The 70,598-nt window shown below is 33.0% G+C and overlaps 5 protein-coding genes and 1 long non-coding RNA gene across 8 annotated transcripts; 2 read left to right on the plus strand and 4 right to left on the minus strand.

Moving 5' to 3' along the window:
• The first annotated feature begins 6,497 nt into the window (after nucleotides 1-6,497).
• On the plus strand, nucleotides 6,498-10,427 carry LOC122271273 (uncharacterized). The gene is made up of 2 exons (XR_006226283.2): nucleotides 6,498-8,485; nucleotides 10,078-10,427. It is a non-coding gene; the product is annotated as an uncharacterized lncRNA (long non-coding RNA).
• An 18,962-nt stretch (nucleotides 10,428-29,389) lies between these two features.
• Nucleotides 29,390-36,081, minus strand: LOC107453558 (uncharacterized). Its single transcript, XM_043052017.2, has 6 exons — nucleotides 35,808-36,081; nucleotides 35,365-35,708; nucleotides 34,994-35,273; nucleotides 34,575-34,907; nucleotides 34,172-34,463; nucleotides 29,390-34,049 (listed from the first exon to the last, which is right to left on the minus strand). The coding sequence occupies exons 1-6, from the start codon at nucleotides 36,036-36,038 to the stop codon at nucleotides 33,760-33,762; spliced, it is 1,770 nt and encodes a 589-aa protein (XP_042907951.1). The 5' UTR covers nucleotides 36,039-36,081; the 3' UTR covers nucleotides 29,390-33,759.
• LOC139426739 (uncharacterized protein F54H12.2-like) lies at nucleotides 29,625-30,545 on the plus strand. Its single transcript, XM_071186568.1, has one exon. The coding sequence runs from the start codon at nucleotides 29,625-29,627 to the stop codon at nucleotides 30,543-30,545; it is 921 nt and encodes a 306-aa protein (XP_071042669.1).
• A 230-nt stretch (nucleotides 36,082-36,311) lies between the features above and the next one.
• Nucleotides 36,312-38,317, minus strand: LOC139426740 (uncharacterized). The gene is made up of 4 exons (XM_071186570.1): nucleotides 38,275-38,317; nucleotides 38,021-38,223; nucleotides 37,206-37,496; nucleotides 36,312-37,101 (listed from the first exon to the last, which is right to left on the minus strand). The coding sequence occupies exons 1-4, from the start codon at nucleotides 38,315-38,317 to the stop codon at nucleotides 36,364-36,366; spliced, it is 1,275 nt and encodes a 424-aa protein (XP_071042671.1). The 3' UTR covers nucleotides 36,312-36,363.
• A 20-nt stretch (nucleotides 38,318-38,337) lies between these two features.
• LOC139426641 (uncharacterized) lies at nucleotides 38,338-42,192 on the minus strand. 3 transcript variants are annotated; one of them, XM_071186089.1, is made up of 3 exons: nucleotides 38,805-38,985; nucleotides 38,534-38,704; nucleotides 38,338-38,466 (listed from the first exon to the last, which is right to left on the minus strand). In XM_071186089.1, the coding sequence occupies exons 1-3, from the start codon at nucleotides 38,877-38,879 to the stop codon at nucleotides 38,413-38,415; spliced, it is 300 nt and encodes a 99-aa protein (XP_071042190.1). In that variant the 5' UTR covers nucleotides 38,880-38,985; the 3' UTR covers nucleotides 38,338-38,412. The 3 variants fall into 3 exon arrangements, with proteins under 3 accessions (XP_071042190.1, XP_071042191.1, XP_071042189.1); XM_071186090.1 differs by lacking the exon at nucleotides 38,805-38,985 and adding an exon at nucleotides 40,387-42,192 and having other exon boundaries at nucleotides 38,338-38,704; XM_071186088.1 differs by having other exon boundaries at nucleotides 38,338-38,704.
• Nucleotides 42,193-42,588: 396 nt separating this feature from the next.
• On the minus strand, nucleotides 42,589-45,851 carry LOC139426741 (putative nuclease HARBI1). Its single transcript, XM_071186571.1, has 3 exons — nucleotides 45,735-45,851; nucleotides 43,478-43,807; nucleotides 42,589-42,810 (listed from the first exon to the last, which is right to left on the minus strand). Exons 1-3 carry the CDS (start codon nucleotides 45,849-45,851, stop codon nucleotides 42,589-42,591), a joined length of 669 nt encoding a protein of 222 aa, XP_071042672.1.
• Nucleotides 45,852-70,598: the final 24,747 nt, after the last annotated feature.

The raw sequence follows: 70,598 nt of genomic DNA on the forward strand, positions 1-70,598 counted from the left end.
AACAAACAAGAGAGACTTGATTTTGCTTCTGCACATATTGACCAAGATTTTAATTTTTGGAAAACAGTTGTTTTTACAGACGAGAGTAAGTTCAACGTGTTCAGGAGTGATGGCCACGGAAAAATCTGGAGGAAAAAAAACACAGAAATGAAACCCGAGAATTTGACTCCAACTGTGAAACACGGTGGAGGCAGTGTTATGGTTTGGGAAGCGATGGCGGCTGCTGGAGTTGGCAATTAAGTGTTTATCGATGGCATAATGAATCGATTTGAATACCTGAAGATTTTGCAAGACAATCTACTTCCATCGGTTCGAAAATTGGGACTTCGGAACAACTTTATCTTCCAGCAAGACAACGACCCAAAATATACAGCCAAGATTGTTAAGGAATGGCTACTTTATAAAACGTCTAAACAGCTCCATTCGCCGCCACAGTCCCCAGACCTTAATCCCTTCGAGCACCTTTGGGAGGAAGGTGATAGGAGAGTTCGGGAGCAATCGGTAACAAGCAAGGAAACCCTAAAGAAGGCAATAGAGCTTGCATGGTCTCAAATTACACCTGAGACGACAAAAAATCTGGTTATGTCGATGCCAAACCGAATTCAGGCAGTTGTTACTTCAAAGGGAGGTCCTACAAAGTATTAATGTTACNACGCCATTAGTATATGCTTATATGAACCCAGTTAGTTTTGGTAAAAATAAATTTAAGAATATTTTTATCAGCAAGTAAGACTCCTCAGTTCAACCTCTCACTTAATTGCTGGCGCGTCACCCCTACGGACGCCAATCCGAAGGAGTGCCCCTTTCCTTACGCCAATAAAAAAAGCAGCATTTTTAAGGGCTGGCAGCTTTATTTTTCCACTCTCCACAAGAGTTCTTTTAAAGACCCTTTTTTCGCCCTGTTCGTGATTGTGATTTCCAGACATGGAATGAAATAATCCATCTTTAACACAAACACGTAACCTACAATCTACAGTGGAAGGATTATTTAGATCCATATTTGATTTTAATGATTTCCTGGTAATTTTCGTCTAGCCTTGTTAGAGAGTCTGCTATATCTTTAGCTATGATAGTTAATGCGGTAAGCTTATCTGCTACTTCCTTAGCCCCTTTTATTTTTTCTTCGGCTGCGGAGATGGAGTTGGTAGTTCAAAATATCCATCTTTAACGGAAGCTTACGTAGTCTAATACTACAGATATGGGATGACGTTATGAGCTACGCATGATCAACCAACAGCAAATGAAAAAAGATTGGCTGAACATTCGTAGTCCATGACGTCACTGCCGTAACTTGAATGCATGAGAACTGGTTTCACAAAACGGTAGCTTTCTTTAAGTTGTTAACGTGATTTTACATATTTGATTGAGGTTGATACATATTCTTATATTATTTATATTATATTTGATACATATTCACTCAAATTTGCGTCCATATAGCACACTTGAAATCTCATTGTGAATCATACCATCCAAATATACAAGCTAAGATTGTGAAAGCCATTTTAAGTGTTTGTGCTAAATCCCAAAATTTTCTTTCATAGTATTAATCTTATCAAACATGGCTAATTTCCAATTTTTTACTTCGGCAGATTTTAAACAGTCTTTATAATTTTGAGAAACTTCAACTTCAATATGTTTTACATCATATTTCATGTTCTGATTCACCTGAAAATTGGAAACTTTACCTCAGAAAAAAAAAATTCCGCTGAAATCAAATGAACCTATACCACACTGTACGTTCTTACTGCTGCAGTCATTTTCAACATCATTATAAGATCTTAATATCATATTTACACCTGTAATATTATAATAGTTATCAGTTCTACTATTATCTTTGCGTGGTAAAGCTTTTCAAATTCACAAAATGTTTTTGCATGTTATTAAATCAGGTTTTACTTCTTTCATACATGACTTACCCATATCTTCATCTGAAACATTTTAATCTAAATCGGGATGTTCCGGTTTAAAACTAGCAAAATTACATTGACTGGCTTTAGTGCGCAGTAGGACATCCATACCTCTTATACTTTCGTTAATACGAACATTGATCGTTTCAACAAATTTCTTATCTTTTTTTTAAGCCAAATTATATAACCCTTTATATGCATTGCATACCCCAACATAATCCCTTCTTTAGATCTCATTTGAAAATTATTTCTCAACTGCTTTAAGGGGCCTACAAATGCTAAACAACCAAACGCTTTCAAATAAGTGACTGATTGTTTTCTACCACTAAACAACTCAAAGGGAGTTTTATTTTTATGACATGCTCAATTAAAAGTGTAAGTAAAGCTTCTGCCAATAAAGCATCATCCAATTTACTACATTTTAACATTGTCTAAGACAATTAAATTATTGCGTTCACTAACACAATTTTGTTCTGGCGTGTAAATGTTAGTACGCTCAACTTTTATACCTTCTTTTTCAAGAAAAATTACTTAACTCTTTGTGTCAAAATAAATTCCATGCCATTATCAGTTCTGACATTTACAATTTTTCTGTTTTAAAACTTTTATGCTCGTTTTTGAAATCTTATGTAACGATTAGAAACATCAGATTTCTTTTTAATGCGAAAAACAGTAACTTTCTTTGAAAAATCGTCTGTGATAGAAACAAAGTACCGACTTCCACTATAGATATAACAGGCATTGGCCCACATACGTATATATGTAAAAGTGTTTAGCTAATTTACATAGTACACCATTACTATCTGAAAAATCGAGATTAAGTAATCTTTTCTCAATAGAAGTTTTGTTCTTAATAATCTCAACGCAATTTATATGGCAATTCCTTAAATGTCAGATATCTCGATCATTTGGCTAGCTAAACAGAGATATTAACCCCTTACCAGTGTCGCCCGAATCCAGTTCGGCAACTACTACGTGCAGTATTGGTGATGCCCGAACTGACTTCGGGCAGGAGTTTGTGAAACCCGAGCTGAGTTCGTTTATTCTTTAAGATACTTAATTCACTATTTTCCTAATAGATGGCACTGGTGGTCCTACTTTTTCACCGATTACGACTTCAGTCGAGGGAGGGGATTTGGGATATACCATATTGTAAAAGATCTGTAAAATGTATGTTTCGAAAATTAATCTGTTTATATTTAGCTTCAAAATATTGTTTATTTTGCTTTAATTGAATAAGATGTGTGTGTAATCCATTACTTTTTTATGTGTATGTAAAAATTTTAAACTCAGTAGTTATTGAATTTAAAATTTTATTTTTGTAATAAAAAACCTTTTTTAACTTTTATAATAATATAAAGAACAAATTTAAACAATTCAAAAAAAAATTTCAATTTTTTTTGAAATATATGTCATTGTTAAGGGATTAAATAACTGCTCGTTCACGTCACTAAGATTTTAATTACCAATAGGCTTAGTATAAGAATTAGGTTTAAAGTAATATGAGCTATTAACCCTTCTATAATGGAAAATCCTCTCATTTACACGATTATACACAAAAATACTATTTTCAGCACCACAAAATAACCTCCAGCTTTCACTATTTCTTACAGAACCGAGAATAAGATTTCTCCTAAGTTTAGAGGATTGCTCGACATTTTGTTAAGTTACTCTGTGCATTTTACCATTTAACTTAATAAAAAATTGCACTTTTCAAATATTTAAAATTAGGATTTCAATGTCACTAATTGCTAAAGACGTAGAAGCATTTTCTCCAGTCTAATAATTTGTAATTATACAGTGTAGAGAATGTAATAATTTGAGTTTTTTCACAGAATAAATCCAAATTATATTGTTTATTATTTTCATTGAGTTTATTACAGGTCAGTTGCTGATTGATTCGACTTAACTAAGCAAGGTCTTTCGCAACTTGGAAAAGATAGCACCAAGTGTGATTGCCTGGCCAGACCCTAGCATTGCTGAGCTCAGATTCCTGACCATTGGAGGATTTCCTGGAATCGTCGGTGCTAATGATGGATCATACATATCCATGAAAGCCCCTAGAGAGCAGTCTGAGATATAATATAACAGGAAAAGTAAATACAGTATTATTCTGCAAGGCTGTGTGTATTGTTGATCTGAGATTATTCACTCGTGTGTTTTGTGCTGTTCCAGGATCTCTTCACGATGCTAGGGTGTTCAGAGAGATTCTGAGATCCAAGCAACAGTTTTACCTTGGCCCCAGTTGGGTTCAAAATTGGCTCGATATGGGTCCTATAAAAACATGCACTGAGGCACCATTAATGGAATGTCTAGATTTTTTAATATTGGTCATAGAATGGCCTATATAGGACCTATATTGGCCAATGATTATTTTTATTTAATTACGTCCATCATTTGCTCTCTCGAGCATGAGAAGTCTTGCAGTCCAATATAACAAAGAAATATCTCCAGGGACGGAGAGCGTCTTGAAACTAGAAGAATTGAAACCAGAAACTTGCTCTCTGTTGGACGAAACAAAGAGACTTCGAGGCTTTAGTTTCACAATTCGATTAACATTTCTCAAATTTTTGAGCAGCACAGGGGGCTCCAATAGAGATGCCTCTTTGGCAAGGTTATCATCCATACCCCATAAGCCACAATGGTTGGGGATCCATTAGAGAGTTATCTCCTTTCCTCTAGACAGAAGAGCATTAATAGTGTTTTTACACTTGAATTCAATGGCTGTAGGGAGTAGAACATATTTTGAAACATAGTGTGAATTTCGGCTTGGCAGTCGACGAGGAGAACAAATCTATTTTCAGGTCTTTCTAATACCTTTTGGAGAGCCAGGTATATCGCGAACATTTCTTCATCGAAATTGTCAGAGAACTGAGTGGCTTTTTGAGTTGGAAAAATCTGGAGAAAACACCTGAGCCTGTTCGTCCTGAAGCTCTCAGCAGAGCCATCGGTGTAGATGTGGAACTACTCTTCGCTGGGGTATTTTTCGTTGATGGTGGCAATGGCAGCAACTTTTAGTTCTGCTTGAAGGGAAACTCCCTTCCGGACGGGAAGCACAAGGTCAAGAGCTGGAGCTGCGTATCTCATCATGCCCGGAAAAAATTATGGAAACCATTATTTAGCAAATATAGAACCTACATTTGCTAAATAATGGATATAAAATATCGGGTGAATCTGATAATTCTATATAGGACCGATATTGGTTGTAAAGTGGCTGTAAAATATGAATCGGAAAATTATATCTAGGGCCATTATCGAAAAAATAACGACCGTTTAAACTGTGACGGCTATTGTTTTGAATTAAAGTATCCGATTTAAAAGTTATAATTATATTTTGTTTATTACTTAATCAATATACTAATATATAAGAAGGAAGAGGACCACACTTACCCATAGCTGCTCGTATTGAGCGTCTCACTTGCAATCGGACTGAATTTTCTGTATTCTGCGTCTTTCCTTTTTTTTTTAGTTTATTTATGCATTTTATTTCAAAAGGTCAAACGTGATACTATTATGCATCCGATGGTCGACAAATCAAACATAACCTTGTGACAAATTTCTAAAAAGTCAAAAGTTCAACTGACCATTGTAATTCGATTGCGAGATGAGACCACGGGATCTTAATCAACTGTATAATTAACAAAAGATTAACAAGTTTGACGGCGAGAATTGTCACGAGGCAACGTCGTGACAAAACCTTTACTAAGCCAAGATTCGTGAATATTGGCCCAATCAATTTTTTTTCTCCTGCTAGGGTACATTGAGCGAGCATTTGGCTAATTAAAAGGAAGGTTTAGGACAGACCCTACAAAAATGATCAATAGAAATCAATAAAAACATTTATTAATATCAATAAAAATTTTATTGGTCTGTACTTGTTTCTATTGACATTTCAACTGATATCAGCAGTGTATTGGTATTAATAGCTATTGATCAGTAGGTACTCTATTGGTATATACGTGTCTGTATTTCACACTTCAACTGATGTCTAACTTGTATCAATAGATTTTGATCAGTTAGGTATTCTACTTGTTTTTTCAATAAATGAACTGATATCAACAGATTTTTATTGACACCAGTAGAACTTAGCAATAAATATTGATCAATAGTTTTTTATTAGTCTATACCTGTTTTCATTAATACATCAACTGCTGTCTATGGAACTCAATTATTAATATACCATCAGATCAATAAAAAGTTAACATCATTAAAAAAATTTAAGATTTGCAATAGTATTTGCAGGTGTATAGGAAACCACCTACCCTCTTGAATTAACATTTTAAGTTTCTTTTTATAGTTATATGAAACATGAAATTTTTAATTAAATTAGAAATATAAAAAAGAAAGTAAAAATTAATTGTTGCTTCTTTATTTTCACATTGCATAAAGACACCAAAAAATTTAATGTAAAATAGTAAATTTTAAAAAAAATTTGATTTTTTATGTACTGCATCAAACGTGTAAATTCTTTTTTGTATTTAGGTATGTAATATAGAAGTAGAATTTCAGTTGCAATAAAAAATTTGGCTGAAATATTACATTACAACGCATCGGACGATATTGAATGCTAATGATAACAAAATTTAAAATATGTAATAACTTATAGTTTTAAAAATTAAGCGTACGCAAAATTCAAACACCTCAAGATATTGTTAACATACAAATATACTCTGACTAACTGTGCAAACACATTAACTTGAAATTTGGAATGAAATATAATTTAGGAATAATTTAAAACACAAATGAATATTAAAAAGAGCAGTCCTGTCATTTAAAAATAATCACTAAAGCAGTTAGATTTTTACGACTGAAATGCCATAAAAAATTTACAAAATCATGCACGTTATATAAAGATAACGCAAAATAAAAATATGCAATAAAAGTTTTCAACAAATGTGTTATAGAATTCAAGATTGATACAAAAGAAATGCATTTAAAACTATAATATAAACTATAAGATAAATTTAGCAATTAATTTCAAAGAAATTTGGAAATATATGATTCTGTATTCAGTGATTAGCAAACTTTTACATTTTATTTCAGAATCGTGGATTACTTTAATTTCACCATAAAAATAAGGTTGACAAATTTTATTTTCAGGTAACATATCGCTGTTCGAAACTAAAACGACACAGGTGAATCGCTTACTAGGGACTCATTCCTGTTTTGCATAGATGAACTTGTTGATGGCATTGGTCTATCAGTGACAAAAGCTGATAAAAATGCGCTGTCATCAAATACATCTCGATTAAAGGGATAAATTCCAGTTACTTGAAAACCAGAAACAATATTCTTTGGTGTAAAGGAAAGGGGATATGCTTTGCCTACACATTCAGCTATATCATATATTGTTATAGGCCTTCCAGCATGTGTGAGCATCCATTGATTACAAGCAATATTATAATGTTCTTTAAAAGAGCTGAATACAGTACGATCTAAAGGCTGCAGTTTATGACTTGTGTGAGGTGGCAAAGTGAGCATAATAATTCCATTTTCTTTGCAGAAATTAATGGCTTCAATAGTTATATGTGTATTATGGTTGTCAATTATTAAGACGATGTTGTTGTATTTTGTTATTTTAACATATTTTACGAAGTGTTCGAGATATTGCAAAAATATTTGAGGTGTTGACCAACCACTAGGATTAGCAGCCCCAATGGTACCAGGGGGTGCTCCTTTTAACATATGATATTTAAAAAACTTTCTAGGGAAAATCAAAAGTGGTGGTACTGAGTTGCCAATGGCATTTACAACCGAAATAATTGTTACTAGTTTACCACGCTCTCCAGATGTCATTTGCCCCACCTGCTTCACTCCTTTTCCAGCAATAACTCTTGGTGGTACATGGACAGTCGTGAGTCCTGATTCGTCTAGATTAAAGATTTCACTTCCTAAAAAGTGCTTACGTTTGAGAATCAATTCTAAATTGTCCAACAAACAAGTAAAAATTTACTGACATTGTCCTTTCTAAAGCTGGTGGCTCGAGAAAGGCTGGTTGGTTCTGGTTTTCGAAGTGAAAACATAGAACTGTGCCTTCTTTTAAATCCAATGTACCACTCTTTCCTAGCTTTTTTTTCATTCTGCCAGTTTAAAGGAATGTTCTTTTCGTTTGCCAAAGCATACTCATATGCAAGCGCACGTGCATCACATATTGTCAATCCGTAATGGTACTTGGAGGCTTGCAACCTATATTCTACCAATTTTATTTCTTCCTCATCTCTGAATATTTTGCGACTCTGTAAATTTGAAATATATTCAGAGTTAGAATTTGGATGCTCTCTTTTTTTTAAATGAAATAATTTGGCGGTTCTGAATGGTCTTACTAATATTGTAGAATTCAGCAGCTTTTTCAACATTGTCAGCACGAACTGCTGCATTATTTTTATACACTTTGCTTCAAATTCTTGCCATTAGTTAAGTCAAATGAGTTCCTAAAATAAGAAATAATAATTATTAATAAACACAGATTACATAAATTAAAAAATATATTGCATGATAAAATATAAAATTATATATAAATATAGTATTAAAATATAAGCATTCTTACTATAGATGGTGAGGCTTTAGATGAAACAGTAGTAAGTATTGTTTTTATTGTTAGCAAATAATTCTGGATTAAATAATTATGCTACATATGTATACTATATTTGCACTGCTTAATGTTAATGGCGCAGATGAAAATATGATAGCTAGTTTTGAGAGAAAAATATTGCGAAGCATTTTTGGTGGAATAAGTAAAAACGATACCTGGTTTAGAAGATCAAATACGGAACTCTACAAAGCATATAAAGAACCTGATGTCATTAAATTAATCAAAATTCAAAGGATTAAATGGGCAGGAATGGAGGATAGCAGGACAACCAAAAAAGTTTTCTGTGCCAGACCAATAGGTACAAGAAAAATAGGACGACCAAACCTAAGATTTTTAGACTGCCTTGAAAAGGACCTACAAATTTTAAAGATAATTAACTGGAGAACCTTGGCTAAGGGAAGAATGTCTTGGCATAGGCTTGTTGAGAAGGCCAAGGCCCATCCTGGGCTGTCGTGCCAATGAGAAGAAGAAGAATGTTAATGGCGCAGCTAAGGTTTTCAGTATCTAAGAAAAATTTCATTAACTATTCGGTTTTTTTTTAACCTTGAAATATATTGGGGCTGTGAAATCATTCTTTTCTAAACCAATTTATTTATGCCTCAGACTTTGTAAAAACTTAAAAGCTGTTCTTCGCACTGTAATATATATTGAATAAACAGGGATAGACAAATCCCGGATCAACTCGGTGATTAGAATATTTTTCTTGGCAAATAACTTTTTTCACATTTTATTCTATTACTTATTATTTATGCTGAGCTTATTATTATTATTATGCTGATTGATTAGAAAATAATAATTGTCCTTCGTTGTAAAACAGTCATTCATGTACTAATGCTAAAACTAAAAGGCTTTGCAATGTATATTATTAATTTATTTGCTGCTTTTGTGTTTATTTCATACAAAAGAATCATTTAGAAAATTTCTCTTAAATTTGATTTGTTTTATGCATTTATTTTCCATTCGTTTTGTAAATACTTGTTACAAGAATGGAAAACTATAATGCTAATTGCGGACATGTTAAATTTTGACTGAAAGAATTAAAAGTAGTGGGCTTGTAATTTTCAAGTGAAAAAAGAGTTATCCAAAAAAAAAAAAAGAGAAAAGGATGTTTTATTTTGGGATAAATTTTAATATGTTGCGTGGATTTTACACCTGTATTACTCTCATTTTATTACGCAACTCATATAATGTTTCTCAAACAAAAATTTTATTATTTACTCGAATTTAAACCAAGTTGATTTATTTAGTTCAGTACCGTTTCAAGGAAAAGTATTAATTTTCTAATATTGAAAGAAATTGCTATTCAAATTTTGGCTATTTGTCACAGTGTTTTAAATTACTGAATAAATCAATCTAATGTGAAAGAAAAAGTGGAACAAAAATAGAATTAATTTGCTTTTTAAAATATTTTATCGATATTTAAAAAACAGTTATTAATCTCTGCATTACTATAAATCATAACGGAAATAAATCATGTGTTGACGAATATCTTAACAAACCACTAGAAAATAAACTATGTATCTACATTTAATTTTCACATAATTTAACACTGTGTCAAATTTACTTTGACTATTACAGGATCAAGAATCACAGAATGGTGTGACCGTAACGCCATGTCCTCCTACACCAGTGGCATGAACGGAGGAAACTCCTGCAAAAGCCAGTTTAAAAGCCACCTATTCCATGTTCAGAAAGCGAACGAAAAAATCTGCCCCCTCTGCAGCCCAAAAAGCTGCTTCTTCTATTGAAGAAAAATACAGATTGGAAATTCAAGTTTTAAAGAGTAAAGAGGAGAGGGACGTGGAAGAACACACGTTAAAGATGAGGCTGCTGTCTGCGCAGATCGAGTTTCAGGAGAATTTAAACAGAATCTTGTGCACTGATCCCACCTCTTTAAACATTTCATTAAATAAATAAGTGTTTTATTATTTTACTGTGTTGTGTATCAATATTATTCAAAACATGTTGTATAAGTGATAAATAAATCAATTTTCCACATAATCTTGTTGTCAGTGGGAACTTAAGAAACAATGATACATTTTAATTATAACATTGCCTAAAGACAGTCTTAATTAATGTTAATAGACTATTTTATTCCTTCATGAGGTTAATGGGAAATTGTCATATACGGATGCTTAATTAATTCTGGTAATATGTACTACTGGTTTTAAGGTAATTGATAGAATTCTTCAACAGACTTTTCTTAGTTTTTAGAAAATATTTTTCCCTTACAGAGACATTGTATTACAATTTTAACTAACAATAACTTTAAAAAATATATAAAAGGTCTTATAAAAATTTTTTTATAAGACTTCATCAAGGTCTTATAAAAATTTTTTTATAAGACTTCATCAAGGTCTTATAAAAAAATTATTTGTCTTTGCATTTCAACATTAGTTTACTGCACGAATAATGTATTTTGCACTAAACTCAAATATTGAAGGGTTATGCAATAAACACTGATACAGTTGCAAAATATTTGCAGAGTATTAACCGTTTGAGTGCGGCATTTGCTTGTTATGTGCCAAAAATGCAGAGAAGCTCTCTTGTTTTGTACCGAAAATGCAGAGACGCTGCTGTTGGTTAGTATAATTTTCGTATCTATTGAGAGCAGTTGAATTCATATCAATCGCAGTTTTTATTCATTTTACTCAATTGTGATTTTTATTGTGCGATGAAATTACTACGCATTTCATTCCGCACTATTAGCATATATATAAGAAAACTCTTCAGCACTCAAACGGTTAAAANCTTCCAACGGGGCACTGTCCATGTGTTGGATATTGAGCATTAGATATGCAGTGAAAAAACGCTGCAATTACTGCTGATTGCATATTTTCAAGGTTTCCCACATTACTACGGATTGCAATTCCGTAGTAATTTTGTAGTTTGTCTATGAATGCATCCGTCAATTTTCCCTTTCCACCTAAACCTTTCTGTTTACTTTTCAATTTGCGTAAACGAGACCCAACTCTCTTTTGGATATGTCCTATACACTCCAATTTATTTACAGAATTTTTTCCGTAAATGTCTCGCACACTGTCAAAAGCTTTTGAGTCACCGTCCCCATAGTAATCCGTGTACTTCAAACCGCGAATTTTTTTTGATCTTTCGAAGATGCGGTAGACTCCAACAGGCTCCATGGCTCCTGCAGACCCACTGTGGTTTGCACAAACATGATCAGAAGAATTTTTTATGATACTACAAAATCTACAATATTGGGACAGTACTTCCATGTCCAATATTTTGCCAGTATCCACAGAAATCGCAGTCACACAGCCATTTAAAGAAGAAAATCCTCTCCGCTGCCAAGTCCCATCAACAGAGACTCCACACTCTTTTATTATAGATGAACTGTCATTTTTGATTCTTGAAACTTCTTTAGCAGCTGTTATCATACATTTCTCAGCAACAGTTGTTGCGGCCTTTAGTAGTTTCTCTTCATGTTTTCGAAATGCACTCTTAGAGAGAAATGATGGAAAATTCAAAATGGTACATAGTTTTTTACCAGCAGAAAATCCAGCCCCAATTAGCCGTAGACCTAGCACGAATTTCGAATTTATTTCGTTGAGCTTATTATTCTTTCTCGAAGTACAAAAACCCTTCATGAAAGAGCAGTTTTTGCATTTCAGGGTGAAATTCGAAGAGAGTCCAAATCTTGAATTTTCCTCAAGGAAAAGGTTACTAGAAGAACATATTGGACAAAGTAAAATAGAAAATACTTGAATCAATATACTAATATCAATAATTCTATTTCCCGAAATTTCATCATCTAGTATCAATTTTTTGCAATCTTCAACACAAAGTTCTTGCTTATTATGCAATTTTAGTTCACTAGCAGTTTTTTCAGCTTTCACATCTTCTGAAAGTTTCAGCTTCGACGTATTTTGATTACCGTGAAATTTACGTTTTCGCGGCTTGTAACTTCTTTCTTTACCCATACTAAAACAAATATCAATTCATAAATCAGATATAAACTTTATAAAATGTAAGAACTCAATTCTAATTCAAAAAATATATTTGAAAACACGGGGAAAAAGCAAAGACAAAATAAACAAAGTTTCACCAGAATGTCACCAGATTTGGAGTCTTATGCTTTAATAAAACTGTGCTTATAGCTTTCTTATACTAACTAATTGAGGTTTACCATCTAGAACTTAAAGTATTTAAAAACACAACCGATATTGATTAAAATGAAGCTGGAAATATGAGAAATATCAAGCTTTCGGTTTCGTTTTCTTCACTTCCGGTAGCTTCAGATGACTATCACCCTTCTTTAAAACCTTCATAACTTTTTAAATATTTGACGCAGAGAAAAAATAAGAACAGTTTTAGAAACGTATAACTGTAGGCTATATTTTAAGACAATAAAAAAAATTGTGTCATTTTGTCGAAAATTGCCTTTTCAACGTAGTCGGATACCTTAATTGAATTAAATTAAGGCTCATTTAAACAGAAAGATATTAGTTGGCAATGTTTCATGTTACTTGAAACCCATTATATCTTTTCATCATAGCACTTTTTCTCCGCTAAGAATTGAATATTAAATTCCCTAAGTTCAGTTTCTAAAAACAGGCTTAGCGTATGTAATTGTAGAACTTGAAATTCAACAGATACTGTACCTGCTTGGCAATTGGAAAGAGCTGTTATGTACATTTCACTTCGAATTTGGCAACTGTAAGAACCTTTTGTTTTAATTTCGTTATGGGTTATTTTTGGGCATATTTCATTGTGTTCTAGCGATATTTTATAGGTTTTAAAATAGCAGATGCATATCCCGTATAAGAGGGAGAGAATTCTCTTTTATTGAAATCGTGGTTTGCAATCCATGTAGACGTTTTTCACAACGTCGCGTGGTTTCAAAAAAACTACAGGTCCTTGTCAAAAATAAAATCTTTAGTGTAGCTCGTGTTAGCTTGCACTTGCCCAACCATACCTGCGGTTAGATGGTTTTGAGGACCGGACTGTATAAGATATGCTTCGGAAAGATCGCCGCCTACTCGAAGCACTAAGGAATCTGATAGATGACGTGGAGGCTGATTATAAGAACCAAAGATTTCTAGAAATATGCCATCAGAAGTGAAGGCGGTTGACTATAGTGTGAGGAGCTTCGTGGACATATTCCTGGCTTGTTCCACCGCTATAGTATAGGTGCAACGGTGTCCAATGATTTTGCGGACCTCATAAGAATTCAATAGATCCGGAACAAAGAACAATCTATAGAATACGCAACCCATTCTGGATACAACTATGCATCCACTCCCTACACTTGACGGATGACAAGCATTAAAACTTGGGTAGGTGAGGCTTTCGTCCGTGAGTCCTTCAAATTCTTTTCCGACATTGCAGTGCTCTCCCCATGCACATTGATAATTTTGAGGACATGCTAACTGTGAGATGGTACGTTATTGGACAGGAAACTTAAAGTATTTACGCTTGGTAGAAAAGCTGCATTGTTATGAAACTAAGCGCAACTTAAGCTTCAGTAGATTACTCTTTCTAGAGTCCTGGAATCAAAGGCAGGCCTCATAATCCAATCCTTTGAGGGTGAATTGGGCGGTAGTGAACATGTCGCATTTTCTCACTCCCTCACGTGTGTGACAATTTTGTATATCAGATGTGATGAGTGAATGTTTCGAACAGTCAGCTAATATCATTGGAAAAATGCACAGTAACACAAGTAACGATGCCTGTGTTGAAGGCAATGGTATATTTTTAAGTTCGAGGTAATTATGAAAGTCATTAAATTGTCTTCTTATCCCTGTTCCAATGACTGCTCCACCCAGCATGAAAAAGCGTAGGAATGCCTTTGCAGTTCTGGTCAAATTACGCAGTGGAAAAATGATCACTGAAATTAGTCCTTTACATGCTAATTTTAGAAAAATTAAAAGCACTAGGGTAAATAAGACAAGAATAGAATATATCAGGGCTAAAGAGAATAGAAGGACTGGTTCACTCCTTTGAAAAAACTCCCTAGTGACGTCACTTTGGCGCAAAGCTCGCACTTTTGCTTCAAGGACAAAGCGTTCGAATGACCGCGAGAATTGTCACGAGGCAACGTCGTGACAAAACCTTTACTGAGCCAAGATTCTTGAATATTGGCCCAATCAATTTTTTTTCCTGCTAGGGTACATTGAGCGAGCATTTGGCTAATTAAAAGGAAGGTTTAGGACAGTCCCTACAAAAATGATCAATAGAATTTTATTGGTCTGTACTTGTTTCTATTGACATTTCAACTGCTATTAGTAGTATATTAGTATCAATAGATGCTGATCAGTAGGGTATTCAATTAGTCTGTACTTGTCCCTATTGACATTTCAACTGATATCAGTGGTGCACTGGTATCAATAGATATTGATCAATAGAATTTTATTGGTATGTACTTGTTTCTGTTGATATTTCAACTGATATCAGCAGTGTATTGGTATTAATAGCTATTGATCAGTAGGTACTCTATTGGTATATACATGTCTGTATTTCACACTTCAACTGATGTCTACTGACATCAGTAGGTTACTTGTATCGATAGATGTTGATCAGTTAGGTATTCTACTTGTTTTATCAATAAATGAACTGATATCAACAGATTTTTATTGACACCAGTAAAACTTAGCAATAAATATTGATCAATAGTTTTTTATTAGTTTATGCCTGTTTTCATTAATACATCAACTGCTGTCTATGGAACTCAATTTATATACCATCAGATCAATAAAAAGTTAACATCATTAAGAAAATTTTAAGATTTGCAATAGTATTTGCAGGTTTGTAGGAAACCACCTACCCTCTTGAATTAACATTTTAAGTTTCTTTTTATGGTTATATGAAACATAAAATTTTTTAATTAAATTAGAAATATAAAAAAGAAATTAAAAATTAAATGTTGCTTCATTATTTTCGCATTGCATAAAGGTACCAAAAAATTTAATGTAAAATAGTAAATTTTAAAAAAAAAATTTGATTTTTTATGTACTGCATCAAACGAGTAAATTCTTTTTTGTATTTAGGTATGTAATATAAAAGTAGAATTTCAGTTGCTATAAAAAATTTGGCACAAATATTACATTACAACACATCGAACAATATTGAATGCTAATGATAACAAAATTTAAAATATGTAATAACTTATAGTTTTAAAAATTAAGCTTACGCAAAATTCAAACACCTCAAGATATTGTTAACATACAAATATACTCTGACTATCTGTGCAAACACATTAACTTGAAATTTGGAATGAAATTTAATTTAGGAATAATTTAAAACACAAATGAATCACTAAAGCGGTTAGATTTTTACGACTGAAATGCCATAAAAAATTTACGAAATCATACACGTTACATAAAGATAATGTAAAATACAAAAATATGCAATAAAAGTTATCAACAAATGTGTTATAGAATTCAAAATTGATACAAAAGAAATGCATTTAAAACTATAATATACAAGATAAATTTAACAATCTTTTTCAAAGAAATTTGGAAATATATGATTCAGTGATTAGGAAACTTTTACATTTTATTTCAAAATTGTGGATTACTTTAATTTTACCATAAAAATAAGGTTGACAAATTTTATTTTCGGGTAACATATCGCTGTTTCAAAACTAAAACGACACATCTGCAAGCATAATACGTTTGCAGATGTGTCGTTTTAATTTTGAAACAGCGATATGTTTCAAATTTCCATCAAAAAAAGAACCCTCTGTTTATTTTCACAAACAAATACAAGCACATCGTTATTTATTACTAAAAAATTTCCAACTTCACAATATGAATTATCATTTAATTTTAAGATAGAATCGTTACATTTTTCTTTTTTAATTTCGAACATCATGGAGTCTTTAATTATTTTCTTAGAATGTAGTATATTAGACGGACGAATGTTCACTTTAAATAGGTCATTGGTAATTTCCTCATTTGGTTGGAATGCTCCCCATTGTGCCAGTGAAGTAATGTTTCAAACCTTTACAGTTCTTATTCCTTCGATATGTAAAAATTTTGTCACAGTATTACCTTTAATAAATTTTACCAGGTAGCCATTGCCAGTTTCAAAGGGAAAGGCAGAATAGAGCTATAATGGATACACATTGACGCATTTGGCCATTTACAAAAGAAGATGCACATTAAAGTTCATGTGTAAAGCACCATACAGTTTTTGAAAATCTTTAACAATATGGTGCAACATCTGATTTTTTAACATTAGTTTGCAATAGAATGAAAAGTGCTGAGGAAAATATCGATAGATTTTAGACATATTTTGTTGGCAAAATGCTGTCTAAACATGTTACACAATAAATAGTATCCATGCTCGCCATTCCTTAGCCTTCCAGTGAACAAAATCACTGTATGCTCTTGGTCTTCTTGAAATCACTTTTGAAGGAGTAATTGACACAGTATTATTATCAATTTTTTGTAATTTATCATTTGATAAATAATAATCATTTGGATGATTTGACGAAAAGGTTCAAATGTTTGCCCTTAACTTGGCAACACCCAGCAAACAACAGTGCATGTAGTCGATAGGAAATCCATTGGCTATATCGAGATATGGCAGAGAAGCAAAGGGTGTAAGACCTTTGACACCTTAAGGGGACAATGGACGTTCAAAACCAAAAATTTTAATTTTCCTCCTAGCCATATGAAATTTTTATTGAATGTTGGTAAGCTCACTAGAAGCCTGTGTATAATTTTTTTTAAGAAAACGATTATTATTTTTCAAGTTACAGCTAAAAGTATATTTTTAAATAACGATAAATTAGCAATACATAAAATGTCCCTTGCGCATCAGTTTTGCTTTTTTCAAAATTATTTTTGTACAAAAAAGGAGGTTATAAGTACTTTAATGTATTTAACTTGTTTCAGGTACAATTTAGAGCAATAATGTGTATCAAAAGTTTTTTTACACATCGCTCTTAAATTTTCATCAAAAAATTACTATTCATAAACTTTTGTTTAAATATTAGCAACACAAATTTTTGTGCAATGCAAGCTAATTGTAGTTCTATCTTTAGAACAAACATCAAACAATCCCTGAAAAAAATTTCAGAGCCATAGAGCAAAAATTGATGCGCAAGGAACTTTTCGAAGATAGAAAATCGTCCAAAAATCTTATTCTGAGAAAAATCTATGTTTTTCAATGCAAATGACTTACTACATACAAATTGAAACACTTATAACTCGTTAACAAAAGCTCCAATTTGAATTCTGTTTGCTGTATATTATTCAGAAAAGTATGATTTTTTTTAATATCACAAAAAACAAAAACCCAAAATTTTAAGGATTTTTCGTATTTTGAACGTCCAATGTCCCCTTAAACGATTTCTCCTGATTACTCAGCTTTAATCATATTTTTCTAAATTTGGTTGAAATTTCTTCTTTCATAAAAGGTGTCAAAGGTATATTTTAGTTGACTGTTTTCAACTATATCACCAGGATGATGGCAATATGGACAACCATATTTACCATTGACCTGTTTGATGTTTTGTAACGCAGCTTTCGCAACGGAATCCGCAACACAATAAGTGAAAATCACTCTTCTCGCAATGCCAGCAATGAGAATTCCTTCCTCAAACAGAACAATGGCTTATTTAAAAAAGGGTGTAAAATAGGTTGACATAACTGAGTTCTTTTCTGACGAACCAGCGAGCCTGTTATTACACTCATCAAACCTTTCATTTAAAGGTAGCTCATTCGAATGAAATTGTATGGGCCACATGGTGTTTTTGCAGGATTTATAAACTGCTGATCCATCAGTACTAAAAGTTACTTATAGATCACCATCTCTGTAAATCCCATTTTCGACTAATTTCTGAAATCCAGTTCCATCATTTAAATCCGATAAAACTCCATATTCAGATACTTGAAATGTAGTAAACTTTTCTTCTTGATTTCGAGAAGCTGTTGCAATTGGGGGGCCACTTGTATGGTAAAAAAAAGTTACCATCATTTAGTGATTTCGTGGAGAAGACTTCAGTGCATACATCACAAATTTTATGCTTATTATCATTAATAGGTACTTCTCCAATGTAAGTTAAGCAATTTTTTCAATAAAAATGAAATTTATATTGCAAATTTATAGAAAAAAGTTTTCTTAGGAGAAACATGCTAGGAGGGAAAATCTCAGGTCCGTTAATTTAGTTAGTAAGTTCAATGAGGTCCTCAATTGCATTATTGGTTAAATCATGCCTGATTGCATAGTGGAGACACATTAACAAGGCTCCAAATTTTGAAGATTTGGAGTCACTGTTGTCCCACTGCAATTTTAGTGGTTTAAAGCAACATTTATCTAAAGGCTATAAAACATCAGTGATATGTGCCGGAAGCTTCAGAATTGTAATATTTTCTGTATGGGATTTGTATATGAGATTTAGTGACATGTGGGTTTTGTGTCCATCATATATCAAAAGAAGTGGACGTTTAGTGACTTGGATGCAAAATATATCAGACCAGCTTTCAAATATTTCTGCTGTCATACATCCATTCTCACTTATGGCTAGTGACATATTCTTATCGACTTTAGCCGACCTCCAGGTGCTCTGAAGTTTCTTGCCAGTGAATATAATCAATGGTGGGTGTCTTTCACCACTGGCATTGACACATGCCATTACTGTGACGGACTCTCTTCCCGACGTAGGAGTCAATCGAGCGAGAGGTTTCCCCTTCTCGCCGACAGCTGTTCTTCTTGAGGGATCCATAAACATAGCTGTTTCATCCAAGTTGTAAATATGCGATGGAGAAGAGTTCAGATCCAGATCGCCAAGCTCCCTTTCAAGTAAGTCATAAAACTCATCTATGGTAAAAGTATTTGAAGTTGCTAGCACACGTGTTTTTTCCAAACTTCTCGACCACTCATCCCCAGGAACATTGTTTTTAAATTGACAATATCTTTTCAAATAATTTGAGTCGGACGTACCTTCTATGTTTTTGGAAATGAATTCTGCAACCACCAGTTTAATTTCAGCTCTGGACATTAACCATTTTGCCATACATCTCAAACCCATTTTACCATACATTTTAAGCAAGCAGCTAGTTCATTTTCTTCCTTCTCGGGAATATTCAAAGGTGCCCCTACTGATTTCTTCACAACTTTATTTTGCAAAATAAGCAAGTGGGTTTGAAGAGTAGAAAATGGAATACCCACTTCCTTGGCTGCTGCTCTAATACTCAAATTATCATTTTCAATTTTCAAAACTGCTTCATCAAACTTGTTTTTAAACAATTCAGCATCCTTTTTTAGTTTCTTGGCATTATGGTATAATATTTTTAATAATATTAAATAGAAAAACTAATAACAACTGTCTAATATCTCATGGAATAAATCCAGTGAAAAATGAGCATGTGAGAAATTGGTTTTAACATTAATAGAACATGAGAAACAGTTATTGCAGAAATAATGGTTACAGTTAAAGTGTAATATAAAGTTACAGTTGAAGTATAATATAGGAGAGAGTGGATCGCCTTGAGACACTTTTTTAATTTCTTTTTTTTTTTTAATTGTTTTATTTTGATCAATTATTGTCAAAATTTTACCTGGTATTCTTGTAACATTTGAAAACATTTTTATCTAGGTTTCAATTCTGTATCTGTCATAGAAAAAATTTAAAATTTTTTTTTAGTTATCTAGTAATTTGTCCCAAGGTGTACCACCTAGTGGGGCACCTTGGGACAGTTGTACAGATCTGAAAATTAAAGTAGAAATTTTCAAAAAATAGTATAACTGAATAAATTTACATTTCCTAATTTTGTTAAAGCTTTATTTTATTATTTTCAAGTACTTGTATGCAAATCCAATTAACAAATTTTATATTCAATAGTAGTCAACTGTACAGAATCAAATATCAAACCTAAAGAACGTTCAGTGCTTTGCTCTGGTTCTTTAAGTTTTAACAAAATGTCATTTGAATCTATGTATGATTTGTCTTTTTTTTCGGGGTAAATAAATGTTGAAGATTGATTCACTCTTCTCAAAAATGATAACTCTTATTCATCTCCATTAACTCTTTCAACGCAACCTACGAAAGCAACAACAGATCTTTTACCAGCAAATTTGACAACAGCGAAATCTGCAACATATAATCTTGTTTCACCACTTTTTTGTAGATGAACTTTTTTCTTACCGTTAAATATTTTGTTGTCACTTTCACTGTTCATTTCATCTAAGCTGCAAGCATCATCACTGTTATCATTACATAGATCACTAATTACTGGTTTTCTTCCAGATGTATTCCCCACTAATTCTGAGAGCATTAAATCCCCATCTTCACTACTACTGCTAAACTGAAGCCGTTTGAGAATCAATTCTAAATTGTCATAAAATTTACTGACATTGTCCTTTCTAAAGCTGGTGGCTCGAGAAAGGCTAGTTGGTTCTGGTTTTCGAAGTAAAAACATGGAACTGTGCCTTCTTTTAAATCCAATGTACCAGTCTTTCCCAGCTTTTTTTTTCATTCTGCCAGTTTAAAGGAATGTTCTTTTCGTTTGCCAAAGCATACTCATATGCAAGCGCACGTGCATCACATATTGTCAATCCGTAATGGTACTTGGAGGCTTGCAACATATATTCTACCAATTTTATTTCTTCCTCATCTGTGAATATTTTGCGACTCTGTATCTTTGAAATATTTTTAAAGTTAGAATTTGGATGCTCTCTTTTTTTTTAAATGAAATAATATGGCGGTTCAGAGTGATCTTACTAATATTGTAGAATTCAGCAGCTTTCCTATAAGTCATTTCGCCTGATAAAACTCTTGCAGCAGCTTTTTCAACATTGTCAGCACGAACTGCTGCATTATTTTCATACACTTTGCTTCTAATTCTTGCCATTAGTTAAGTCAAATGAGTTCCTAAAATAAGAAATAATTATTAATAAACACAGATTACATAAATTAAAAAATATTTTGCATGCACCAATATCTTTTTGTTAAAAATCTAGTTTTAATAAAGATTAATTATGTATATCTAGTGTCCAAGGTGGGCCACCTCCGTCTGTCCCTATGTACTATATGTACATAGGGACAATGTACCATATATTTAATATGGAATTTTAAAATATACTTTTAGACTTAGCATTAGAACAATTAAATTTGATAGTTTTTAAAGGCAAAGCTTCATACTTCATTATATTACTGATTACTAAAAATAATTTCATTAAAATTTCTTTCTACAACTGTTTAAACTTTAATATGAAAGTAAATTAACATGCTTCAAAAAATAGAAATCTTAATAAATTCTTACCTGCTTATTCAAAAGAATCAAAATTTGTTCCAAGGTTAGATGATGCTGACATCTATCTGAATCTAAAAGAACTAAGAGAAATTTTAAAATTTAAAGCCAAAAATAAAAATGTCGAAAGGTGAACCACTCTCCCCATATATTACAGTAAAGCATAACAGTTAAAGAAAATACAAATATTATCCTGACAAAAATTAATAAAAAAAGCAACTAAATTATCACTGACCAAGAATTACCCCAGTAAACTGGGGGATAAATCAGTATACTTCTAAAATTAATTTTAAAAATAATTAAGAAAAAATATATGTAAGTATGAAAACTTAGACCATTTGCTATTATGAAACAGCACCAACACAATTGGTCTGTCTAACACACACACACACTGATATGGATAATAAAAATCATCATTTTCTTAGACCATCTTTTTTAAAGATGTTTTTATAGTAGTGTAAAAAGTATTTTTTTCTCTAATTTGCTGCATACTTTGATTGTTTTTGAACTTGATATAAGAAAATAGAATGTATGAGTTAACATAATTTAGTTGTTTTGTGAAAACATTTTTTAACGCTGGAAAGTCAGTGACCATTATTTACCCCGAAAAAAGAGTGACCCAGATTTCCCCCGTGTGACCCTAGTAACTAACGAGAAATCATACTAATAAAAAGATCAAGTTTTTTTTTTGTCGAAAGACTAATATTGTGAAGAAATAAAATGTAAGCAATGACCAATAATGAAAACAAATTAAGTTATAATTTTTAGAAATAAAAATTAAAATATGCTTAGAAAAATGCACAATAAGAGAAATATTCTTCAATAACACTGTATTGAAATTGAGCAGAAACACAAAAAACAATAATAAAAAATCCTGTTTTTTTTTTGTTTTGTTTCTGTTGAAAGACAATTACTGTATGGGAAAAGGGAAAACATAAAAACAATTACCAATCATAAAAAAAAAAATTAAGGTATCCTTTTTCAGAAAAAAAATTTAAATATTTATAGAAAAATGCACAAGAACTGAAATTTATCCATTGCATTGGAATTCGGCAGAAATTTTTTTATATATATATATGCATGACACATACACCGAAAGTAAGAGTGCTATATAAAAGTAAATTGTGAATTTTAACATTCACAACTTACATGAAATGTACAACAAATATTTCTTTTGGACACTTACTAGCAAGTCACTGGTACACAGGAATAATTTTTGACGCTACTTCTTCCGACAAATATGTTTTCATCAATGTATGACTATGAGGCTTTTCATTTGCTGCTAATGCCCTTTGGTAAAAACACCATGAAGATATTCCTTTTAGACATTTTGAGTGACGGGGCTTATCATCTGTTGACATTACGTGAAAAAGAGATGCGAAAACTGCAGTTTTCATTTTAGAAAGATCAGGGGCATTATCCACAATAGCTTTGCGTTAATAACTCTGCAACTTTTTGATGGTAGGATTAGTGAGCTGTCCTTTTTTACGACCACCAAGAATTACTTTTTTTATGCGCCACTCCTTTATTTTATTTCGCAAAGCAGTGCCCAATCTTTTTGACACATGATTCAGGCATTCTTCTTTTTTAATAGAAAAATCTGGACATATACTTTTTCTTCATTCAAAGTTACAAATGTTTTCGAATCCTCATCACAAATCATTGTGCTGTACCGAAAATTATTTTCAGAGGCAGAACGTTTCCAAAGATCTACTGCTGCATGAGCTTCCATGCTTCTGGAAGAACCAGCAAAATTGTTTTGACAGGAGTGCCCTTCCCATATAAGAAACTCGGCACTGTCAGCTCCTAGGTCTCGAACGGCATTCACACACTCAGAGCAACACTTCGACAATATCACGTAATCGACTACAATATTAGTAAGTGATTCGACTACACAACCAATACTATATAGGGAAGTAAGCTCACGCTTCTGCCGCTTACCATCGTACGAAACAATCAAATCTAATACATCAATGTCTTTCAAACTCTCATCAGCCTTGATGTATGCCTCTCGTACCATATTACGAGAAAGTTCTGCAAGGCAGCATGACCTTTGCCGGAGCTTGAAAAAGCTCTCATCATTTGAGTGTTAATTTCGAATCTTTTAGATTCAACTTCTCTTTCACTTTAAAAACAAGTACCAAAAGATTTACAGCATGTTTCGCCATACAGTTCCAGCTTCGAAGAATATCCAAAAGTATCAATAATTTTGACATTTAAAGACTTTCCACCCTATTCACACAACAGAATTTGTAGCAAAGGTTTGAAGCAAAAACCACTCATAGTAACATAAGTTTTATAACTATTATTGTCAGTGTTCATTGTTGTCAGATCAGAGTGGTTATCAGAATTATCAACACTCATAGTTTTACTGGTATCATTGTTGTCATTACTAACACTTTTGTTATTAATATCATTGTCAGTATTTATATTAATGATATTATCAACAATATCCACAGTTTTATTATCAGTTTTCACTTTGTTTGCAGACAAAAGGCGTGCTGCAAGTATAGCTTTGCTGCGTTTAGTTGGCCGTGCTTTCGGCTTCCTCCTCCGTGAACTAATGCATTATTAAAAAAATATAAATAAATTAATCTAAAAACTAATAAACAATAGAAAACAGAATAATAACAACTAATATGGTTTAATTAGTTCTAAAAAGAACTTTTTTTTATGACAAAAATCGAAATATAAGGAGCAGATAAAAATCGAGCTACAAATTGTAAACAAACTATCAAAGTTGTAGTTGAAGTAAAATAAATATGAGTTGCCAGATTTTGTTACTAATAATATTAATTAAAAATAAATTAATTATGCACATTTAATTCTGTATATCTGATTGCTAATATTGTTTGTTTTATCTATCATACTAATTTTTAAATATGAAAATCATATGAGGGTCAAATTTCAATATTTTTCTGTACGTGGATGATGTTTATTGAAAATTCCTGCTCAAGAAATCATTTAAGTATAATGAGTAGATATTTCTATGGAAGCCTTGTTATTTTGTGTTTTAATTTACTGGTTTCATGCTAATCTCACATGTCATCAAAAGATATTTGAATTTATTATGATGATAAACTACTAAGCTATGTTTTATTTCTTGTTGAGATCCATGTGGCAGAATCGTGGGGGCATTGTGGGCCCAAGGCCCACCAAATTTTTCGGGCCCCTTACAAAATATTTTGAAATTAAATTTCTGAAGAATAGTCCTAATAATAAAAAAGAACCTATTGAAGTGCATGATTCAAGAGAAACATTCTAAGAAATTTTGAAAACAGACAATTGAAGATTATTGTTCTAAGATGAAGTTTGCACCTCTGTATATTAAAGCAAAATATAAAAGAGCAAAACAATGTTGTGCCAACATATGAATAGTTTGGAGACCACAAACAATTGAAATCAGTGAGCGTTGCTGAAAGTCTGGTTAGCTGGATTGCTTTCTATTGTAAGCTGTAATTATTTTTTTATTTAGTACTTATACCATCACAAAGCTAGCCGACTTTTCATTAGATATAACGATGCGTTCATCATGTATGCTAAGATATTAAGGTTATTAATTATAATTTTTATTAAAAAATACACGCAAAAAATATCCAACAGGGCCAAAATTAGATCTACTCATAGAAAATTAATAATTCATTTAAATATAAATTCATATTAAGTGCATTCACTTCAGCCATTGACGTAAAAATTGCACCAATTCAAATTTCGATGTACTTTCGAATTTGATTCTTGCAATGTTTACACGAGTTTTTTTTTTATTTATCAAACTGTAAAGAAAATTTGAAATAAAAGATGCATTTTTTTGAGAAAAGCTGTTTCTTTCAGTATTTAAAAAAAAATAGTAATATTGTGGACTTTTTACTACTTTTGAGGGCCCTTGACCCGAACCTATTGGGCCTAGGCGATTCTAATTTTTTGGTTTAATGAATTTCTTAAATGCTCTTTGAATATTACTAATCACTGTGCTTTTTTAATTTTTAAATGAAGCTGAACCTGAAAGCATTCTTACTATGAGGTGAGGCTTTAGATGAAAAAGTAGTAAGTATTGTTTTTATTGTTAGCAAATAATTCTGGATTAAATAATTATGCCTCGTAATTATTATGCTACATATGTATACTATATTTGCATTGCTTAATTTTAACCCGGCTGGATGGACCCCAGATGATTTTGTTTATACATTTTCTTTTCTTCTATTGACCTTGAAATTTCTTTCTTTTCAGTAGTCTAATTTTATGCACCCACCACCCTATATCAGGTATTACGAATTCCAAAAGGTCATTATTTTTTCTTTGACAAAGGTGTTACCAATATTAATTTGAAATTGCAAACAGTTCACATATTTTTCTTAATCACACTATTCATGCTGTTTTTAGNAGTGGGAACTTAAGAAACAATGATACATTTTAATTATAACATTGCCTAAAGACAGTCTTAATTAATGTTAATAGACTATTTTATTCCTTCATGAGGTTAATGGGAAATTGTCATATACGGATGCTTAATTAATTCTGGTAATATGTACTACTGGTTTTAAGGTAATTGATAGAATTCTTCAACAGACTTTTCTTAGTTTTTAGAAAATATTTTTCCCTTACAGAGACATTGTATTACAATTTTAACTAACAATAACTTTAAAAAATATATAAAAGGTCTTATAAAAATTTTTTTATAAGACTTCATCAAGGTCTTATAAAAATTTTTTTATAAGACTTCATCAAGGTCTTATAAAAAAATTATTTGTCTTTGCATTTCAACATTAGTTTACTGCACGAATAATGTATTTTGCACTAAACTCAAATATTGAAGGGTTATGCAATAAACACTGATACAGTTGCAAAATATTTGCAGAGTATTAACCGTTTGAGTGCGGCATTTGCTTGTTATGTGCCAAAAATGCAGAGAAGCTCTCTTGTTTTGTACCGAAAATGCAGAGACGCTGCTGTTGGTTAGTATAATTTTCGCATCTATTGAGAGCAGTTGAATTCATATCAATCGCAGTTTTTATTCATTTTACTCAATTGTGATTTTTATTGTGCGATGAAATTACTACGCATTTCATTCCGCACTATTAGCATATATATAAGAAAACTCTTCAGCACTCAAACGGTTAAAACTTCAATAAATAGTTATACTAACTGTGGAAATAGTTGTCTTACAGCCCCTTAATAGGGATATGAACCATAGAAAAGTATTTGATACTAATAAATTTTGACTTTCGTTAATTGAACAGGATAATTTTATAGCAGGAGCAATAAATATCATGCCGTCCTAGATCCATTGATTAAAAATGCAATATCTTTCTTACTGCTAAACATTCTAATAATAACAATACATACAAATAACAGTATATGAACCAGTACTTTTAAAAAAGACAAATTGACAAACTAATAAACATAATTTAATATATTTTAAGTTTAAAAAAAAAAGACAAATTTTAGTTAAAATAATTTGAACTGAGAACATTTCGCTTTGCAAATCCAGCAGGAGAACGTGCGGTAATAATGTCTTCGTGTTCTGGTATCTTTAGTTCCTTTAGCAATTTTTCTATCTCTGGGTCCATAGGTGGCTCTTCATCACCTAAAGAAAATAAATTAAAAATGTTAAGTAACAAATTTTTTTGATAATATTTTGCTTTCAGTTTTTTAATTTACATTTTTATGATCAGCTGTAAATCTATTGCGACAACTATGAACGAAAATTTACAATTTGAAGGTGAGGACCATTTTATTTAATTTTATAGCAGTCGTTGAACAGCTGACCAGTTTTTTTGGTTTACAATGTTCAACTCTGCAGCATTGTACTTTTGAACCCAATTCAAAAGACAAGGGAACACCTGAATCAAAAAATGGAAAAAATACATCAAATATGGAAAGAACACCTTATCTGTTTGTTTTAAGTTATTCAATAAGTTAAATATTTCATTTTAAATGTAGAAAAAAAAAAGTGTAGTCTACCATACGAGTAGTTTTTTATAGGGGACAAAGCATAACAAGCTATTAAACTTATAATGCAAAATTAAGGAAACATGCTGGCTAACATTCACGTATAATTTTTACCCGTTTGAAAATCTGACTAATATTAAGCTTTATATTTTTTAATCAATTAGTAATAGCTATTTAAAAACTAAAAATTTACAGCCAATTTAAATTAACACATTAAGCATTATTGTTCAGATATTATATCACAAATAAATATATTATCGCAACTTAATTAAAAATAAATCACTACCAATGAATTTTTCCATTCCTCTTTGTACAGCATCTCGAATTTAGATCACACCTACAGTTAATATAGAAAAATTAAATCATTGAAATGATTTAAGGTGAGTAAGGTACTTACCTAAATTTAAGGCAATGTTATGAAGGACACAGCAAGCAACTATTATTGCTCGAACATTGTCAATGTGGCATGACATGCCCAGGCTGAGGCACGGGAATCTTCTTTTTAAAATTCCATAACTACGCTCCACATTATTTCTTGTTAAGGCATGTGCCTTGTTACCTGAAACAAAATACCAATCAGCCTAATTAAATTACAGTTTTTTGTCATATCTCTTTTACAAAAATTATTTTAATATGAGTTTGGGTTTGTCATGACAAATGATTATAGTGTAATTTGGAACATTGCCTATATTTATGTTAACACATTGAATGCCACGCTAATTTTACATGGCTTGCCTGTCTGTATAAACGGTAAATAACTACAAACTAAATTTACAAATATTGAACAGATTTTGCTAGATTTTTTAAAAAGGTTTAGCACGACATATCTGAAAAAAGTGGTGAATTATATAAGCCTACGAATTGTTAATAATCTTGGCTTCGCCGGTCACCCCTGTAATACAGCAAAAAATAAAACCGACCCCGCAATATCAACATACAATTTTAAATAATCTGGCTGAAGATTTAAATCATGAGGTCAAAAAGTTTGTTGGAAATAAAATGTTTTAAGTAGTTCAAGAGAAAAAAGTTAAAAATATATTTTGAAACTCGCGTGATGTAACACTGAATAATAAATTATACACTTGTATTGTATATAGTAAATATAAATATATTAAAAATGAAGTCAGGACAACAGAATAATTGGACAAATGGAAAATAAAAATTTTCTACAATAACTAGTACCAACATCTTTCTTCAGACATTGTTTTCCATGGGGAACCAATTCAAGATCAACACTGTACTTTGTAATTTAATGTCAATCAAACTATTTCATAACCTGCCCAATGTATTTGGTATAGAGAGGTATTTAAATTCTCATTCCAGTAATTAAATAAGTTTTTACAATCAAGAATGTTTAATAGACAGAATATTTTTGAAGTAAAAATTTATACTTCTCTATACTTTATAATAATTATAAAACGGAACCCCGTACATGGTCTAAAGAATCAAAATTAATGTTTTAATAGTTGCATATAATTATAGTGTTGTTATCTAATATCTGTTTTTAGCTTTTAGTTTGTTGCTGGTTATTTGGTGGTTTTGAATGAATGTAGAGAAAAAGGTGTAAATATGGGCACCCTCTTTTGTTTTTTGGATAAAGTTACTTCATTAACAACTATAACAAGTTTCCTAAATGCGAGAAGGCAAAACAATGATTAATATCAATTATTTCATTTCAAAAAATGTCAATGTCGGGGGTCAAAAACTATCGGAAAAGAAGCCTTAGTCACCGGATCACGTGTTGTGTCGGATGTATTAGCAGGCCAGGACTTGAAAACATCGGCCAAAAATAGAACAAAAGAATCGGGCAAAATATTGGCCAATAAAGCAATTGGAAAAATTCAGTCAATGATCAATGATGAGTGGTGGATATAAAAGAAAGCGCAAGACAAAGAAAAAAATCATTCCATCAAAGAAACAGAAAGCGAGAGGACGTGATATTTTTGACTCCTAATCATGACATTTCTTTTGAAGGGTTCTCCAGAATGTGTCAAATCTGAACTGGAATTGTTTCATATGCCTGGCACACAAACCGTCATTCAAAGTGGGCAGTGGGTAGAGTTCCATCCATTATCTAATGTATTTGATGGCGGACCCGTAGAATTTCATATATCAGGCTCCGGCGAGGAATTTATTGATTTAAGTCAGACTCAGCTTCACGTGCAGGCAAAAATTTTAAAAAATGATAATACTAATTTAACGAAAGATGACGATATCGGACCCGTTAATCTATTTTTACATTCTCTGTTTTCTCAAGTGGATGTATCATTAAACGACCGCATCATTTCAAATTCGAGCAACACCTACCCTTATAGATCCTACATAGAAACACTTTTAAACCATGGCTATGACAGTAAAACCTCCCAACTCACAGCAGAACTTTATTATAAGGATTCCAATGATGGACTGAAAAAAAGATCAGATTTTTTTAAGTTAAGTTCTAGTGTGGACATGATTGGTTGTATACACAGCAATTTGTTCCACCAAAACAGATTATTATTGAACATGGTAGATATAAAAATAAAGTTGATTCGTAGTAAACCTGAATTTTGTTTGAAATCTGGCTGTAAAGTTACACTAGATAGAATTTCACTTTTAATAAGAAAAGTGCGTGTAAGTCCTGGAGTAATTTTAGGACACGCAAAAGTTTTAGAAAAAGATACTGCAAAATATCCTATCGATCGAGTTCTGTGTGAAGCGTATTCCATTCCTAAAGGTAACATGTCATTTGTGCAAGACAATGTATTTGTGGGGCAGATTCCTAAACGACTCATCATAGGATGTGTGGAAAACGATGCATTTCATGGAACATTTGAGAAAAATCCTTTTGATTTTAAACATTTAAATTTTATCGCAGGGTCAACCAGTCCCTCATAATCCACTGGAGCTGAATTTTTCACAAAAACAATATATCAGAGCTTATCAAAATTTATTTATGAGCACTGAACATATGAGAAGCGACAGGGGGCAACTTTATTTCTAGAGAAGAATTTTGTGATGGGTATACTCTCTATGCGTTTGACTTATCCCCTGACTTATGTCATTTTAATGTAATAAAACATAGTAATTTAAGAGTTGAAATGAAATTTGAGAGACCGTTAGAGAAAACAGTGTGTGTCATTGTGTTTGCCGAATTTGAAAACGTCATAGAAATCGAGAGACATCCTATACGATTTTGGAAATGAATAATACGCAATGGACGGAAGAAAGATTTATGAAATTTTATCGAAAGACCCTACAACAGCATCTAAGTTTAGAGGTGTTTACTCACGAGACACAATACCCACTTTGCAAGAAAATGAAGCTATCATCGTAAATACAGATTAATCAACTCGACCAGGATCTCATTGGTTAGCTCTATACATGACTGAACAAAAAAAACTGGAATTCTTTGATTCCTATGGACATGATATTTATAAATTATTTAACATTTCTAATGTATGTTGGAATTCTGTAACTTTTCAATCACTCACTTCAAATGTATGTGGAGCCTATTGTGTATTTTTCATTTGCAAACGCTGTCAGAAACATTCTATGGTTTCCATTCTAAGAATGCTAAATGTTAATAAAAAAAAATGATTTTAGAGTGTATCAATTTGTGAAAAAGAAATTTGGTGTACGCTTTGCTTACAAACAATAAAAAAAATATTTTTTTAAAAAGAAAAATTTTGTTTGTGTTTTTATCTATTTACCTTTTTTTATTATATTTATTTTCAATAAATATTCTAGTTTATTAATTCACTCTATTCACTATGGAGTTTCCTAAACTTAGACATTCGTTCACGTGCATTTTGGCTGGTCCAACGGGCTGTGGTAAAAGTCAGCTCTGCAAAAAAATAATCGAGTCTAAAATTATTGAACCGTTTCCAAAATCAGTGATTTGGTGTTATGGAGCGTATCAATCCATGTTTGAAACAATCCCGAATGTGACATTTCATGAGGGCGTTCCTTCAGATTTAAATAATATTTCAAATGCATTAATTATTCTCGATGATCTCATGTCTGAATTAGGAAGTAATTCCAAATTAACGCATTTATTTACTAAACATAGCCATCACCGTAACGTCTCAGTAATTTTTATAGTTCAAAATATTTTTCATAAAGGTAAAGAAATGAGAGAAATATCTTTGAATTCTCACTACCTTATTCTCTTCAAAAACCCTCGAGATCAGAGTCAAATCACCCATTTAGGTCGACAGCTTTATCCAACAAAAGTTAAATTTTTCCAAGAAATGTGTCGTGACGCGACTTCAAAACCTTTTGGCTACCTGTTAGTCGATTTGAAACCCAATACGGAAGATAACTAGCGCCTGCGCACTGGTATATTACCAAATGATAAAATGATCGTGTACCAGCCGAGATAGTCATTTGTCCATTAACATTAGCGAAGATGAGTAGTGTCTGTGTCTTAGATTTCGAAGGATATTTATTCAATGAAAATAGGTTTATTATTAAAGAACTAGCAATATTTAATATAAGTAACAACTATTTGAAAAATTGGACATTTAAGCCACCATTTAGTTTCGTAAAGCTAAAGAAGCATGAGAAAAAACAATATTTTTGGATTAAAAATAATACGCATGGATACAATTGGAATTTTGGTGGAATGCCTTATATTACATTATACTTCATTTTGGAAGAAATATTTCAGAATTATGAAAAGATTTATGTAAAAGGAGTGGAGAAGACAAAATTTATTCAAACTTTCACAAACCGCCCATGTGTTAACCTAGAAAGCATAGAATGCCCGAAAATCAATGATTTGGTAAAATCGCATGTTAACTGTAATTTTAAACACTTCAGCAGAAATCACTGTGCCTCCATCAAAGCTGAAACATTTGGTCATTTTCTAAAGTATAAAATAATCCCAAACAGGAATAAATCAATCAATTGTTATTAGAATGTCGAACAGTAGGCACTGTTGTCTAGAGGTCTTACAAGCTGTTGCTAAACTGAAATCCAAGCGGAAATTTTTAAAACACTGTCCAGCTAAATCTATTAAACGCATTTGTGAATGCGTCCTTAATTTGTTAAAAGGTAACATTCCTCTCAATAAAAAACAAAAAAGCAAGCTCTCACCATTAAAAAGAAGTTTAAGAAAACTTTCTGATAAAAAAGTACCTTTGTTCCGTAAGAGGGAAATTCTTGTTCAACGTGGTGACAGATTTTTAGGATTCCTGATACCAGCGGCAATTACAGCTCTAACATCTTTAATTAATGGAACACGCTAAAAAAATTATTCTTGTTCCCGAAAATAGAATACAAGCTAATACTGTAGAATATCTATCTGAATTGGATAAGCAAATGCATGATATCATTAAAAATCAAAATATTCCAGAAAATGATAAAAGCAGTGCTATATTTGCAAATTCTTCAAAAATACGTCAGGTGTCCTACTTTTTTGGAAAATAAAAGCAAATCGAATCAACCAGTGGATGATATCTCAGCCGAAGTGGAAGAAAAGCCTAACGAAATTAAAAGAAGAAAATGATATGGAAAACATCAATTTAGTAGAAACGCAACTAATGAATGTTGTACCCAAAAGTCAAAAGGAACGAGCTGAAAAGTTTTTTCATTTATTGCAATCTAACAAAGAACTGTTTTCTTGGACTGATAAAGGAGAAATTTTGTATAAACAGAAACTCCTTCCTGGAACGAATATCACTCATTTGATAAATAATGTACTGAGAAATGAGAAGAAACAACCAAAAGGCCAAAAAGTATTTTTTGAAGCTTTGAAAGAAATGAAAATACCAGAAGAATATGTAATTAATAAAAAAGTGTTTACTGACTCACCTCCTGTAACGAGTACACCAGTCCTGTTTGCTAGAAAAAAACGTTGGCTGAAATACTAAGTAACAGTATATTTTGTAACATGGTATTTTTTGTAAATAAAAATAAAATAAAATTCTCTCTCTTTATTTCAATGTAAACAAAAATCAATACATACAAGTTTTCTTTTTTTAAAAAATACTATACCTGAAAATGTCTCCTTTTCTGTGCACATGTGTATCAGCCAATGTTTGCGTAATATTTGTTGGCCCTTTTTTTTAAAATGTGTATGTGTGCTTGCTTCCTTCTTCTTCTATCTTCAATACCCATATGGTAGAGTAGAATAGTCTGGTTTTAAAACTCTCTTATTATATACCATCCTGTATTCTTTTGTCTCTTCCTTATTTAAAACTCTCCTCTTCTTAGCGTCTCGAATTATCTTTGATGGGTCATGGATACAAATGGCGGTACGATCATCCAGGTTGGACACCAAACTGTGAATAGAGTCAAAATTTAATGATAAACTGTTCTTAAAATTTAAACAGAAACCCCGGACCTTGCAGACACTTTTTCCACTGTCAGTCACATAAGCGTAATTTTTCGGGCCACCTAAAAAATAAAATAAATAAATAAGAAAATACAGATTTTTTTTTTATCTTTTAATATCACATTGAGGAACAAATTAAAAAAGACAAGGAATTAATCCAAGATGCGTTTTTTTTTTTTCATACCTGAAACAAATTTAACAATAGTTTCTCCTCCGAGTTCATCAGTAAATTCCCCAAGAAAATTTCCTAATGGTGGGTCGTTAAGGCCATTTGATGCATAGATAATCGAATCGGTATCAAAGTATAGGACCTGCTCCCCAAGTTTATCAAGTTCATCATATAGCTTCAGTCTTGCATGGCAAGTTGTGAAAGCAGCTATGAAAATATTGGTGCTAGCATCATCGTCGATGAATTCTGTCTTTCGCTTCCACTGCATGGCACAGATCGTCTCAGTGGGGAAAAACAAGTCTTGTATCTATAAGGGAAAAGAAAAAAAAATGTTATTAATAAAATGAAATCGCGAAAATTTAATATAGATTGTACATACACTGTATCACTAAATATTTCTTAATTGAACAATAATTACTTCTTTAGTGTTGCCAGAAAAGAATTTGTTAAATTCTTCCAAAGAGCCGACAAAATTCAGCATCATCTTGATGAGGCTCATCCCCCATCTGCCCCAAAAGCTATTTAGTGCAAGCTTTGCCACTGCTCTCTGACCTAGATTGAAAGCGATCTTGTCTTTCCGGAGCAGTATCCCCTCCTTCCTGAAATAAGACTGAATATACTCGTCTTTATCTTCCTCCGTTTCACACCCTGACGGCCATCCGCTTGCTTCCTGCTTTAGCTGCAGGAATAAATCAATGTAGGATTTAAATAAATCAGACAACGATTTCTCAAAATGATACACTTCATACACCTGAAATGATAAAAAAAAAATTAATCATCTTAATCAGGAAATGCATAAATAAAAATATATTTTCATATTTGATAAGTAATGCCAACCTTAAGGATCTGGTAGCCTTTTTGTATAGCTTTCTTCACCTCTTCAGTCACCCACGAACCAACGAAAGCTCTTTCATCATCATTATGGTGACAGGGTGTTTGCTGACTCATGTCACCACATGTTCTACACAGTGGGAATAGTAGCTTTCCATTGCTTCTACAGGGTAATACTAGATGATATAACCTTCTGAGTGGCAAAACTTTGCACTTCACAAATCCAAAATAGTTTGTAATATTGTCGAAGTTTTCGGTAATGATAGTAGGGTGTCCAATCGGGTATCTGTAAAAAATAATCACTTTTTTTCAAAAAAATAAAGAACGAAACTCACATTTTTTAAGCCTTAAATAGAGTTAATGAAAATTGAACGTACCGACAGTATTTATTGCACCACGGGTACAGGTTGGTAAAATCTATGTACTTAGCTACGCCCTCATAAATTAATTTCACCGCATTTGTGCGGCTCCCGAAGAATGCATCCCTTGGGTTCAAACGATTCACAACTTCGTGAGTCGATAAAAACAAGTTGACCTCACTGGCCTCCTTCTTCATCAGTGCGAAGTCGTGCTCCCATATCTCTATCAAGTTGAATCCTCTCCTCTTGATTCTTTCAGAGATTTCAGTTGTTTTCACCCTCAATCTCTCCATGGTCTCTCCAGATACAGGATTGACTACATCTCGATCGTAGCATTTTACGCAGCCGTGAAAGAAGCATCCCTGTTTTCAAATGATAAAAATAATATACATGAGTATCCATTTTCGTATTAAAAAAACATTTCGTATGTGTATGAAATAGATTCATTTATAAAAACTTACGTGAAACTGATAAACTGTGTTAGTTTCAGCACAAAATCCATCAACCTTCATTCCTTCGATGGAAACCTCTCCACGACCATTTAATGCATGCTGGATGTTGATACCTTCAGAAAAAGAAACAAAATCTAACCACCGAATGCAGTCAAGGCTGTAATTACCGTTTGCGTATCCATGTACTGGTACTTTGGCAATCGTGTTAGGCATAATATGGTTGCTTCTATAGCAGGCCATGCACGACGCTGCGATAGTCACATAGCTGAAATATAAAAAAAAGGAATAAACAGTCAAAAAAAAGTATATATATATATATATATATATATATATAAATTACCTATAAAAAACACCATTTAACTAATACCATTNGATAAAGATAAATTTTTACATCCCGCGTACTTCCTCTGTAAGAAACCTAAAATAAAAATAATGTGATTAAGATGTGTATGTTAAAAAGAATATCAGTAAAAGAACATTACCTATACTGCAAATATAAAGAAAAATAAAATAATAGAATAAATTAGTGGAAAAAAAATTTGAACCATTACAAAAATTACAGGAATTATAAATTAGATACATACCGACAATATTTTTCCATTTCCTTTTTGAAGTCAAACACATCATCTTTGTAATCTTCATACCACATCACAAACTTCTGGCGTGATTCTGTTGACATGGTATCAGGACTGTAAAAGGACATATCAGGCATGGGAGCAATATAATTTTGGTTAGCAGGGACGTTAAAAAAATGAGGGAAAAAACCTTTCGTCAATTCAGCAATACCAAAAGTTTTTGGCAGTTTAGACAAGGCCATCGGTAAAAAACAGAACGAATCTATAAACCGAATACTGACGGCTGTCACTAGTATTTGAAGGATTTTAGATCCCTGGGGAATTACTTTGGGCTGATAGCCCCGTTCTAACAACCACCTCAAAACAAATTGACCATCAAAGCCCTTCATATTATGAGCGTTTAATGTGTAATCCTTATGCTTAGGGTCTAAAACATAACAGCAGAATTCCGATAACGTGTCTTGTCCACGGAAAACACGCTCAGTACCATCAGCGTACTGAATAATGGCGAAATTTACAAAATGTTCTCGAGTCTCTTGAGTGGTCTCAAAATCGTAGAACATCAGCTTGTCTGAATGCTTCTTTGCTTCCAATTTACCCAAGAAACACAGATGACCTGGCGGAAAATATTTCTTGCAATTTTTGCACCTAATTTCGCCACATTTATGAAGATCTTGTAGGCACTTCTTGCGTTCAATCACCTTCGAACATTTTCTACACTGATATATCTAGATGAAAAAAATAAAAAAAAGCAACATATCATTTCTGATGAGTCTAACAAATATATAAAATGAAGACAGTGTTAAATATAAAATATATAAAACGTACATACCAAGGCACATATCCCCCTTTCTATATGTGTGCTGTAGCACGCAGATGAGCTACACAGCCTATCGCATGCAGTGCATCTTACTGCATCGGACTCCTTAGTGCAATTACTACGCCTGCACACATGACACAAAAACTCGCATCTATGAAGGGCCAGACTTTGATAGGGTTTCAAACACGAATCGCAAAAATAATCAGATCCAAAGAATCCCCTTGGAGACTTAATCAGATCGAAATGCGAGTTGTGTAGATAAAGATAAATTTTTACATCCCGCGTACTTCCTCTGTAAGAAACCTAAAATAAAAATAATGTGATTAAGATGTGTATGTTAACACTCCGTCGGGCGCGTCTCGAAACTTACGGCATCGGGCGCGATGTATCTGTCAGATACATCTCTGTTTTGTGTGTTTTCTATTAATATGTATTACTTTAAATCTCCTATTTTTACTCTTTTTAGATCCAAGCTTTTACACCCGGACCTTTTATTAGTTTTTTAAGTATATTTTTAATTTTTATATATTTTTAATTTTTATATATTTTTAATTTTCATATATTTTTAATTTTTATATATTTTTTAATAATTTCAATAATAATTTTTATTTATTAATCACAAACGCTATTACAAAAGTTAAATGCTGTAAAATATTTAATTAAACATGTTAAACTGTGGAAAAAGTATAAAAAGGACAGTTATGCACAAATAATACATAATATAAAAGTGACAAATCAATTATTATAATTGAATCCGATTCTAAATTTAAGTCAAATTTTTTCTTCCGATCTGTTTTGCCCATTTAAGTATTATTGTCCTTTCCTACATAAAAATAATCATTATTAACATCATCATCGAGTTCTGAGTCATTATAAACACTTTTACTGCCATGACAATCAACTTCACGTGTTTCTAAAATATCTTCTTCGTCAGCATCACTTTCATCAAATTCTTCAGCATTTAATTCCTCATTTCCATCACTAAATAGAATACTATGAACTAGCTCTAGGTCTTTCTGATTTTTCAAATCTAAAAAGNAATGAAGAAAATTTGTATTATACATTTACCTCATTTTAAAACCGTTTGTTTGGCGCAGCATGTCCTTCCTTGGACTTTGTGCCATTAAACCCTACATTCAATCAATTAACCACAACATCCTTTAATAGAGCACCCCTGGCGTATGCAGGCAGTCTGTCTGTGTCGATGAGGGCAGTGTAATTAGTCTCCACCGGTCCGTCTGCTGTTCTCAACCAGTACAATGGCATTCTTGAGCTACAATAAAAATAACAAAGATTCTTAAATGATTAGAATACATACTTAAATCATTAGAAAAAATCACATCAGGAGCCTCACCGTTTACTTGAAGTGGCGTCCAGAAACTAGAAGATGGTCCTTCCTGAGGATCATCAACCCCAGCTCCAGTTTGATAGAAACTAATTGTATTCTCCATAAATGTCTGTGACGTTTCACTTAAATTAAGTGGGTACTGAGTAAATATGCTAGGTGTATCCTAGAACAAAAAATCATAATAAGTATAATGGTATAAATTATATTCAACCACTTTTAAAAAAAAGATCTTCAGATAGGATCCTAAACTCATTGATCATTACCTGTAATTCATCCATAAAACTATAAGCCGATGGCGATAGGGGATTTTCCAAAAACGTCTGCGATGTCTCACTCATCACCTAAAGATTATTAATAACATTATTTAAGTTTTTCCCCCTCTTCCCATAGATAATAGCCAATAAAAAAAATAAAAAAAGAAAATGGATAAAAAATCACTACCACATCATCTATCGGAATATCATTGAAAATCTCAGACGTTTCACTATCATCCTAAAGACAAAAAAAGAAAAAAACATAAATTAATAAGTATACTTTAAGAAAAATGTTTTCCTTTTACGAACAGAGTAAAAAAAAAATCAATCAGATTATTTGTATATATGTTACGACAACACAGGTTAATTATTAAAGAACTTGGAAAATAATTTTATTTAAAAAATAGATGCATAAAAAAAAAAAAACTTAACTTAAATCATTATAGGTAAAAATAAAAAAAAAGAAGAAGCAAACAGATAAAATGATAATGTTAAAATGATACGTATATCATTATAATAAAACATACTTTTAAGAAAAATATTAATAATATTTAATAAGCTATATAAATTGAACTTAATGTAGTAAATTACAAAAACACTGTAATAGAAATAAAAACATTCGACTAAATTAAACACGTGGTAAAACAAATCTTAATTGATTGTCTTAAATCTCACTTTAAAATAAAATAACACCTGGTAAGAAAAAAAATTCATCAACTAGTAAGCTTTAATTAAATTCAACCTCGTGCAAGCATACATCTATATAAATCTAAATCATACATTATAATTTATTTAAATAAAAAGCAACACGCGGTAAAAAAAAAAAAAAAAATCATATTGATCAATAATATTAACACGAGCAAACATACATCTATATAAAATTAATATATTATAATTTACTTAAATAAAAGCACCAGGTGGTAAAAAAAAAAATCGTACTGCTTATTAAGCTTTTCAATTTAACTATCACGTGCAAACATATAACTATGTAAAAATTAATCCGAAAATATGTAATTTACATATCAATAAAATACAGACACGTGGGGGAAATAAAACAACATTAAATTACTAATAAGTTTAAATTAAAGTAACCACGTGCAAAACAGACATCTATGTAAAAACTAAATCAAGTAATAAAATAAATCAAGTATAATTAACATTAATAAACGCAACACGTGGAAAATAAAACATACTGATTAGTAAGTTTTCAATTTAAATTACCACGTGCAAGCATACAACTATATAAAATTAATATAATAATAATAATTATCATTAATAAATTTAACACGTGGTGAAAATAACATTAAATTGCTAATAAGTTTAAATTAAAGTAACCACGTTCAAAACAGACATCTATGTAAAACTAAATCAAGTAATATAATTAACAATAATAAATATAACACGTGGTAAAAATAACATTAAATTGCTAATAAGTTTTTAAATTAAAGTAACCACGTGCAAAACAGACATCTCTGTAAAACTAAATCAAGTATAATTAACATTAATAAACGCAACACGTGGTTGGTGAAAAAATATTAATTACGAATCAATGTATAAATAAAATAATGCAATAAAATATTAGATTACTTACTTCGCTAATTCGACGCTTGTTAGATGACATATCTATGGACTAATACGAAATAAAATCGCAAGCAAAAATAATTAAACTAGAAAATACAACAAAAAAATATATATATATTATAGATGCAATGAAAAATCTAGATGTAACGGACACTGCGAAAATGATATGAAGACTTGAATTACTCGCTACAACAATCTCAAACTGACCACTGGAGGAATGATTTATACAACAGGTTTCAAACCCCCCGCTTATATTTCTATCGATACAGTTAACCCCCCCTTGTGTGTTGCTTATAGCTCGCAGCGAATCATTCAATCACCATGTTGCCATCACAGAAAAGAAATACTCCAAAAACCGAAACTGATTCCCTTTCTGCTAAAATAAAGAAATAAGCAGTTGATGACCGATATTTTCTTTTTTAAACCCCTCTACTATAAAACATATATTCCATCCATCTCCTGTTGCCACCCCGGAAAAGAAATAATATACTCGAATACCGAAACTGATTCCTTTTCTGCTAAAAAAAAGAAATAAGCAGTTGATGACGCTCACTTTCTTTTTTTAAACCCCTCTACTATAACACGTTTATTTCACGACCCCCCACTGGGATGATTGACAGGTGCCACGCCCCCTCCATTGTATTCAGCCTGTACTCCCTGTACCTGTACTAGCCTGTACCCCCAGATGTCCAGAAAAAATGGGGTGTAAATATGGGCCCTCTTCAAAAAAGTCACCAAAAATAGTTTAAAAACAGGATAAAACAATACAAAATGGTAGAGAATTTATTTATTACAGGAAAAAAAATTATTTACAGAAATCGCAAACATAACTGGCTCTTTCACCCCCGGCACAGTGCCCACATTTGGCACATAACGCATCTTACCCACACCTCTCCTCGAGTGTCTTCAGAGAACTTTCCATCACAAAAACTGCAAGTTGCATCGCTTGAGTCTGGTTTATCCCCACCGTTGACATTTATCAGATTCGTATCATCATCGCTGTAGATAAGAGGAGGGTCATCGAGTCTGATGAGTCCGATGATGAATCGTATCGTTGCGTGGGCCGAATTTTCTTTTTTTGAAGGCCTTTCGTCTTCCCACCCTGCCCTCTGGCCGGTCTCTTACCCCGGGAAAACTCAAGGACGTCTTCTTGAGAGCACTTGTCAAGCGTCTTGGTCAACTGATCCTTGTATGGTAATCCGGTGATGAGGCTGGACCTTGCTGCTTTGCGTCCACGAGTAGTGGTTATCTTCTTAATGTTGGGAACAGGAGATATGTCGAACGGAGAAATTGCACTTGAAGTTCCCGGGGAACATTGAGGTATTTCAGCTGCCTTATCAATTGGCATAACTAGAGCCTGATGTGCTAAACTCCACTAAAAAAAGTTGGTGTAATTATGGGCACCCTTTAAATGGGGGCCCATATTTACACCAACCCCACCTAAGAAGGATGGCCACTATCACAAGTAACCTAAAAGCGTGCGTGACTAAAGGTGTGCTTCAAAAAATAGCTTAAGATCTCCGCTTTCCGGATATCACTGTCAAATTATTTTTAACTGAACATAAGTACATGAAAAGAAAACGATTTCACATACCTCTCAAAAGTTTGCAGTCCAGAATAAACACCAATTTGCACAATAACTCACGCTGCATCCACACTACTTGAAAAAATGGTTCCAACTGCTCTGTACAATCTTATATTAGCAACTGGCGCCATATACAGTCCTTGCCGCCAGTCTTCAGTACCTCCCATAGCTACTAGGGAGGGGTGCCCATATTTACACCTGTGCCCATTTTTACACCTTCTCCTCTAATATTTAATAGCATACAAGCAGTTACATTGCGAAAAACACAAATGTTCAATATAATGAACTAAAAGGTATCATAAACTAACAAATTTTTAAAATTAATAGTTCCACAGTGTAATAATTACCATATTTATCAAAAAATGGTAATAGGTGGCTAATAAGTAATTGCCCTGTTACTAAACATAAATAATTACCAACACTTATGAAGTGATACAATAACACCATGTTTTAAAGTATACAAAAATCATTTTAAAATTTACGAATGCAATGACGTACCTCACTTGTGCAGGTGATTTTGGTCCCAATACAGGTGTCAATAAAAAAGGTTGGCAACCATAACCGTTATCACCTAAGAGATGATAGTTTTGGTAAATGGGTTTTGTCTGTAGATCAAGACAGACAGTACTATTGCTGAAAATTGTGCACAGCTGCAGGACACCTAGCCACAACATTTCTTATTAACAAGTCTGCATCGCTGATTGTCTGGACATTCAAAGAAAAAAAATCCTTCCGACACCAGAATCTTTCAGCATCTTCTCCACCAGGAGAGAGAATCTTCACATGGGAACAATCTATTGCTCCCAGCACTCCAGGAAAACCAGCTACATCAAAAAAATTTTGAGATGCCTAATGGGGAAAAAATGTCGATGAATATAATATAATTTCAGTTTAATTATTTTGGTGAAGTCTTAGTACTTTCTGTTGCTCTCAATTGTGATTGAGAACTTTTTGCACTATTATGCAGACATATGAAGTGGTTTTTTTTATTTTTGGTTGTAACGTGTTTAAATGGATGTTAAGAATGCTCGTAACAACTTTTATGTCTAATTATAATTGGTGTGTATAGAACAAAATGTAACAATTGTGACCCTTGAAAAACATTACAGAGAGGAGCTTGAAAAGTATAGATCCTAGCCACCCCTGGGCAAATATGAACATGTTTTAATAAAGAGAAATTTGTAAGTTTAAAATCTAATTAGCAACTTAGCCATTGCAGTTGGCGCAAAAGATCATGATAAGGAAATGTCCCTATATTATCCATATATTGGTGATGTTACAATATATTAGAACATAGTTGTTTTGTTTTTCAATTAAATAATGACCTCTTACTTTAACGAAGAGAAATTACAATAAATTGGAAAATTTTACGTATCTGAATATCTTACATATTTACAGTAATATCATGAATTTAAAAAAATTTTTTATAAAATGCATTTCTAAACAAGTACTTATTTTCATAGATATTAATTGCTTTGTAGGTGTAAGCAAGTTGAATAAAATACATTTCACTTACCTCTTCACATTTTTCTCTTGTCTTTGGCAAGGAAATAAATTCCTTGCACAATGATGCAATGACTCTGCAGACAGTAGAGTGGCTCACCTGGAAACAATCTCCAAGGAGAAGCTGAAAGGTTCCGGTGGCATAATAGCGAAGTGCTATTATCACTTGTTCCAAAGGTGACAGGGCATTGTTTAAAGTGGATGAGTGATGTAAATCTTTGTCTACGATCGACACTAATGTTCTAACACTTGCCTTATCCAGGCGAAATCTTTTTTTAAAATTCAACTCATCAAATGGACATATTCTGGCTTTCTCAACATTTCTAGGCTTCCTATTTTCGAGCTTTTCCAAAAACTCTATTTCTTTAAGTAAATTGTAATCTTCCAAAAATACCGACGAAGAAATCGAAGTAAATAAGCAAACACTCGTTTATTGCGCATGCGCGGTTTCTCTGACCGGGAATATCTTTAGGTTAAAGTTACTTAACTCTGGGTTAAAGTAACTCGCAGTTACGTATACGGTGGAATGAGATTTTTAACTCCAACCTGGAGTTGCTCTCATGAAACCTGTTTTGAACTCTGACCGAGGGTTGGGGTCAACGGTGAATACGGGCGTTAGTTACAACAACCTAAGAAAGGGGGAGACGTCAAATCAATGGCGGATCAGTAACTTCCGAAAAGAAAAGGCGAAGACCGAAAAGAAAGGAGCGCGGACGCATAGGACCAGCCCGAAGAAGGCGTCCCAGAGGTGTACTGACTGAAGAAACAAGCGGGGGAAAGAAGAAACTTGTAAAAAATAAAAAACAAATAAACAAGATGGCTAAAACGCCAAAGAGTTACGAATGGGGGAAAGTTAAATAAAATTGGAAGGCGCTTAAAACTAAAAGAAAAGGTAAAAGAAGTAGGTAAAAAGTTAAAATTAATTGTAAAAAAAAATCGTTACATTAAAATTAATACTAGGAAAACAAATTAAAAGGTAATTAGATTAAATTTAAAGATAAAAGTAAATTATAGAAAGCACTGTTTTAAAAAAAAATGTCGCAGATCAAGGATTTGCCGTTCATCATCTTATATGTTCTGAAGGATAAAGTTGAAATTAGACATGGAGAAGTTTTCAAATTATACATTAAACAGTTTGCGGCTACTCGTCATAATCCAAAGCGCGCATCTTCTTGTGATGAATTGGTTGAAAATCGCTTTCGTCGCTTGAAGATAGGATTTCAATTGAATTGTTTTTTGGTACCATAAAGTCAGTAATCAGTTTTTGTGACGACGGTCGACTGGTCAATTGCTTGTAAACATATTGCGACATGCATGATCTCAGCTCTTTTTGGAATTTTAAGCGTCTTTCCGCATAAGTTAAGAAAATGCGTTTCCAAATTTTTCGAAATCTGGATCCCTACACATATTTTATCTGCTGTAATAGATTCCGGTTCTTCTTGTCCATTTTCATAATCTATCAAATTGATAATGTCACTATCATGGACAGTTTGGTCCTCAATCAACCGCCCAGGTCATTATCGCTGAAAGAATCAAAGCCTTGCCGATGTTATGTGCGAGCGCACTAATTTCAGATAATATCGTTGACGCGTTTTCGGTAACGTTTCGATTAATTACACATTCAGGCCAGATCATTTTCCAGCACGAATTTAATATGTGTTGTTTGATTTGTCCAATTGCTGCTATAATATGGTTTATGCAGTCTAAAATTGGAGAATTTTTTCCAAACTTCAGTCAGGCTTAATTTATCGTTCTCTTGCTTTTTCAAAATGTAGCTGAAAGTTAATTTGATATATTGTTTCATAAAATTTGCGATTATGCCCTGATCCAGTGGTTGTATAAGGCTAGTCGTATTTGGTGGTAAGAACACTATTTGTACATTAGGATGTTCTATACAGGGATGACCGGGTGCATTATCTAAAATTAGCAACACTTTAATCGGAAGACCCATCTCTTCCATGTATTTTTCAACTTCTAGTACAAAAGAATCGTTGAACCATGTTGACAGCTGATGTGACCCATGCTTTTTTATTGGTCATGAAGTGTACTGGATATTCAGATAAATTTACACCTTTTAGCGCACGTGGGTGTTAAGCTTTATTTATAATAATTGGTGTTAACATCTTTGCACCAGAGGCATTACTGCAAAGAAGAAGTGTGATTCGATCCTTTGCCGCTTAAAAACCACTTGCAGTTTTCTCCGATTTCGCAATGAATGTTCGGCTGGGCATCTTTTTCCAGAATAACCCAGTCTCATCTTCATTAAATACTTGATCTGGGCAATATCCACCATCATCAATGATGTCCGCTAATACTTTGCGATAATTCATGGCAGCTGTTTCTCTCTTTTTTAAATTATAATCTCTATGCTTATGCTTACCGTCCATGATTCCTCTAGGCCTAAACTATTCTTAATCGTAAAAAAAAGGACTATCAGAAATTTCAGATAACAATACACGACCAAGCTAAGATTCATAGTCACGTGACAAGCGTTCATAGAAATCATTCATATCGATAGACTTTGTCATTTACAATATCGAGTTTCCCATACATATCCATATCGTTTTCACGGAGTTCTATTTTTTATTTTCTCTAATATATGCAAATATAAAGAAATTTTACTCATTTTTATCTTTCTGATAATTATTTTGAACTTCAGAACTAAAATATATTTAATGAGAAGTGTTTTAAGAAAAATACTTTTAAAGTTTCATTGACGGAATTCATTCAATAACTTGCCCACAGTATCTATATTCCTCCGTGTTTAAAATATTGATAGGAACGGCCACGATATAAATCGATGTTTCTGTGCTACTTGGGTTGCGCAGGGCCAGGTTTACCTTTATACCTTTCAACTGTTATGTCTAAATTAATGAGTCGTTTAATATTGTATATTTCTTTAGAATAATCGCAAGCTGGGAGGATTACTAGGAATAGGGGTAAGAGTATTTTATTTCCATCCCTATGTCTATCATCGTTTTGTGTGTTTATTGGGACATTATTGTCCATAGAATCCTCCTTATTATTAGATGGTAAGGAAAGGAATTCATTATCCTCTTGATTGTTTTCATTATCACTGCTTTTATCATTAAATTTTTTAGAAGATCTGTTAAATTCTCCTGATAATCTTCGTTTAGGTTTCGTAATTCTCTTTTTGATATTATCAAGAAGGATTTTTGTGGGGTAGAATGGCTGATTGCCATTGGTTGAACTCTTGGGAGTTTCAGCCCTCTGATTCGCCAACTATCTCTTCGGTGGGCTGGGCTAAGAGTTTTGGTTAGGAATTGGGATTTTTGAAGCGGTATGCGTATTATCAATATTAAATTCTTTTAATTTATTTGTTATTAAGTTCATCGTGATAAGGCTATATATATAAAATATATAAGGCTAAAAATATAAAATAAAATAAAAGCTATAAAAAACGATATAAAATACTGATTACAATGGGAGGAGAAAATATGTACAGTTCTCTACGAAAATTTCTTTGAGAGTTCCCTGTCCGACAAGAGAAAGGTAGTCGCCGTGCTATATCTTGTATTATCCTTAATTAGGTCAAAATTGAAAATATCCTTATAGTCACAGGTGTTGCAATTTAAGGCATTCTTAAAAAATAAAGCACTCTGTTTGACTACTCTCGACTAAAGGACTCGGTTTCTATTTTGATTGACATTGTCCATTTTTAGGTCATCTCTAAGATAATTCATATGATTAAACTACGGAGCCCCAGTGATTTTCCTTTAAAAAAAGATCGAAAGTTATAAGCTTTTTTTTTGTCGTAGCACTCCACGCAGGTGCAGCATAACTAATAATGGGTCTGACACACTGCAAGTATAGTGTACGTTTTGTTTTTAATTTGAGTTTGGAATGATGACCAAGAATGGGTTTTAAAGTTTGGAATGTCCTTTCAGCTTTTCCTGTAACACTTTTAATATGTGATTTTCAATTTAGTTCTTAAAATATAGTAACTCCAAGATATTTTGTTTTATTTACATTGGGTACTTTTTCGCCGAAAAGGTGAACATCTGGGATTTCTGTACTCTTTTTTTCTGTGGTTTTTCTTGATTATAATTTCGGATTTCGATGCATTAATTGCAGTCTTCCAGGTAGAACACCACTTTTCAATTTTTAGTATCTGTTTATTCAGGTTTTGAACAGCTTTTGTTGCAGATAAGGATTTACTGATAATTGCTGTGTCGTCTGCATAGAATGCTGTGATATAATTTTCTTCAAATTTCGATGTGTTTCTAATCACTTTTTAACTCTTTCATAATCACTGGCAATCAAACAGGGTTTGATATTTTCAATCTTGGCTTTCTTAGTAGTGCATTGTTAGATTTCAATAGCATAATTTTTTTCTCAACTTAAATATTAATAGCATTTTTTTCTATAATATTAAGCAGGCTGGTGGCATAATACAAGGCGACATGTCCGGACTATAGGGTGGATCGTCCAACGTCTCCCACTTGAACTTGGCTAGTTCCATGTGTGTGTGACTCTGGAGACGTGTGAACGCGCGTTATCATGGAGCAGAACCACACCCTCCATAAGCAGCCCCGGTCTTGTTCTTAATGAACCTGCGTAGGCGTCGGAGTGTCTCACAGTACATCGAAGTTAATGGTTTTTCTGTGCTCGAGGAATTCCACAAGTAGCGAACTTTGAACGTCGAAAAAGACGGTGAGCAACACCTTGCCTGCTGACGGCACGGCTTTGAACTTTTTAGTAAGTAATTGAAAATGTTCTTGATATTTTTGGCACTTTTGATGTGATCTGTAGGTGTGATTCAGAATATTGTATCATCATTAGTTGATATAGTATCTTGAAATATCTCTTGGTAGCATCTTGTGTCGATTATTGGATTTCACAAATCATATCCAGCAGTAATTCTGTTTACAATCTATATTATATAAAACGCTAATACGTATGTATCAATAAAACCGATGATATTTCTTTTCTCGCGTTGGCAACAGTTTTCATTTTTAATTGATAGGCTTCGGCGCGCAAGAGCACGTAGTGAGCATCATATGTCTAATCGGGTGAATTCTCACCGAATTATCAAAAAAACTTCTCACAAAATTATCTTCATCGAAGCCGATGCTTTACATCCGGCGTTCAGTACTATTTCATATTGTTTTACAACACATGGTTTTAGCCCTCTGGTGGGTAAGACTTTAAAACAAAACTTACAGCAGTTATTTTTCTCAACAACTGAAATTTAGAATAGTGTGATTAAGAAAAATATGTGAACTGTTTGCAATTTCAAATTAATATTAAAATGCACAGGTTTAGAATTTTCTACAGTGAAAAGTTTTCGGAACTTCAGTGTTCAAAAAAGTATACAAAAGCTAGACGTTAAAAGCGTGTCCAATGAGAGAGTAAAGCGAGCATCGGATTGCGAAGCAATCAGAAATGAACTGCGAAAGCAGTTCCGGGGGTTGACTAGCGCCAGCGAGCAGGGGGCGAAGCCTCCTAGTCTCTTATTTTGGGATCCTAATCTACGGATTCCTCAATATTGACTTCTGCAGCATTAGCAAGAATTTCTTCATCTCCACTCAATACTATTTCTTCGTCGCTGCTGATGGTAATTTCTTCGATTGAACGAGGCATCAGTTTTAAAATCTCCTTTACTTACGACTTGGTTTTGCTTTGTTTTTGTTTCGTTTAAAATATGACTAGTATACGTTTACGACTGCTTAGTTCTGTCTGAAATGATAATAAAATCATTAAGCGTTTTTTGCTGCCTATCAGCACAGTAAAAAAAAAGACAAAAACGAGCCCTTTCACTCACAAAAACACTAGCACATTTTTTAAGATAAAACAAAAAACAGTTACGCAACTAATAAAAAATTCACTAAAAATGCAAACCCCATGAACCCCTTAATCCAATTTTTACTGATATGGATCTAAATTTTTTAAGGTAAAATAATAATAAAAACTTCAAGAAATAGCCTCCACTTCAATTTGCACTAAGCAGACTCCACCCTCTGAAAGAGTACATAGGTATTCAAATGAAGTAGAGACATTACCTCACTATAAACATACTTCATTGGCGCATGTATTACTCACCAGTTTATCAGTATCCAGCTCCTTTTCCTCATATTGCTGACAGGTCTACATACTTTAAATTAGATCATTTTCATTTCTCTATGCTTCACCTGCCCTCGGTTATCACACTAAGTACAGAGAATGACTGAACTAATTCATGAGTTTAACCTAAAAATTGAACTATATATCCAAGAATGTGCACGTGTGGGGCAGGTGATACCATGTGAAGAAGATGTTTGGTGTTTCACAAAAGAGAAGGTGAAGACAATATACTCAAAGATTAAAGAGGAGGAGACAGTGCCTAAAAATTTGTTACAGGAGATGCATTTATTGCTGTCTAACTTGAAAAAAGGTATGGACAATTGTCATATCAATCTACCTACTTGTTTTACACAACCGGTTAATCTAACTATTGATCAGGTCAAAATTGTCGTAGAACAACCCTAACTTTTGTAAAAGCTAACGAAAATTCCAGTGTGACTGCTTATAATTTAGGGTGTGTTTTGCATAACTTATATACACTGAGTGGCCAAATTATTATGACCACCTCCGAGTTTTATGCAAATGAGTTATTGCATCACAGCGTTGCCCCTAGAGGGCACGATAACCATAACACGGGAATGCTGGACAAGTGAGTCATCAGTTATACTGTGTTGCTTGCTCAGATATGGGAAAGAAAAGTGATTTAACTGAATTTCAACGTGGAATGATTGTGGGTTCGAGATGTGTCGGAACGTGCATCAGCAAAACGGCTGCACTTGTGAAGTAGAGCAGCAGTTGTTAATGTGTACAAAGAATGGACAATCGAGCAAAAAACCGGATCTCAACGTCAGACTTGTGGTCATCACAGGGTACTGAATGCTCGATCAGAGAGAAGGCTGGCCAGGGTTGTGCAGCGCAATAGGAGAGCAACAGTGCGACAAATTGCAAGTGATCTTAATCAAGGAGCAACTGTGAACGTCTCTGAACGTACTGTTCGACGCACATTGCGCCGTATAGGGTATGGAAGCAGACGACTGAAGGGGTGGTCATAATAATTTGGCCACTCAGTGTATACGGTACTGCATTTTGAAAAGAGAGAAAAAATTGCATATAAGCTGGAAGGCCTTTTTTAACCAAAATCATTTTCACTATAATGAACGTCAGGAAAGAAGCTTGAGAAGATTTTATGAACGTGTGAGTGTTTATCCAAAACTTGTACATTGTTGACTTTCATATTACGCACTGAATTCTAAGCTTTCGCAAATTTTCAATGCATCAGTCACATATCCAGAAGAGAAGCGGCACTTCATCTAGTGCATACGGTGGATTCTGCTGCTTACACCGGAAATCTGATAAGCTCCATCAACACGGAAAAGATACACGTAGATTACCTTGATTGTATGCTTGTTAGTAAAAATAGGTTTTACTGTGACATTAACATGATTCTCACCTAAATTCCACCCACATCATTTCTATAATATAGTAATGTAAAAACATGAGGCAGTCATCTCTCTTAACAGTTGCCAACTAATATTGGATAAGCAAAAAAAGAACTAAAAATAATAAAAACCGTTAAATAACGAAAATCTTTAAAAACGAAAAATAAAAATAAGAAAACGTGAAAAATAAACAAGCGGCTAGAAGCGGAGGTCAGGGTAGCTTCTGAGTGGCTGATAAAAATAAAAATAGTTACGCACTCACATTCGTATTGATTGAACGTGGGGTTTAATGGCACAAAGTCCAAATAAGGACATGCTGCGCCAAACGAACGGTTTTAAAATAAAGGTAAATGCATATTACAAATTTTCTTCATTAAACACTCACATTCGTAATCTCGCACCCCGAAAACGCATGCACTCAACTTAGTAATCTCGCTCCCAGTCTCATAATGAATTGTAACAAAAGTAAATTTAAATGTGTTAAATAATTAAATAGGCTCTTAATAGATTTTAATTAAATTATACTAAAAGAAGCTAACATATTATGAAATACAATGAAATATTTATTTCTTTTAGCCAAAGGGTAATTATTGTCAAAATAATGCTACATAAATTTCTTTTGTATGACATAATAATTTCACATAATTTAAACAAAATGTTTATGCTAAAATAATCAATTACACTGGAAAGTAAATACAAATAGAATGCCAAAAAAAATCAATCACAGAAACATAAATACTTAATTAAGTTGTTAAGATAGATGTTTCTTTTAAAGAAATTTTTTTGTTTATATATAATAATAACATAGTTTTTAATACTAATTGTGACATGTAGCAGTTATGGTGTATGTAAGCACTTACTAAAATTTAAGTTACCTCATGAAACAAGAACTGGCACAAACTATCCTACAAAATAAACATTCAATAAATTATTTTCAACTAAACATTTCATAATCAACTACACTGTTACTAAGAAATTAGCAGAACACATCGTGCTCTTCAACATCTATCCCGAACGGAGGCGAGGAGAATGCATGGCCTTCTAAATCTAGCGGTTTATGATAAGTTTTTGTAATCACTGGAAAGCTTGAGAGAGTTTGCAAGCGCTGTAAAAATGTTTCTGCTGCTATTAGCGAAGATTTTGACCAGTTCGGCTGAACACCGCCAAACATTAAGAGTTCCACGTATCGCCCCATCTCCAAAGGCAGCTGTGGAGACTGTGGGTCCAGCCGTACCGTTTCATTATGTGATTTGAAGTTATGGGGGCTGGAAAAATTTAAATTGTTGGTTTTCACCCGAGCCAAATAATTGCAAGATTCATGCAGAGCAAGGGTGAAAAGATCTGCTTTTATGTTAGCTGTACCTTCAGACCCAGCCAATCTTCCAGAGCACACCCATATGCCATCCAAAAGACGGCATCCACGCAAACCATCCATGGGGGCAAACTTCTTTATCGAATATATTTTCATTTCGGATAATTCGTTGCACAAATCCCAAGCATATGGGTCACTAGGTGTTCCAGGGCAGCACGCAATGCAGATAGCACTGGCGGTCTACGAAGGAAACTCCTAATAGAATCGTCATCGTCTTGAGAGATTGGCAATACTGTCTCATCTGCGCCATAGCATTGGATTGCTTTCATTATAAATGAAGACATTTTTTTATCAAAATATTCGTCAATTAACCTTATCCTCTCTTTTGGTAATAACAAAATTAACATTCAATAAATTATTTTCAAAAAAAACTTTTCAAAATCAACTACACTGTTACTAAGAAATTAGCAGAACACATCGTGCTCTTCAACATCTATCCAGAACGGAGGCGAGGGGAATACATGGCCTTCTAAATCTAGCGGTTTATGATCAGGTTTTGCAATCACTGGAAAGCTTGAGAGAGTTTGCAAGCGTTGTAAAAAAGTTTCTGCTGCTTTTAGCGAAGATTTTGACCAGTTCGGCTGAACATCGCCAAACATTAGGAGTTCCACGTATCGCCCCATCTCAAAAGGCAGCTGTGGAGACTGTGGGTCCAGCCGTACCGTTTCATCATGTGATTTGAAGTTATTGGGGCTGGAAAAATTTAAATTGTTGGTTTTCACCCGAGCCAAATAATTGCAAGATTCATGCAAAGCAAGGGTGAAAAGATCTGCTTCGTTGTTAGCTTTACCTTCAGACCCAGCCAATCTTCCAGAGCACACCCATATGCCATCCAAAAGACAGCATCCACGCAAACCTTCCAAGGGGGCAAACTTCTTTATCGAATACATTTTCATTTTGTATAATTCGTTGCACAAATCCCAAGCATATGGGTCACTAGGAGGTGTTCCAGGGCAGCACGCAATGCAGATAGCACTGGTGGTCTACGAAGTAAATTCCTAATAGAATCGTCTTGAGAGATTGGCAATACTGTCTCATCAGCTCCATAGCATTGGCTTGCTTTCATTATAAATGAAGACATTTCGTTATCAAAATATTCGTCAGTTGTCCTTATCCTCTCTTTTGGTACTTCATTCATTGAGCCTCATATCTTGCATAAAGTAGATTAATATCCATCTTTGTAAAGTGTACTAAGACCTGAAGATGCGTTCTCTTGGTTGTGTCTTGCTTCAGACATTGAGTTTGACATGATCAGGTTTTGCAATCGCTGTAAAAATGTTTCTGCTGCTTTTAGCGAAGATTTGGACCAGTTCAGCTGAACACCGCCAAACATTAAGAGTTCCATGCATCGCCCCATTTCCAAAGGCAGCTGTGGAGACTGTGGGTCTAGCCGTACCGTTTCATCATGTGATTTGAAGTTATGGGGACTGGAAAAATTTAAATTGTTGGTTTTCACCCGAGCCAAATAATTGCAAGATTCATGCAGAGCAAGGATGAAAAGATCTGCTTCGTTGTTAGCTGTATCTTTAGACCCATCCAATCTTCCAGAGCCCACCCATAAGCCATCCAAAAGACAGCATCCTGGGGGCAAACTTCTTTATCGAATACATTTTCATTTTGGATAATTCGTTGCACAAATCCCAAGCATATGGGTCACTAGGAAGTGTTCCAGGGCAGCACGCAATGCAGATAGCACTGGTGGTCTACGAAGTAAATTCCTAATAGAATCGTCTTGAGAGATTGGCAATACTGTCTCATCAGCTCCATAGCATTGGCTTGCTTTCATTATAAATGAAGACATTTCGTTATCAAAATATTCGTCAGTTGTCCTTATCCTCTCTTTTGGTACTTCATTCATTGAGCCTCATATCTTGCATAAAGTAGATTAATATCCATCTTTGTAAAGTGTACTAAGACCTGAAGATGCGTTCTCTTGGTTGTGTCTTGCTTCAGACATTGAGTTTGACATGATCAGGTTTTGCAATCGCTGTAAAAATGTTTCTGCTGCTTTTAGCGAAGATTTGGACCAGTTCAGCTGAACACCGCCAAACATTAAGAGTTCCATGCATCGCCCCATTTCCAAAGGCAGCTGTGGAGACTGTGGGTCTAGCCGTACCGTTTCATCATGTGATTTGAAGTTATGGGGACTGGAAAAATTTAAATTGTTGGTTTTCACCCGAGCCAAATANTTGCCCAATTTGAAGCAAAATTTAATGTTAATTCTTTGCTCCATTTCACTTCGACAACAGGAATTTAAGAGCTCCGTTTTAATGCGCTTTTCCACGAGAACCATTCACTTCAGAATGGCGCCGATTGCACTGCACATGCGCAAGAGAACACTCTTCAATATGCAATCATTAGCGCCATCTTCCGGCTTTTCTTTCTCCTACAGTTACGTCAGTCCTGGAAATTAATAGCCGGACCTTGTAGTATGGTATTAAGGAATGGTACCGTAGCGAATGGCATTGCAAGGTAATGTTTAAAAAATAAATCTAATTAAATGGAAAAACAAATTAAACTGATATTGACCACTGATATTGCAGTTTCATTCTATATGCAGTCATTCTGGCAGCGCTGCACATGAAGATATCTAAAGGAGTCAGGTCCATAATTGCCTCTAGTGCTCTGGTAGAGGCTGTGGACATTGCGCCTGTGATACACAAGCGGGCCTGGCAATTGCTGTGTACATCCAAAACATCATTTTCGATTGTAGACCCCAGTTTTTACCAAGCATGCGTCTGCACATCATTATGCATTTTTTGCTTGGTTGCTTTTGTAGTCAACATGTTTATTCTAGGTGAGCTTTTGGTCAAGGATTAAGCCTAAAAATTTCTCCTCGGAGGCAATATTGATTTCAACGTCAAAAAGTTTTGGGTTAAAAAAGCCTTCCCTTTTTATTTTACGAGTGAATGGTACTAGATTCCTCTCCCTGCACCATTTGCTTACATAACTTAGAGCGTTTTGCATTGAGCATGGTATTACAAGCATCAAACCTTTCATTTAAAGGTAGCTCATTCAAATGAAATTGTATGGGCAAGGTGTTTTTGCAGGATTTATAAACTGCTGATCCATCAGTACTAAAAGTTACTGATAGATCATTTCTGTAAATCCCATTTTCGACGAATTTCTGAAATCCAGTTCCATCATTTAAACCCGATAAAACTCCATTTTTCAGATACTTAGAATGTAGAAAACTTTTCTTCTTGATTTCGAGAAGCTGTTGCAATTCAGGGGCCACTGGTATGGTCAAAAAAAGTTACCATCATTTAATGATTTCGTGGAAAAGACTTCAGTGCACACATCACAAATTTTTATGGTTATTATCATTAATAAGTACGTCTCCAATAGAAGTTAAGCTATTTTTGCAATAAAAATGAAATTTATATTGCAAATTTAGAGAAAAAAAAGAAGGAAAATCTCAGGTCCGTTAATTTGGTTAATAAGTTCAATGAGGTCCACAATTGCATTATTGGTTAAATCGTGCCTAATTGCATAGTGGAAACTGTTGTAACCGTTTATTATAAGGCATGGGAGATGTATTTAGGATGATTGACAATGATAGCACTAATATTGATAACTTATAACATAACAATAACTTTATTAACAATACGTACATAGAACACATCAACAAAAGAACATACTGGAAATCGAAACTGAAACATATAATGTAAACACAGTTGCAGTTACATCACAACCGCCAGTGGAATTACACGGAAGATTCCAACAGTCTCCCCCACTTAATTAGAATTGAAATAACAGTTAATTGAAAACATTAGCTACTTAAAAATTGAATATGTTAAATATATAATTGAAAAATACACTTAATTGAAAATACTTAAAACAGATTTGAAATATGCTTATGACATTACGAAGTCCCTAAAGCGTGTAGGTAATTGTCTCTTTCTTTTTGGTTTTGTCACAACGTCCTGTTTGGGATTTCTGGAATACTAGGCTGAGTAGGTGAGGAGATCTTAGATGGTTTAGGAATGTCAAAAGACTGGGTTGGGCCAAAAGTCACGCACTTTTTTTTCGCTGGAATTAATATTGATCTTAATTGGTTTATGTGTCTCTTTAATTGCCGACCTGAGTCTAGTAAAATCAAATAATGACGTGTACCATACTTTTTCACGACTTTGCCAAACTGCCATACTTTATGGTTATTTATGAACAACCTCACCTGAACTCTCTCCCCCACTGAAAAAGATCTTACAGGAGTACTGGAAACTGTTGATGGTGTTGGATGATAAGGAAAGATTGAGTTTAAACGTTTGCGAATTTTTCTATGTAAGTATAATTGAGCAGGTGACTGTCCACAAGCTAGAGGTGTTGCTCTATAACGGAATAATATGTTTTGAACTTTACTTGGGATTGAGGATTTTTCAAGAAAAGAAGCTTTTAACTTTTGCTTTAAGGTTTGGACGTTTCGCTCTGCAAGGCCATTGGTGGCAGGATGTCCTGGAGCGATGATTTTTTGAAATGTTCCTCGATTAGAACAATAAGAATAGAATTCTTCACTTTGAAATATTGAAGCATTATCAGATACAATAACCTGTGGATGGCCATGAAAAGAAAAAAAATTCTATCAAAAGGATAGTTTTTGAACTAGTTGGGGCATCTTTAATGACTTCCGCCCATTTGGACTTAGCATCAACACACACCAAAAAATAGTAATTTTCAAATGGACCTGCAGAATCTATATTAATTCTGTCCCAGTTATCTGCTGGAGATTCCCATGGATGGACAGATACCTTTGGAGGATTTGTCAATGCTTCACATCCTTTGACTAAATTCTCAATGTCACGATCAATGGCAGGCCAATAAACATACTGCCTTGCCGGTTGCTTCATGTTAATTATTCCTAGATGAGTTTCGTGAAGTTCCTTTAGTATGTTTGAACGTAAGCTTTTTGGAATAACTACTCTTTCTCTTCGAAAAAGTATGCCATCAAACAATGTAATTTCTGAATCTTCAGAGTTGCTGTTCAGCCTTTCAATTATTTCGCTGAGTTCTGGATCTTTCTTTGTTTCAGACTGGATTGTTAAAGATGTTATTTTTTCACTTGAAATCTGGAAAATGTTAACAATGCTTCAAATTTTCAAGATTTGGAGTCACTGTTTACAATTGCGTTTAAACTCAAATCAACTTGGCTGACATTGTTGATTGGGGTCTCTTCCGAATCACTCAGAACTGATTCATGATCAGAGAAAGAAAGTCCATCAGATGAGATAAATATCACTAAATGTAGACATTCTATCAGATTCATTGTCTTGCGATAGGTTTATATTGCGATTCGATGTTGTAGCGCAATTAAGTTGTTTTGTATATCTCCAATTAGTTGTTTTCGTAATTGCGGAACTACATAAATAACTTTTATACCTTTTCTTCTAGGTGGAGCCATGTATAAAATATAGCAAAGCAAAATAACAATAGAAAAAACAATTAAAAATTAACAAAAAATAGCAAAAGCCGAATAAAAAATTAACAAAACGATTAAGGAAAAACAATTAACGAGGATTAAACAATAGCAATTAAAAAATAATAGTCAACAATGAGAGAAGATGTATTAAAATTGCAAATCAGCGTCAAAGAAAAAATTAAATAGCTCGGATCACAAAAACAAAACAATGTCTTCCGCTTAAGTGAAGATTAGTTGTTCCCATTTTGCAGCTTTTTCACCCAATGAAGAACAATGGTGGAGTCTGTACAATAAAAGCATTCGCTTATTTTACAGTTTATTTTGTGCATGATATACTGAATGGGAGCAGTAATAGGGAGTAGACTCACTAACTCTAAACTAGGCAAGGTCATTTTTTTTCAATGGTGAAACACGTGATTTAGATATAATGAATGATGCTTTTATTTTGTTTGATGTAATGTATCCAAGATAGATAACTGCCCCCATAAGCTTTCACACTGCTATCGCAAAAACAATGGAGTTGAATGTTAGATATCTCACTGAAACTAGGATTTCCATAATAGTACCTTTCGATATCGTTTAAATTAACTAAATCTTCACACCATCTTTTCAGCTGGTACTTAATATCTAACGGTAAGGGATCATCCCATTCCAATCCGGCTCTCCAACGTTCTTGCATAAGGATTTTAGAAGTAACAGTGAATGACTTAACTAATCCGATTGGGTCGTATTCCCTACAAATTATTTGTAGCATCATTCTCTTAGTGATTTCCTGTTTAGAGTTCAATATGTTGAATCCTGGGATTGGAATTCTTATTAAATCGTTTCTATTGTCCCAAATATAACCTAAAATCTTGCAGCAACCTGATGAAGATTTAATTTCAGTGGTTACTTCCAGATCCCACTTTTGCTGCAAACAAGATGAGTTTGTTTTCCACTTCCTCAAATTGAAACTACCTTTCTGCATAATCGTTTTCATGTCTCTTCGTATTTCAATGGCCTCAATTTCACTATTAGTTCCACTAGGAGGTCATCGACATACATATGGTTTTCAATTAATTCACTAATTTCACAGGAAGTTCTTCTTTACTACTTTGAGCATGATGCTTAAGCATTGCTGCTAACAAAAATGGACCCAATTTTCACCAAAAATCACACGAGTCATTCGCAAAATCTTATATTATTTTTGTTCGCCTATTTCACCTTTAATCCAAAGAAATCTAACTGCTTCTCGATCTGCTTTTGAAAGCAATATTTGGGTAGAAGCCTGCTCAATTTCAGCCGATATTGCGATTTCATGCCTGTACTACAAATCTGTGAAGTCCTGAAAATCTCATCCTCTAAAGCAAGAAGTCTTTCCATCAAGCTTGGAACGATTGTATGACGCTAGACCTTCACATGTCCGTCCATTATATGCTCGCGTGCGCTCAATCATACGAACATTTACGACGTATCAACACAATCAGTAGATCACCTTCTCATACCCCCCTGGATCATTGCACCATATCAGTTTTATTTCCCTTTTATGTTGTACAGTAAATCTAACGTTGCATCCATCATTTATCAACAAATATTCAATTCTCATCATCACCAATATTTTGAGTATGCGCCTGTATATACTGACGGATCAAAAGCGGCGAGGCACGTAGGCTGTGGTGTCATCATCGCTGATGATGATTATAGCTACAAGATCCCACAGGGTTCCTATACTATTTTGAGAAAACAATATCCTGACTTTTGCAGGTTTTTTCTGACCTTTAACAATAAAATTCCTGACCCGCCGTTTCCCACTCCAACAAAACTTTTAACATTGCAGTTTCAATTAGTAATAATATGCTACTTAGTCATAAGTATCATAGATTGAATAGGATAAACACTTATATATTAAAGTGGAATTGCGTAATAGCACTTTATATCCCAAATTAAATATTCAGAAAACTTTTGAAGCATATTTTTAATTATCATGATTAGATTAAACTTTTAGTGTGTTTTTGTAGTTAGATACGAAAACTATTTAAATAAAAAGATCAAGAAAATCTGTTGGATTATGGAAACATTATTTTATTTAATGTTAAGTGGAACCAAAAGCATGATTGTCGTCGGGATATAAAGGGTTAATCAAATCTGCGAGATATGTATCAGTATCCTCAAGTAATATTTACTCTTAAAACATACTAGAACGTTTGTTACATTAAGTTATTAAATTTTAAAAATCACCAATTCACTTCAAACTGACTTTTCTTTTAAAAGATAATATTGAAATATAAAGGGGAAAAAAGTCAAGAAAAGTTAAATATATATAAATAAAAATTCAGACAGAAAAATTATGCAATTTGTGAGAAAAATTTTATCATAAATATCTCTTTTTCTTCAGTATTTTTAAATTTATTTCTGCAATACTGTAAGCTTCCGGAGAAACTCGGGGACTCCTATGTTATACAATATTTTTCAACATATTTTGTTGTTTGACAATTTCTGAATCAAGAACATCCAGTTCTGTTGCAGCCGTTTCCGTCAATTTAGATTTTCTTAATTTCAAATCATCTATCTTTTCTTTTATTCGTTTTCATTCTCTTCGTTTTTTTTTTTTTTTTTTTTTTTTTTTTTTTTTTTTTTGCTTCTAATGCATGTCTCCATCTTGTTCTAGATCCTTCTACAGTATCTAGCATTTTTTCATTAATGTCTATGTTTTTTATTCATACACACGCCTTTGTGAAATAATAGTCTTCATTGAGGTTTTCAACCAATAAGCTTTTATTGATTGAAAACCCCCTTCGACTGTTGCGTTACCATGAGAGAGGATAAGAACAATTTTTATAACCTCCCACAAATGTTCAATTTTTTTTCTCCGTGCAAATAATTCGTAATAATTTGTAATAATAATCTCTGTTGCTGTGGATTAAAATCTAAGAAACTCTTTTGCTCTTCTTTTCTTTTTTTTAGGCAGCCTCACAAATCAGTAAAAATTCCTTTTTTGCTTTTTCTGTTGTTTTTTCAGCTACGCAGTTATTAACATGGAAAATTTCCAGACAGGTATCCATCCTTTGTTGAGAAATGGATGGATGTTGAATGATCAATTCTGGAACTAAACTTGAAATGCCACGTGTCATACTACTATACAACAATGAACTTTCTTCGAGTATTTTTTCGATCGTCGTCAGAAGGAATTTTCGACATTCTAACTTGAAATATCCCTTTTCTTTCTCACAAATTTTTATCATGTTCAGATATTTACTTGCTGCAAAACCTATATTCACATTATTAACACTTAATAGATTGTCATTGCTTGTTAAGTCAATACTTGCTATTTTTTTTGCAGTTGTAGCATTGTCTATAACCGACTTTTTTACACATCGCCGCAAAAGATTTTGTGTTAGTTCCAATATACTGGAATATAAGTATGGACCAGGGCTGCCATTGGATAAAAACAAGAAAAATAGTTGCTTTAGTTACATTATATATGTAAAATAGTCTGCAAGATATATATAAAAGGTTCCCAAATTGTATCATCCTCGTAGCATAATTTTAATTATTTGTGCTGTAATAGTATAAAATCCAGATAATATGCAGTTAAATTTTCACATTTTATAAAAAATTTACATTTATTTGGGTATAGTATAAACAGAGCTCTGCTGAAGGAACTGCTATAAAAAACTTCCAAACATTTTAAATTTTTTTCTTTATGAGGCATAAAGCTTCAGATATCATGTAAGAAACAATAGTTGTAATTAAAAAAAAACTAGGGACTAAAAATTTTAGGCATTATAAAAAAAAAATGATACAGTAAGGCTAAAAAAATTAATACTTGAAAGTAAGATAAAAATCTAGCATATAATATACAAAATTTGCATTCTTAAATAGTTTTAAACAATATGAGTGCAAATAAATTAAAACGAAGAATTTTATGATTGAGAATGAAGTGGGAAAAAACGCACACAAGGTAGTATAAAATGTGAAAATTATTATTTTTTAAACATTTTCTTGGGGCTTTTAGTATAGAAATCTATTAAATTTGTTTTCCTTTTTTGAACAAGTTTATTAATTTTAACCCATTCAGTTTCATGTTCTCTCTCAGTTACTCTTAATTTTTCAGCAGCTTCCAATAATTCTTGAGCAATTCTTGTTTGAACACTATCATTTTTTTAATAAATGCTCATTTAATAAATGCTTAAATGCTCATTTCCTTCTTTTAGTAAAGAATCTGCTGACGACTGTATCTCTTGATGTTTCTCCATTAAAACTTGAGCCTTTTTTTTTTCAAGACTGTTAATCCCTTCTTTCTTTCTCTCAACTTCTTCTTTTACTGCGGCTTCTTTCAGCTCTCTTTCTTTAGCCTTTTTCTGTTCTTCTAAATATGCAAAATATGAATTACCGGCACTATAGGTTAAGCTTAAAAGTTTTTTTGTGAAACATTTCTGAACATTTTTAAATTTTTCTGTACTTCTGAAACATTTTTAAATTTTTGTATACCATCTTTTATATTAAGCCTAACATTTAACATTATTTTCTCAGACATTGATGCTTTCTCTTGAGTAAGTACCCTGGATGATATAGAAAAACATCTCTATATCGCTATTGCCGTGAGATAAAGCCAGACAAGCTTTAACAAAAAGTCCTAGAGTAGGATATTTAACTTTTCCTGTTGAATCTTTTGCATAGATAATATCTCTCCGAAAATGATCTATTCGTAGTTTATTTGTTCCAGGATTGGCAGATAATAGTTGAGACTGCAAAATGAGCCATTCATCTCTGATTTGCAGATCGTCACTACCAAGAAAGGTAAGAGACTTTGCGATTTGACTAGCGTAATTCATGCTTTTTGGTTGGGCAATTACTTCTGGTTGAAAACATTAAAAATAAAATAAAATTTTCCAGAATCCATACAAGTTTTCTTGATTATAATTGAAAGCAGCACGATAGTGTTTCCGCATATTATGCCTGAAATTAATTTTTCATTGTCTTTAATTTGTTTGCTACAGTATATCTTTGATGGGTAATAGCTGGTTATCCGAAATAACTTTATGAATATCAATTTCATTTGTTTTACAAATGCGACCAGCAATTTTTTTAATAGTTCACTATATAAAATGTGAATTAGTGGTTCTGATTTCTGAAAAGTCTTCAAAAAAGGTTCAAATGAGGCTTTCAGTTAAAAACATAAGTTCAACCTTAATGTCAATATATTTTAGAGATTCAGATATGTGTTTATATTTTGGACACTTCATTAGTGACTTGTTCTTTAAAGGAATAAATTTGAAGAAGTGTTCTTCAACGGCTTGCCATCCAGATCCAAGGGTAAGCCACCCTGTTGAAGAGTGTTTAATAAAGCAATTCTTTTCTAAGCACAATTTTTGTTGGATTGAAGAAAAATCCTCCCATCGTGCTGGATACTTTTAAAAAAACTATAAATATCAGCAATTAATTCTTTACCAACTTCCCCAAAACCTTTCAATACGCATTATGTATTATGTGCAAATTGCATGTACCAATATCGATTAGTCCTTTATTTCTTTCCTGTATTAAATTTTGTTTCATCTTTTTCCGAATTTTTGCATTTACATTTGGACCGTCAGATCCCAACATTAGTAACTTATTCAGTGAAAGCCCAGATTCATGTAAAGCATTCGCTATTTGTTTTTTAATATCATTGGCTGTAGCATGTCCAATAAAAACAGTTTTTAGATGACGACATACTATTTCTTGATTGTCTTCCGACCAAAACCTCAATGCAAACTGTAACTCTTTGTGATTTGAATTATTGGTAGTTTCGTCATATAATAATGAATATGGTGATGTTTTCACATCAGCAATTAAATTGTCATGGAAGTAAGGACCGAGAGCCTCTGTTATTAGGTAACTTAGTTTTGTTTTACCTAAACAAAATTTTTCAGGCACAGCATCCGGAAACATGGCACTGAAAATTTCTTTTAAATCATCACAAGCAAATAGAGAGAAATTACTTTGCACTGACTTCAGCACCCATATGATTACTGCTCTCGCAGAAGACTCTTGTCTACTAAATAAACTTAATTGTTTCAAGCTATTTGGTGGAGTGCTAAGTGTTGATAACGATGCTGATAAAGTAGTGATATGCTTTGATAAAGATATGTTTAATCTTGAAGATGACAAGCCAGATCCTGATGTAGATTATACTGATTTATGAGGTATTACTGAGGAGCAAATAAAATTTCCAGACTCTTTGGGCAGCAATACCAATTTTTGTACACAAAGCTTTACTGAAGCATTTTTAATATGCATTTCAGTATTTGTATGTTGAGTCAGTGCAGAAAAAACTTTTTTTCCACACAAGATGTTTTTACTACAAATGAAGCAGAACACTTCTGTTTCAGTCTTTTTCCTTGAACCACTCACAGGGTTGCCACAGCAAAAAAGGAGCAAAAATAGTTGCTTTTAGTAACCTCAAGCGGGAAAATAGTTGCCTGAACAGGGACAAAAATAGTAGCCAAATAACTAAAATTATAGCTTGTCATATACTATGAATACTATGCTCCATTAAAAAAAAAAGTCTTGCACAAATATAAAAGGTATACATATTGGAAAATAGGTACCTAAATAAAATTCAAATTACAATAAAATATTAATAGAAGGAAAAAACAATTAAAAAGAACAAAACTGCCCCTCAGAGAGAAAATTTAACAAGTACTTTATTAAATCTAATGAAAATTTAAATTTTTGGCTTTTTGGACATAAATGATTGTATAAGAGTTTGCTTTCTTTTATTAACAATTTAGTTTATTTTTTGTTCATTTGTTTCATGCTCTTTTTTTGTCGTATTTACAGACTACCTTCATTATGCCTTGTACAAGTCTAATTGCTTGCATATCTTTTAGACTTCTTCAAGCCTTTCATTCGCTTCTTCTGACAACTTGTCAGCTGTCTCTATATTCCGTATAGTTTAGCAGTGTCTCAAATTTTCCCTTGATAAAAATACTGTATTCATTCCCCTCTGGCACAACAATCGAGTCCAGTTTTTTTGAGAGTGAAATTTTATTCTATTCACAGTCATTTCAATATTGTTATCTCTTACAACATTGAAGGTAAGGTTCTTAGGAGAGAATATTCTCCTCTTTTTCTTTCCACTCTTGATCTTGAGGTCCCTAAAAGATATAAATTCGCTTGTAAAATAAGTGGCAAATCTGAAGGATTCGTCCTCTTCTGGGGTCTCAATAGCTTACCAGTGAAGAGATTCGGGTGGAATTCCTTAATTCACAAGTTTTTCCCCACCTGTGCAGGGGTTTATGACAGCAGATAGTTGGTCGGCTTTCTTCCTCTTCACCAAGATTCTTTTCTTCTCCCTGGATCTCTTCTGGGCTTTTCTTATTCTGTCTGAATCCGATATGATGGGCTCGTTCCCTCCATCAATTACAACGTCGGAAACTAACCCATACACATTAGTGTAGCGCAATCTTTGATTACGCGAGCGTTCCAGAGGAGGGAACTTCCTTTGTGTTGACTGTCGAAGGTCTGGTCCATCCTCCTTTCTACACTTCTTCGCNGCATATTTGAGGTCACCCCCAGGAACCATTAAGATTAACACTTAGTTCGTGAAAATCCGATCATTAGAACGAAAATTATTCAGGATGATATCTTTTTTTTTTTGCCGACTGTACTTCAATCGTATTAAAAAAAAACTTTTTATTGCATCATTATAGTTTATTTAGTTAGTTAAGAGCAGTTTTATTGCCTTTAAAATTAATTCGTACAATAATAAAAAACTATATGGTTTATATTATAAAGAATAATATAAATTGTTTAAATGCTGCAATCAAAAAAAAATTTTCAAGCACAATATACAGGTATAAGACAAAATAATAGGAACTCCTGTGAAAAAATGAAACTATTTTATTAATAAGGAGTTGGGCCACCTTTGACCTGAATGACAGTTTGCGTTCGACGTGGGATTGACAAATAAAGGTCTTGAACAAAGACCTTTATTTTCATTGGAATTTGCAGCCATTCCTCTTGCAGGGCTGTCTCGAGTTTAGAGAGTGTGCGTGGAGGAGGAAACTGAACACGGACTTTTTTCTTGTACACCCAGTCTATTTCTCAATTTTGACCAAACCAGTCCACAACTAGAAAACACTCGTTCCAATGATGCAGAGCTAGCTGGACAATTGCTTAGAGCAACCATAAAGTTGCAAAAATCTATCATATCTCTATCATTAGTGCGCATTTCAACCAATTTCCTCCACTGTGATGCACTGAATTTTTTTTTTATTACAGCGTTAAACGTGCTAGGAGGAAATATTTCCTGTTCTTTTAATTTGTAGATCATGAGGGGAATCAACCATTTTGGGTGTTCTGTTTCTGACCTCTCCTCAGCTTTCTGTAACATATCAGAGGTTAATCTTTTTCCTGTATATTTAGGATCCATAATGTTTGCTAAATAATGAATTGGAAGAAGAGCTTGGCCTATCCTTTTATCAACTTGTTTTTTATAAGCGCAAAGATTTTCACCATTAAATGCATCGAGCCAAAGCTCAACAGCAGTAGATATATTGGTTTTTTCTGCCTGCATCAGATTCAATACTTCGCTCAGTTCCGATAATTGTTTTTGCATGTTCAATGCTTCTTTATATGTTGCAACATTGTCTAAAATCCGTATAATGTTTGTTGGATTTTCTACTACGGCTTCAGTAGATATTTCTACAAACTTATGGTAATTCTTAATCTATGTATCAATACAATGAATTTGAGAATTCCAACGCGTAGCATTAGGCAACTGTGGCATTAGACCACCCTTCTCTTTACTAAAACCATGGGTCTGATGAGTATTGCGAAAGAATTTTTGAACCTCTACCACATGTTTGATAACATCCTTGTTTGTGATCTCATCCGCGAGGAGATTAATATAGTGTGCAGAGCACCCATATGTAACAATACCCTTGTGTTTTTCTTCAATAAGATGCCTAAGTTTTACCATTTTATTTTCATTGTCGGTACATATCGCAAAAACCTATAAGTCCAAATTATTCTCACAATGTTCTATATCTTTTTCTGCTAATTCAGCACAATATTCTGATGTTTTTTTTTGTTACTTTCACAATCAACTGCATTTAAAAGAAATGAAGAGTTACCTGTATGGACACATGTTGCAAGTACTGCATCCCTGTTTACATTTGATCATCCATCTAATAATAAAGTAACACTCGCAACACTTTGCATTTCTTTCTTAATTTCAGCTTCAATATTCTCATGCACTTCATCTAACAGTTTTCCTCCTAAATCCGTGCGAGTAGGCCGAGAGTAACCTGGTCTCATTGCTGTCACCATTTCTTTAAATTCCATAGTCGTGGCAGCATTGAAAGCAATGTTATTTGCATAAAAGAATTTTGCAATTTTCAAATCCAAATTATTCTTTTGACTATCTGTTGTACTTACAGAATAATCATTCATTATACGTTGTCTCTTAGCTCTACTAAATCCTCCCCCCTTCAGTTTCAGGAGGAGTACGTATTGGTATTCCACTTGTAGATGACTCAACAGCAGCAGCTAACAAATTGTTTACAGTTTCTGCACGTACATTCTTATGATTTTTAGAGATCTTTTCAAACACTTATTTAGATGAGCTCTTATTCTTTCAATTTTTGCACTTATTTCTGTGTGTTACAGTAATTGCATGTGCATTTTCCTTTATTCTCAAAGTTTTTAGTAACCTCCAACCATTCTGGAGCACTTCTTCTACCACCTCTATTAGACATTTTATCACAATCAATTCAAGCACAATCACACTACACTAAATTCAACACAAGGACCAAATAAAATTTAGTAACAAGTTTAATAGAGAACTATCAAGTATCTGGTACAGTATTTTATCTGCTGCCCAAGTACAACTGACAGAATTTCATGTGAAATGGGCAATAACTGGTAACCCCCACTCCTACAGCTAGAAGATGATTCACAAAACTGGTTCCTTTTCAATGGTCAACAGATAAATTTTTACCACCCCTCTATTCTATTCTAAGTTTTCAGAAAGGAGGTTGTACCCCCCTTTCCCCCATTATGAAAGACAGATGTGTGTGAAGAATGATCTTGTGGGATTTGATTTTGTATGATTAGTTATTGCCTTTGACCAGCCTCCCTTTTATTATGGAAAACATGTGTTTGGNAGATCTTTTCAAGCACTTATTTAGATGAGCTCTTATTCTTTCAATTTTTGCACTTATTTCTGTGTTACAGTAATTGCATGTGCATTTTCCTTTATTCTCAAAGTTTTTAGTAACCTCCAACCATTCTGGAGCACTTCTTCTACCACCTCCATTAGACATTTTATCACAATCAATTGAAGCACAATCACACTACACTTAATTCAACACAAGGACCAAATAAAATTTAGTAACAAGTTTAATAGAGAACTATCAAGTATCTGGTACAGTATTTTATCTGCTGCTCAAGTACAACTGACAGAATTTCATGTGAAATGTGCAATAACTGGTAGCCACCCCCCTCCTGCAGCTAGAAGATGATTCTCAAAACTGGTTCCTTTTCAATGGTCAATAGATAAATTTTTACCACCCCTCTTCTCTATTCTAAATTTGCAGAAAGAAGGTTGTACCCCCCTTTCCCCCATTATGAAAACAGATGTGTCTGAAGAAGAAGACCTTGTGGGATTTGATTTTGTATGATTAGTCATTGCCTTTGACCAGCCTCCCTTTGATTATGGAAAACATGTATTTGGAGACTGGAGAGTCACCTTGCTGGCTATATTTGACTGTATGGCCATTGATTGGTCAGTTCCTTTGATTTGCTTCCTATGCAAACAAAGAAAAAATTTCCTCAAATATTTTTTAAGATTAAAATATAAATAAAAAGTAATCCAGTGTTAAAATAAGTTTCAAATGTGTGATGTATGTCAATGAGTACATATAACATTTTGTATCATGATGTCAGAAGGAACTTTTTTCAGACTTGTGCACCAATTTATTTGTATTAATTACACTTTAATTGCCTATATGTTAAATCAATTCATCAAATTAAAATTAAACTTAATTATTAATATAAGCTTAAGGTACTTACCCCTGCCCTCTCTTTCGAAAGAAAAAAAAACAATAAAACATGAAAAGCCCAATAAAACCCAGAAAAACCGCCCGGTTTGGGTTTTTTGCAACCCTGCACAAGTTGGTCTCAATATGGGCCCTATATGAACATGCTCCGAGGGACCAATAATGAGATGTCTAGATTTTTTATTATTGGTCCTATGCAGTGTCAATATTAGCCTATATAGGTCTTATATTGGCTGAATAATGATTATTAAATATCGGGGTGAATGTGAATTCTATATGGGGCCAATATTGGCCCTTTGAACCCTTATTCAGCCAAGATTCGTGAATATTGGTCCAATGAGGGCCAAAGTTATTTTGCTGCTAGGGATATTTTATTTAATTTTTTTTGTTTATATAATGTATTTTATATTGCCTTTTAACCTAAAACTGATTGCGTTAATATCAAAAAGCAAACAAATATTAGTTTTATCCTCTAGTACAGGCAAAATATAAAATGATTTGTATGTGTTAATCAGTTTGTATGCAAGGTGGATCTTAAGCACTTAAATCTGGGTATTTTTATATACATAAACTTAAAAAGTTTTAAAGGAGTAAAATAATAATTTTGTAAAAAAAAAAAAGGAAAAATGTTGGTAAGCAAAAATTAATTTCAAATAAAGAAAAAACAATAGTAAAATATCAATGAGTAATAAGTAAATTAACATTTTATTCATTCCTAACTACGAAACCAATTATTTTGAATCACTTAAATGTAACTTTTATTCATAAGATAAAAATGTTTGAGAATATTTGTTTCAAATTGTAATTTTTTTTTAAAAAGTTCTTTCAGAACTTAGGCTTAACACATTCTTAAATGAAATGATTTTCATTAAAATAATCTTGACAACTATGTACGATGATGCATTGCAAAAATATAATATAGTATTTCAAACTTAACCAAGAACTGCTTCACTATTTTAATCAGAAATGAAACTTCTATTAATCTGAATTTTCGAAACATGTGTTAACTACAAATAAAATAATAAACAAAAATTAAAATAAATATCAAATTGCTTATTTTAAAAAGTATATAAAAAGCATTCTAAAACCATTATTTTCAATTGGGTATAATATGAAAAAAACACAACTACTTCGATTTAGTAGGAACAGCATATGACGCAATGCTAAACGAATGGAATTTAGTTGCTGTTTATTTAGTTACTGTTATTAGTAGTTGTTGTTATTTATTTTAGTTGTTGTTGTTTATTTAGTTGTATTTAGTTTCAATAACTTTTCTTTATAATGCAATAAAATCTGGCGAGCAGCTATTTAAACGATCGAACACTTCGTTTGTTTATTTGTGGCTTGAAGTTAGGCTCGCAGAAAATGCCGTTCATGGGTTAAATTTAGTAGGAACAACACAACCTGTGACGTAGGCTATATTATACCCAATTGTTATTTTCAATATTTTTTAGAACAGGCTTTTTTTTTCGAAAATTAATCGCTTAATTTCAATTTAAAGTACATTACATGTAATTTAAAAAAAAAAGTTAACGAATAATGAAAATTTAACAAATTGAAATGGAGTTCAAAAAATTTAATTATGAAAATTGTATTAAAAAATGACGTGGAAGGATCCAGTTTTTCCTCATTCATTTCCATATTGTTTTGGTTGTTATCAGCATAAAATTAATAAAAGTCGTAAAGGTATTGTTTTCCGATACATATTTTTGTATCCCTAATATAAAGTTACTAGGAGGCTCCGCCCCCTGCTCGCCAACCCCCGAGAATTGCTACGCAATCCTATGTGGTTCACGCCGTGAACCATGGCTCGCTGCGCTCGCTCGCCAATGAACACAATGTTCTAGCACAAAGACATA

Source organism: Parasteatoda tepidariorum, chromosome 10 (assembly GCF_043381705.1).
Source record: "Parasteatoda tepidariorum isolate YZ-2023 chromosome 10, CAS_Ptep_4.0, whole genome shotgun sequence".
Lineage (NCBI taxonomy): Eukaryota > Metazoa > Arthropoda > Arachnida > Araneae > Theridiidae > Parasteatoda > Parasteatoda tepidariorum.

Coding starts and splice junctions, on each gene's coding strand:
- LOC107453558 (XM_043052017.2), bottom strand. CDS start 36,038: ATGGCCTGCTATAGAAGCAACCATATTATGCCTAACACGATTGCCAAA. Junction 35,709..35,807: donor ACACAGTTTATCAGTTTCAC/GTAAGTTTTTAT, acceptor ATTTGAAAACAG/GGATGCTTCTTTCACGGCTG. Junction 34,908..34,993: donor AAGGCTACCAGATCCTTAAG/GTTGGCATTACT, acceptor TTATCATTTCAG/GTGTATGAAGTGTATCATTT.
- LOC139426739 (XM_071186568.1), top strand. CDS start 29,625: ATGACATTTCTTTTGAAGGGTTCTCCAGAATGTGTCAAATCTGAACTG.
- LOC139426741 (XM_071186571.1), bottom strand. CDS start 45,851: ATGGACGGTAAGCATAAGCATAGAGATTATAATTTAAAAAAGAGAGAA. Junction 43,808..45,734: donor GTGGATATTGCCCAGATCAA/GTATTTAATGAA, acceptor TTTTTGGAAAAG/CTCGAAAATAGGAAGCCTAG. Junction 42,811..43,477: donor CAAGAGAAAAATGTGAAGAG/GTAAGTGAAATG, acceptor TTTCCCCATTAG/GCATCTCAAAATTTTTTTGA.
- LOC139426641 (XM_071186088.1), bottom strand. CDS start 38,879: ATGAGTGAGACATCGCAGACGTTTTTGGAAAATCCCCTATCGCCATCG. Junction 38,705..38,804: donor GTTTTATGGATGAATTACAG/GTAATGATCAAT, acceptor TTTTTGTTCTAG/GATACACCTAGCATATTTAC.
- LOC139426740 (XM_071186570.1), bottom strand. CDS start 38,317: ATGGCACAAAGTCCAAGGAAGGACATGCTGCGCCAAACAAACG. Junction 37,497..38,020: donor TTAATAATGATTATTTTTAT/GTAGGAAAGGAC, acceptor TTTTTATTTTAG/GTTTCTTACAGAGGAAGTAC. Junction 37,102..37,205: donor AAAGGGGGATATGTGCCTTG/GTATGTACGTTT, acceptor TTTTTCATCTAG/ATATATCAGTGTAGAAAATG.